Consider the following 72,089-nt stretch of genomic DNA (forward strand, 5'->3'; position numbering starts at 1 on the left):
AGAAGGTTAGCGGAGTATTAGGTATTGTTCAGCGATTTCCCACTCAGGGTACAGCATGTTTTGTTTGTACATGTAATAATTGCTCCTGTAGACTTTGAACTTAACCCTCTGTCACAATAGTTTACTAAGACCTAATATATTTTTTAAAAATCAGCTGAATTAGTGTAGAAACTCCCACTAGCACACTCCGAAACAGAGCTGTGTCAGCATTATGCAGTCTATAGAGATGTAATACTTAAAAGGCAGTAGCAGATCAAATAATGTCTTTTAGGCCAATGCTTGGAGGATGGAACCTCAGTGCATCTCCGGCGCATAATGCGATGAGTACGTTTCTCTATCTGAATATGGAGTGGGTTACTCTGAATAAAACATGCAGTCCTTTGGTTAGGTTTGATCTCCCATTTTACTGGAGACAGATTATCCAACCTTTCTCTGGACAGAGGGTGGAGAACTTCTGGGGAACAGGAAGCCCCCTACACAAGATACCCCCACCTGGAAAATCACATTAGATGTGAGAAGATATAACCCAAAAGAACTAACAATCGCTACCAAAGAAGGTTATCTGGAGATTTCAGTTACAGTTTATTTTCTGTTGTGGACTCCAAAATATGTGTGCACTGTACACAAAAACATGTTTAAGCTACAGGCCCTTCTAGAGCCAAAGTGCCGCAAACCCAGCTGGTTCTCTGACAAGGATGGGCTAGGCTGCAGGATATCTTATTATATATTTGTGAAAGCACTGTATGCCTGTCTGCATCTTCCTGTGTCCCTAGGGGAAATCTCATTGGTCCCTTGGGCCGCCCGCCCCCACACCTCTCATTGGCCTGAGGCGGAGTGACGACACACACACACACACACACACACACACACACACACACACACACACACACACACACACTCTCTCTCTCTCTCTCTCTCTCTCTCTCTCTCTCTCTCTCTCTCTCTCTCTCTCTCTCTCTCTCTCTCTCTCTCTCTCTCTCTCTCTCTCTCTCTCTCTCTCTCTCTCTCTCTCTCTCTCTCTCTCTCTCTCTCTCTCTCTCTCTGTTGCTTGGCCTCACTCCCCCGTCAGTTGGACCGCAGCTCACCTTCCACACCCCCCCCCCTCCTCTCCCGGTGCCCCTCACTCTCTCCCCCCTCCCCACCTCACCCAAATCCCCACGCTCCGCAACATCCCCAGCCGCACCATCACCCTCACCGTGCGCCGCTCCCGGAGAGGGGAAGCGCGGCCCTCCTGCTCAGCAGCAAACTCCAGGCTCCTCCCCCCTCGCTCACAACGAGGAATGGAGGGGAAGCGCGGCGCGGCCCGGGCCTCCTGCACTCCCCCTCACGTGCGCCGGCTCCCGGACGGAGGGTAAGCGCGGCGCGGGCCTCCTGCCACTCTTGCCCCCACCGCCAGCTTCCCGAACTCACCTCCTGCCCCAGCCAGATGCCACGGGGTCAAGGTAAGTCACCCACCGTCTCCCACCCACCCACACACCCACCCACCCAGTCACTTTCACCCAGTCACCCACTTTCACCCAGTCACCCACTCACCCACCCACTCAGTCACCCACCCACTCAGTCACCCACTCAGTCACCCACCCAGTCACCCACCCACTCACTCAGTCACCCACCCACTCACTCAGTCACCCACCCACTCACTCAGTCACCCACCCACCCACTCACTCAGTCACCCACCCACTCACTCAGTCACCCACCCACTCACTTAGTCACCCACCCACTCACTTAGTAACCCACCCACTCACTCAGTCACCCACCCACTCACTCAGTCACCCACACACCCTCCCACCCAGTCACCCACACACCCACCCACCCAGTCACCCACACACCCACCCACACACCCACCCAGTCACCCAGTCACTTTCACCCAGTCACCCACTTTCACCCAGTCACCCACTCACCCACTCACTCAGTCACCCACTCACTCAGTCACCCACCCACTCACTCACTCAGTCACCCACCCACTCACCCAGTCACCCACCCACTCAGTCACCCACCCACTCACTCAGTCACCCACCCACTCACTCAGTCACCCACCCACTCACTCACTCAGTCACCCACCCACTCACCCAGTCACCCACCCACTCAGTCACCCACCCACTCACTCAGTCACCCACCCACTCACTCAGTCACCCACCCACTCACTCAGTCACCCACCCACTCACTCAGTCACCCACCCACTCAGTCACCCACCCACTCAGTCACCCACCCACTCAGTCACCCACCCACTCAGTCACCCACCCACTCAGTCACCCACCCATTCAGTCAGTCACCCAGTCACCCACCCATTCAGTCACCCACCCATTCAGTCAGTCACCCAGTCACCCACACATTCAGTCAGTCACCCAGTCACCCGGGGGAAGCCCAACCCTGTCGTCCGCCCCCCCCCCCAAAAATTACATCCCGGGCAACGCCGGGTCTCTCAGCTAGTACTTAATAAACATACTCCATTCTTTTCAGCATTCTCATAAATAAAACATGAATAACTTTCAAAATGAGCGTAAATGAAAGTATTCTTATTTGAAGTGATACAAAGAAATGTTAGTTCCTTCATACTGTCACTTCCACCTCCTGCAGTCATTACCCCGGCCGCTGGAGCACAGTACAGGGGCTTCTGCTTTATACTGTGGACTTATATTTAATTGTAGCTAATTAAAATGGAAGACTGATAAGATATCATTCTAAGAGCATAGCATAATGGCCCAAATGTACTAAACAGTCGTCTGCCTTAAGACACAGACGTGCTGTATACGGTATATATAGGGCTCTATGAATTGCTATTCACTTTAATAGCTCTACGGTATCTGTTTTCCAGCCCCTTAATCTGTTCTATGGCAAAAGACCAGTAAATATGGCCAATTATCTGTAAATAGTCATCATCAACAGAATATTTTAAGTATCCATTATATTGCATAAAATGTATGTTAGTAGAGTGAAAAGCATAAATTGCCCATTCTATAGTCGAATTCACAAATTCTGCAGTGTTTTAAATGCAGAAGCACAGAAGGCCTCTCCCAGGCCTGCCCACATCAAGCTCAGCTGATGCATTTCACAACAGGGAGTCACTTCTAAACCGGCGCATTTCTGGTGGCTTCGGGTTTAAAGCTTCCGCGTCCAATCTGGAAAACTGAGTCTGCTATATAAATTGGCAAAAAAATGTAAGATGGCCCAATGGCGTCCAAGTAGCAGCTGCGCCATTTCACATTTCCCGAGAAATACGCCTTACGTAGGGTGTGAGTTCTGCGGCGTGTTCTAAGTGTGGACTGAGTTGCATTGCTCTACCTGCAGTATATGGCACATATTCATATCTGCATTGCGGAGGTTGTGATGATGCATACAAAGGAAAATGAGTTAAGATGAGTAAATGAGGGTTTTCTGAAAACATCTAGCTATGATTACTTGTTAATAGCGTTGTGCCAGGAATATTTGCTTAAGGAGTAACAGCACATTTGTAGGAGACTGATGGCCAAGGAGATTATTTGGGTAATAGTACGTGGAATTAGTCATTTAAGATGAATCTGATTAAGCAGCCTTGAATTAATTATTGCATTGAAATACTAATTAAAAAATGTAATTAAAGCTTGTTGTGACTTATTTTTAGGAACACATGAGAAAGCGAATAAATACATTTTCAGGGAGTTGAAGCAACGACACCGATAAGAGACGTCATTTCTAGCTTTGTGTCACTTTGTACGCTGTATACACGGAAGTCCCTTTCTTTCTCCTATACACAGAGTAATACACTTACACAATTCCCTTTCCTTTAGCATTCACTAAAACGTGGCAGCGCAGAAAATGAACATGGCATGATATACTTTATGTTATATGCTTCACGTTATGTACTTTACGTTATATACTGCGTGGTTATTGTATATTGTATACAGCCTGATCACTAAGCCAATAAACCAATAATACCAAAACTAAGCCAATAAACCAATTCCCTTTAGTGCTGACGATGATCCTTCTCCCTGGCACCATGTCCCACAGAATTCTACATGGATTGCTTTTTACATGATGAAGTGTTATGTACGTTAATGGCGCTGTATAAATAAAGACATACAATAAATACAATGAGAACTGGTGCGTTCTCCGGAGCTTCCCGAGATACATACGTGCGGTGTCCCGAGGTACATACGTGCGGTGTCCCGAGGTACATACGTGCGGTGTCCCGAGGTACATACGTGCGGTGTCCCGAGGTACATACTTGTGGTGTCTCCGAGATACATACGTGCGGTGTCCCTGAGATACATACGTGCGCTGTTCCCGAGATACATACGTGCGGTGTCCCCGAGATACATACGTGCGGTGTCCCCGAGATACATATGTGCGCTGTTCCCGAGATACATACGTGCGGTGTCCCCGAGATACATACGTGCGCTGTTCCCGAGATACATACGTGCGGTGTCCCTGAGATACATACGTGCGGTGTCCCCGAGATACATACGTGCGCTGTTCCCGAGATACATACGTGCGGTGTTTCCGAGATACATACGTGCGGTGTCCCCGAGATACATACGTGCGCTGTTCCCGAGATACATACGTGCGGTGTCCCAGAGATACATACGTGCGGTGTCCCCGAGATACATACGTGCGGTTTCCCAGAGATACATACGTGCGGTGTTCCCGAGAAACATACGTGCGGTGTTCCCGAGATACATACGTGCGGTGTCCCCGAGATACATACGTGCGGTGTCCCCGAGATACATACGTGCGGTGTCCCCGAGATACATACGTGCGGTGTCCCCGAGATACATACGTGCGGTGTCCCCGAGATACATACAGTGCGGTGTCCCCGAGATACATACGTGCGGTGTCCCCGAGATACATACGTGCGGTGTTCCCGAGATACATACGTGCGGTGTCCTCGAGATACATACGTGCGGTGTCCCCGAGATACATAAGTGCGGTGTCCCCGAAATACATACGTGCGGTGTCCCCGAGATACATACGTGCGGTGTCCCCGAGATACATACGTGCGGTGTCCCCGAGATACATACGTGCGGTGTCCCCGAGATACATACGTGCGGTGTCCCCGAGATACATACGTGCGGTGTCCCCGAGATACATACGTGCGATGTCCCCGAGACACATACGTGCACTGTTCCCGAGACACATACGTGCGGTGTCCCCGAGATGCATACGTGCGGTGTCCCCGAGATACATACGTGCGGTGTCCCCGAGATACATACGTGCGGTGTCCCCGAGATACATACGTGCGGTGTCCCCGAAGTACATACGTGCGCTGTTCCCGAGATACATACGTGCGATGTTCCGAGATACATACGTGCGGTGTCCCCGAGATACATACGTGCGGTGTCCCCGAGATACATACGTGCGATGTCCCCGAGACACATACGTGCACTGTTCCCGAGACACATACGTGCGGTGTCCCCGAGATGCATACGTGCGGTGTCCCCGAGATACATACGTGCGGTGTTCCCGAGATACATACGTGCGGTGTCCCCGAGATACATAAGTGCGGTGTCCCCGAAATACATACGTGCGGTGTCCCCGAGATACATACGTGCGGTGTCCCCGAGATACATACGTGCGGTGTCCCCGAGATACATACGTGCGGTGTCCCCGAGATACATACGTGCGATGTCCCCGAGACACATACGTGCACTGTTCCCGAGACACATACGTGCGGTGTCCCCGAGATGCATACGTGCGGTGTCCCCGAGATACATACGTGCGATGTCCCCGAGACACATACGTGCACTGTTCCCGAGACACATACGTGCGGTGTCCCCGAGATGCATACGTGCGGTGTCCCCGAGATACATACGTGCGGTGTTCCCGAGATACATACGTGCGGTGTTCCCGAGATACATACGTGCGGTGTCCCCGAGATACATAAGTGCGGTGTCCCCGAAATACATACGTGCGTTGTCCCCGAGATACATACGTGCGGTGTCCCCGAGATACATACGTGCGGTGTCCCCGAGATACATACGTGCGGTGTCCCCGAGATACATACGTGCGATGTCCCCGAGACACATACGTGCACTGTTCCCGAGACACATACGTGCGGTGTCCCCGAGATGCATACGTGCGGTGTCCCCGAGATACATACGTGCGGTGTCCCCGAGATACATACGTGCGGTGTCCCCGAGATACATACGTGCGGTGTTCCCGTGATACATACGTGCTCTGTTCCCGAGATACATACGTGCGGTGTCCCTGAGATACATACGTGCGGTGTCCCCGAGATACATACGTGCGGTGTCCCCTAGATACATACGTGCGGTGTCCCTGAGAAACATACGTGCGGTGTCCCCGAGATACATACGTGCGGTGTCCCCGAGATACATACGTGTGCTGTTCCCGAGACACATACGTGCGGTGTCCCCGAGATACATACGTGTGGTGTCCCCGAGATACATACGTGCGGTGTTCCCGAGATACATACGTGCGGTGTTCCCGAGATACATACGTGCGGTGTCCCCGAGATACATACGTGCGGTGTCCCCGAGATACATATGTGCGGTGTCCCCGAGATACATATGTGCGGTGTCTCCGAGATACATAAGTGCGGTGTCCCCGAGATACATACGTGCGGTGTCCCCGAGATACATACGTGCGATGTCCCCGAGACACATACGTGCGCTGTTCCCGAGACACATACGTGCAGTGTCCCCGAGATACATACGTGCGGTGTCCCCGAAATACATACGTGCGGTGTCCCCGAGATACATACATGCGGTGTCCCCGAGATACATACGTGCGGTGTCCCCGAGATACATACATGCGGTGTCCCCGAAATACATACGTGCGGTGTCCCCGAGATACATACGTGCGGTGTCCCCGAGATACATACGTGCGGTGTCCCCGAGATACATACGTGCGGTGTCCCCGAGATACATACGTGCGGTGTCCCCGAGATACATACGTGCGGTGTTCATACGGGGAATTTAAATGGCCATCCAAAAAGTTGCCACAATGGATGATAGTGGCCCCTCGCACACGCACGTTTTGGTGGGCCCTCGGACTCGTACATTTGGTGACCCCTCGGACCCGCACGGTTGGTGGCCCCTCAGACACGCATGTTTTGGTGGCCCGTCGGACTCGTACATTTTGGTGGCCCCTCAGACCCGCACATTTTGATGGCCCCTCAGACCCGCACATTTTGATGGCCCCTCAGACCCGTACATTTTGGTGGCCCCTCAGACCCGCATGTTTTGGTGGTTATTGGAAAGACTATCAAAGCCAGCGCAGCAGAGAAACTGGAGCCACAGGGAGCAAAATAACAAAAGGTCCCTTAGAGCAAAAAGCAGCCTGAACATGAAGGTCACCAAAAGAAGGCGAGAATGGGAATCCAGACACTGAATTAGCTTGTGATGGGAAGACGTCATTCCAGGAGGTTAAGGTAAATGTCTCCGGTGTGACCAAAGAATTCAGTGAAGAAATTCACATATACCAAAGCAGAGGAGGGGACTACCCTAAACATGAGATCGCTGGATATCACAAGACTCGGGAGCATAGTCAAGCAGCATCAAAACTAGCTGCCAGTAATGCTGATGTTAAAGCAGAAGACATTATAGCTGGTCAGTTATCTGCTGATCAAATGAGGTTTGAATAAACCCAGAAGCAAATCTGAAAGAGTAAAGAAGTATTTTGATGGATTGTAGTTATCCATAAAATACTGAAGAGCGACAGTCCTGTACCAGAGGAGGAACATGCTGGTCCACATATTTTTAGAATGGTGGGTGGAGGAGACTACAGAGAATGTATAAAATAGGGGTTACAGAGCTAAACTCAATGAGATCTTCAGACCCAAATCCACTGTATTGTAAAGCATCAGAAGAAGCTGGACCAAGGAAGCAAGTGCCTGAAGTCTCCTGGAAGGACATTACTGTTGGGAAAGTGAGTTCAGAACAACATGAGGAGCTTCCACCCTCCAGTAATCCCAAAGAAAATCCCAAACTGGATGGGTGAAAAATAAAGAAATATCCTAATAGCTGGATAGTGGAAATAGGTTTCAAGACTTAAGTTGCGATTTAAATGGACTGCAAATTGCCCCACAAATTGCTTAACATTAATTTATTAGCACATAATGCATTCTAAGTGGTGAGTAACACAAAGCTCTTTCTTTCTTGGAACGGTGCTCCTGATGTGTCTGAAAGCACATAAGTATACATTACATTCCTCCTTTCTTTACCATCAATTTCTTTAATATATTCAAAAATACATTTTGTAACAATGTAAAATACCACTTTAGTATCATTTTCATATGTAATTTAGCTAATGGCAGCCGTTTCTGTTTCTGTAGGTTGCATGGAAATGCATTAGGCTGTTGGTGTTCAAAATAGCGTATATAATAACAAAAGGTTCCAGGAGCTAGCACTCAGGAGTCTCTCCTCCGTGGTCATCTAACCATCGGTGCTCAGGGACAATATGTTTTCAATGTAGCTAGTCAAGAATTTGCTCTGCGTTTCAACCATTAAATGTTTGAGATATCTTCCTCAAGGTCAAAAAGCCCTGGGATATCTGCTCATGATTAAGAGGTTCCTGTTGATGCAGCCGTGACTGAAGCATGTAATAGTTTAAAGCTGCAGACCAAGCAATATCCTACACATGTGTTTCTTGTAATAAATCAGTTCTGAACTACGAGTAAATACTCGTAGCATTTCTTTTTTTCATACATCACATCCCCTTCTTCTCCTGAAACAGTATTCTCCTCTGCAGTCACTTAGTGACCCCCCGAGCCGAATCTTCACCGATCGATCAGAGGAGAATGGATCGATTGGGAATTTAGCTCATTATTGATCATTGTGTGGATTATATATACAGGTCAAGCCCATTATAACGCGATCCGTTACAACGCAAATCCGCTTATAACGCGATGCAAGCGTGGCTCCCAATTTTTGTATTTATGAATACTTTACAACACGATTATTGGTATCTTAAATACTTTATTGTACAATGAATACAATTGTACATTATTTCTAACGCGATCCGCTTATAACGCAATGTGATTCTTTGGACCCCAAGCACAGCGTTATAATGGGGTTGAGCTGTGTATGTATATATGTGTATGTACAGTATCTATGTATATATATATATATATAAATAATTTTTTACTTAAATTTTTTATTGAATTTTTGGCGCAACATACAAAAACTTCCATATCACATTACTTAAATATGATCCTTTAACACATTCACTTAAAGAAAAAAAACCCTAACTTGAGGCGAGGGGAGAGGATGTGGAATGCATATAATATCTTCTAGAACCACTCAGATCCTCTTGAACTATATCCAGGATTCTGTCCCCTGTTTGGACTCCTCTCTATCCTCTGTCCATTTGACTTATGTCGTCTTATAGTTATTTAATATCATGTATCAAAAATCTTCTTCCCCTCTGTCAAGGGAGAAAGCTTTTCATCCTATTAAAGCATAATTGTGGCTATACTCACCCTAGGGATATCCGTTTGGGCTAGCCACGGTAGCCACACTTTTAGAAATGTAGTTGTCATGGAACAAGAACTACATTTTTTGTTCACCCCCCTCTCTCCTTTGCAGCTTCTGCCTGTCAGTTCTTATTCTCAGCTGCATGGAGTTTGCACACACATACTGTGCCTGTGTGACATGTTACAATGTTACATTTCTTGCCTCTGGGCATGGAATCAGTGAGCTGCTACTGCAGCCTCTGAGATCCTCACCAGAATGGGCTAGTCTGCCCCCTCCTGTTTCTTCAAAGATAGTCTGTCCCAAGGCTATTGCCTTTACCCACACTGCCCCTCACTTCCTTTTCCACCCTGGAGACAGTGAGTACAGCACCCTTCTGTGTTAATCTCCCACGGTGAGGCCATCTCTTTTTACCTGTTTCCAACTATAAATCACCACTACACACCATTCACAAGAACCTGTTTTCTGCTGCCTTTTCCAATAAAGTGGAGGAAATATTATAGGACTTGGAGTGATTTAAAAAGGGAGCTGAGTTAATGCTATCTGGGGCTATTCACACATCAATCGTGACCCTGGCTTCAGAAAAGTAAAAAGAGGACCGTGTGCCTTGGGGACACACACAAAGGAGCTGCTACCCACAGCCTTTATGCTAAAGAAACAAGCAAGCAGCTTACACAGCAAATAAACAGCAGTCTCTCACCACCACTGTACAAGCATACTGCTCCACGTTGCTACACAGAGCCACCAGCCTCTATACAGCAAACTACTACAGCTTTATGCAAAGACAAGTGAGCAGCCTTACTTTGCTAATAAGAACACAGAGCAGTCTCTGCAGACAAAAAAGCAGCAAGTAGCTCAAACTGCACACAGCCTGCAGCCTTACAGACAAGCAGCAGCTTTACACTGGACAGCCAGCATCAACCCTGCACCCAAGGCAGCAGCTTTGCAGACTGACAGTGCACCTTACACACAAACCTAATTGCCTTTCTCTGTCTGAGTTCACCCCCTGCACAACCCCATAGTGAGGAGCCACCATCTCACCTACCCCTGCGCACGTCCCCACGGCAAGCGCCATCAAGGGCCACGCTACCGGACACCCGCCAGGACACGGGTCAGAGCCACCGGACACCTGTGAGTACAGCTACCCCTACGCTGCACGCTGCAGGACACCGCTCGGCATCATCTGAGGCAGACGCCCACCGCTGACACAGGTAAAATACCGCACGCCACACGCACTGGCTAAAGGCCTACACACACCTACAGCATGGTAGAACTCAGAGCCTCACCAGACATCACGCAGGAAAGCGATCACTCAGACACAGAGACCGCTGCGCAACTGCAACAGGCGCAGGCAGGCGCAAGGCCCAAACGGGCAGTCACACTGACACAAAAGGCCCGCGAAAAATACGAGACTGACATTGAAGCGCACCGCGCTAAATTAGAGTTGGCCTGGAACACTACCACACTTGGGATACGCAATGTCGCCGCCGCTGGCAACTATGCGCAACAGCTCGAGCAGGCAATAACGAAATTAAGGACCGATTACTCGCGTTATCAAGAGCTGTCAGAAGCATACAGCCTGCAAGAAAGAGACTTACAAAATGACATTGACCTTATATGTGACAGCCGCTTGCGGACCGCTATCACAGACGCACAAAGTGCGAGAAAAGAGCTCCTCCTGGAGACCGCGTCGCAGCGCTCCAGCACATCAAGGCACTCATCAAGGTCTGCAAAATCAGCGCAATCTAACGTGTCTAGCGCAAGCGCTACAAAGGCGCGAGCCACTGCAGAGGCCGCACGTGCCAGGGCCGAATATGGTCAGAGAGAGGCAGCCGTAAGGGCAGAAAGAGCGCGCATAGAAGAGGAGGAGCAGAATGTTGCCAATGCCGCCGCTGCTACCGCCGCCGCTGCCAATGCCGCCGCCGCTGCTACCGCCGCCGCTGCCAATGCCGCCGCTGCCGCTGCGCTTAGAAAGGCCGAATTGGACGCGGATCTAGAAGCTCTAGAAGCTCTAAGCAAAGAGTAGGACGCCGCTGCCACCATAGCCCAAGCCGAAGTCTTAGAAGCAGCTGCGAGACAGGACGGCGGGGAGCTACCGTACAAGTGGATAGCCTCAGAGGATCCAATCCAACGCACTGAAGACTACGTAAGGAGCCTCTTCAGTGTAAACACCAGCGCGCCATCTCAACATGGAGGGAGTGACTCCACAGACACCGAAGACTTGCTAGGTCCACGAGGAGAAAACGCTGTTCCTTCAGTGGTACATGCTGCCTGGGATAGCCACAGCCGCAACAGTGATCCACACGCCAGCGCGCACACGGATGCACCACAACAGGCTCGCAATCCAGGTACACCCACACGGGAGAGAACAGCCCCTCACACTGGCCGGCAGCCATCACGCGTCCACGCCAAGGAAGAGGCGACCGCACGGACCCTCCCAGCAACTACCTCAGAACGGGACAAACACGCCGATGCCTCAGGCCTGACAGACATAGCTAAGTACATGATCCGGCGCGACCTGGTGCAAGCAGGACTCATCAGCTTCGACGACTGTCCTGAGAACTACCGGACGTGGAAGTTCACGTTCAAAGACGCAATCAACAGCTTGGACTTCTCAGCAAGGGAGGAGCTCAGCCTGCTATTCAAGTTCCTGGGGAACGAATCCAGGGAGCACGCGAAGAGACTTCGGGCGGCAAACGCGCACCAACCCCAAGTAGGTCTTGACCTGGTGTGGGAAAGGCTAGAAGAGTCCTACGGCAGCCCCGAAGCAGTCGAGGATTCGCTCTTCAAAAGAGTTGACAGCTTCCCCAAGATCATAACTAAAGACTACTCGAAGTTACGAGAGCTCGGGGACCTACTGCAAGAACTGGAGTTCGCAAGGAAAGACCATTCCTTAATAGGTCTCAACGTCCTAGACTCAGCTCGTGGAGTGAGACCCATCCTGGAGAAGCTACCCTACAACCTCCAAGAAAAATGGATTTCACAAGGCTCCGAATACAAAAGGGAGAAGCAAGTCGTCTACCCCCCATTCTCATTCTTCTTTAGCTTCATCCGCGAAGCGGCAAGGACAAGGAATGATCCCAGTTTCATCTTGGGTGCCCAAACCACATACAGTGCAAGCAGCCTGAGGAACGAGAGACCAGTGACGAGATATGGTAACACCCAAACACCCATCTCGATCCGCAGGACGGACGTGCCTCCCACGACCCAAACTACTCCCGATCAGTCGGTCGCCGGAGGCAAGGAACCAAGGGACCCAAACAGGGAATGTCCCATACACAAGAAGCCACACCCACTCAACAAGTGCTTTGGGTTCAGGATGAAGTCCCTAGAGGAACGCAAGAGGTTACTTGGAGAATTCAGAGTTTGCTTCAGGTGCTGCGGTTCCACGACTCACCTAGCCAGGGACTGTAAAGAAGAGATCAAATGCACAGTGTGCGAAAGTGACAAGCACGTGACATCGTTACACCCAGAGGCACTGACATTCCACCAACTCAAGAACCCATCCTCCGTAGCGGAGCATGGCGGGGAGAAAGAAGAAGGAGAGTCAACATCCGTCACATCTCAGCGCACTGAGGTTTGCGGAAAGGAAGGTGATAAAATATCCTGCTCCAAAATATGCCTAGTCGCAGTGCACCCCCAGGGACAACCTGAGAAGGCTATTCGGATGTACGCAATCCTCGACGACCAGAGCAACCGATCGCTGGTCAGGTCAGAGTTCTTTGACATGTTTAACATACAAGATGGTGCTTCTCCCTACACCCTCAGAACCTGTGCAGGGTCAACTGAGTCAACAAGGAGAAGAGCAAGCGGTTACGTCATATGTTCAGTGGATAACAGAGTGAAGATAGCTCTCCCCACACTCATCGAGTGCAACCACATGGCCACAAACAGGGACGAGATTCCCACACCAGACGTGGCACGCCATTACCCGCACCTCAGAGGAATAGCCAACTACATCCTGCCGGTAGAACAAGGCGCCAAGATCTTGCTGCTGCTCGGTAGGGACATCATGAGGGTACATAAAGTCCGTAAACAGCATAACGGACCCCACAACGCGCCATACGCCCAAAGACTTGACCTAGGATGAGTGATAGTGGGCAAAGCGTGCACTGACAAAGAGCACGGACAAGAGTATGTTGACGCCCGCAGAACGGTGGTAACAGAATGTGGACACACATCTCTCTCCGAACCATGTCTTGGCCATCTCCAAGTGACAGAAGGGCCAAGAGAAGAGAAAAGACAAGGTCATACCCCTGAGATCATCAAAAACATCCTCACATCGGGGGATGTGACAATGGCCTAGGATGCTTAGCGGTTCAGATAACCAAGGATGACGAGTCGACTCCACTGAAGGAAGAAAGTAACCTCCCAAAGGTGACCGACAAAGGGATCATCCAAAAGACAATAAACAATCGGATGATCCTCTCGTGAGCAATGGCACGGCTAGGACGTACAGTCGTTCCTCTCCACAGAGTATCCAGCGATAAAGCAGCCAGCTGTCACGGCTGGCATAACCGCAAAAGATTGCGCCCTACAGGTGTAGCCACAGTGTCAAAAGGACTGTTCGTTCACACACGTAAGAGGAGACAGTTGCAGAGACATTTCCCAAAAGGATTTATAAGGACAAAAGAGTCTGTTCTTCGTCATGTCCAGGGAGAGAACAACCTCCTGAGGGCAGTCAACAAAGAGACACAAAAGCGTTTCACCAAATTACGTTGAGTCGTTCTCGTGCAAGAGAAACGCACCGATGACCTACGGTGCACACCGTTCCAGACAACAAGGGACGACGACAAGCAAACACCATCGAGGGAAGATAGAGGATTCCCGAGTTTAACAACCAAGGAGCTCTCCAATGACGGACCAGGCAGTTGGGTGAACCCGCTACCATTCCGTTCACCAAGAAGGCGCTTCCCAAACAATGGAGAACATGCCATCTCTAGGTTCACTTCGTACCTCTGCGGCCTACAAAGGGAACCAGAGACCAAAAACAACTTTATGGCCTTCATCCAGAAGATATTCCTTACCGGCCACGCAAAGCCAGCACCTCTAATGAAGGAAGGTGAAGAATGCTGGTACCTCCAATCATCTGGGGCCTACCACCTTCAGGAACCCGATCAAATCCGGGTAGTGTTCAGCCCCAGCGCTCAGCTCCAGGGAGTCTCCCTGAACGACGCCCTCTTTACTGGACTAGACACGACAACCAGTCTTCCAGGAATGTTGTTCCGCTTCCGCAAGGAGCCAAAAGCCATCTCGTTCTGCCAAACGCCAGGTGATAGAGCGACAGGCTACCACGACTGGCATACCTACAAGGGGATGCACTCTGTGGGTAAAACTACAGAGACAAAAAGACTGTTCTCTCACAAGGCTAAAAGGAAACCGTGCCAGAGACCTTTACACAAAGACATTGTGGTGCAGCCAGCAAACCTGGAGCTGTGCATCCACCCTGCATCCTTTGCCAAAGAACCTTGACCAAGGGACCTTGATACCAGTGATACCGGCCGGTGTCACATTGCTATGTGGACATGGACTCTTGCATTGTTTGAGAATGGGATGTTATCTTTGTTATGCATTGCACATATGTTCCACATAGTCTGTTATATAGTGGTATCTACAGATACCAGATGGGGAGTGTCATGGAACAAGAACTACATTTTTTGGTTCACTCCCCTCTCTCCTTTGCAGCTTCTGCCTGTCAGTTCTTATTTCAGCTGCATGGAGTTTGCATACACATACTGTGCCTGTGTGACATGTAACAATGTTGCATTTCTTGCCTCTGGGCATGACATCAGTGAGCTGCTACTGCAGCCTCTGAGATCCTCACCAGAATGGGCTAGTCTGCCCCCCCTCCTGTTTGTTCAAAGATAGTCTGTCCCAAGGCTATTCCCTTTACCCACACTGCCCCTCACTTCCTTTTCCACCCTGGAGACAGTGAGTACAGCACCCTTCTGTGTTAATCTACCACGGTGAGGCCATCTCTTTTTACCTGTTTCCAACTATAAATCACCACTACACACCATCCACAAGAACCTGTTTTTTGCTGCCTTTTCCAATAAAGTGGAGGAAATATTATAGGACTTGGAGTGATTTAAAAAGGGAGCTAAGTTAATGCTATCTGGGGCTATTCACACATCAATCGTGACCCTGGCTTCAGAAAAGTAGTGCCAGAATCGTTGACCAAATGTCAACTTTTCCATCTGGAAGACAAACCAAATTCTGTTCCGAATCTTGGGAATGTTTGGAATCAAAAAAAGATCTAAGAAGAGTAAGGAGACAGAGACCCCTCGTGCATCGCTCCTAGTACTGAATGCATCTGCATTATTTAAAATGTAACTTTTAAATAATATAATAGTGTAAAATATAAGGGGACAATACACACAAGTAACTAATAACAAACAAAATAAGGTGATATTAAAGCAACACGTACTGCATATGCCCACTATGATAAAGTGGGGAGTGCCTAATAGATGTAAAATAGTAAGGCTAATCGTCCATGTGACAGGGTGAAGTCAGGTACTGATAGTTATGCCTGGGAAACATACATCTGAGTCCTGTATCCAGCACAACCTAGGAAGAATGGTTGGGCAATCATGAAGTAAGCGGAGACAGCTGACAGCCACCTTGATAAGGAATGTAATGCTTGTGGAAAGTGGCTGTCTCAGACTGCAGAGCTGTCCTATGCAAGCTGCTAGCCAGATGGATTTCCAACCCTCTCTCTAAAACACAGTAAGAACTTTAATATTGTTTCCTGACTGTTGTGTTGTATGTTAAAAGGTTGGGAACTGGAGATAGCCAGCCAACCTGATGGATAGGGCTTGGCTTGTTAGTAAGTTCTCCCAATGTGGAGTAGGTGTTATTTTGCTGCAATGTTTTCTATGGGTTTTGTATTGCCTTAAAGGGACAGTGTGCCCAAATGTTTAGTTCTGCTGTGGAGAAATAAAACCACTTTGCTTTAACCTGAAACTACGCGTGTGGACTATTATCTGACCTCGCCTACAGGCCGTCCTGCCACAGTCCAGTAGCTAGATAATTATCAGCAACGCTATTGGGTCACTCTTAGGATAAAGATCCCCCTTTCCCTATGTATCAGGAGTGGAGAAAATGGTCTGTAGACAAAAATGGGAGAGTGGTTCTTAGTGATGGATTATCAAAACGTCTCGGGTCTTTGTAATAACCACTATGGACAGCCTAATGGTGCATGTGCTGTCAGTGTCACCACCGAGATTATACAAATGTCATTAATGAGAATATTAATAAAACCAAAGTCTAACAATTGATCAGACTTGGATAGTCAAATACGCTACACGTAGTTCACCCCTGTAGATACTATGTGGAATAGGAACCAAGTGAGTCCTACAATGCAATAGCAAAGTATGCTCTTCAGATAATAATCACATTTGAGTCAGGGAGTAAGGTGAGTAGAGAAGCCCCTGTTGGCTATCTGAACATTGCTGTCAAATGCACTCCCTCATTAATGGATCTAATCGCAGTGTGTCAATAGTCTGCTGCCACCTGATATATAAGATCTCTTTATCCTTACTCTTCTAAGGTTTTTTTTGTCATATATGTTACGAGCTCCCAGTGCAAGAGTTCATTTCCCTGTTTCCCTTCCCTTCACTAGTAGAATGTTTGGAATCTCCAACTGTTTCCATAATGCTGCGATCTCGCACCTAGTTGCTGTTGCAAAATGTGCGATTCATTTACTCTCAGTCCTGGAAATGCCTGGTAGTGTTCTGTTACTAGAAACAGCCAGGGGTCTAACGGAATGGTGAGGTCCAGTATCCTCTGCAGCCAATCTCTGACCTTCTCCCACAGAGGGGCAATCTGAGGGCAGGACCACAGCATATGTAACAAGTCTGCTGTTTATCCACATTGTTTTGGACACAATGGGAAGTAACCTGCGACAAATTATGATAATTTTAGTGGAGTGAGATACCACCTCATCATGACCTTATCTGCGTTCTCCCTTAACGTCGTGCAAATTGAGCTTTTGGCTACCGCAATAAAAATCTCATCCCACTCTTCTTCCTCCAGTACTTCCCCTAGTTCCGCTTCTCACTGAGACATATACCTCATTTTTCGGGAGTACTCAGGGCTAGAACAGGTCACTTCCTTTTGCCCGGCTGCAGGAACTATTGGCAATCTTGCTATAGGTGGGAGTTTGCTTCCCACGCCAGAGATTGGTTGCCCATTGCCCATTGCCCAGATAGGCTTGTGAGGGTATTATAAGCCCGTGCACGCCGTCGGGTGACTGTTCTTCGTATTACATCTGAAAGGATAGCGTGCGGTACAAAAGACGTTTTTCATCGTAACCAAGGATTTGTACCCCGCTCAGGATTTCATAAGATCTAATGACTTGCTAACGAATTCTGCAAGGGCAGGACGAAATTATTTCATTTGGCGGAGGTACAGGGACCGCAAGCTGCGCCCCTAGCCAAAAGACTGTTTTGTCTCTTTTGCTGTGTATCAATCCCGCTTCTGGGAATTGATACCTAAAGACTATATTTCGTGGACTTTCGTTCTAGAAGCAGTTTATTCTGTTTTGGCCCGTTCCTGTAAGTGTTTATTCGTGATATTTTTGCAAATTCAAGCTGTGTGTGTTCTTTATGTAAATAAATACAATTTATTTTATTTCATGCTTTATTCAATCAAAGAATCCAGATGGTAAAGTGTTAATAAGCTTGGTCTCCCGTGACAGGGAGGCACAGAGGCAGAGCCTGGTGTGGGAGGCACCGAGGGAGAGCCTGGTGTGGGAGGCAGAGGCCGAGCCTGGTGTGGGAGGCACAGAGGCAGAGCCTGGTGTGGGAGGCACCGAGGGAGAGCCTGGTGTGGGAGGCACAGAGGCAGAGCCTGGTGTGGGAGGCACCGAGGCAGAGCCTGGTGTGGGAGGCACCGAGGGAGAGTCTGGTGTGGGAGGCACAGAGGCCGAGCCTGGTGTGGGAGGCACCGAGGGAGAGCCTGGTGTGGGTGTGGGAGGCAGAGAGGCAGAGCCTGGTGTGGGAGGCACCGAGGGAGAGCCTGGTGTGGGAGGCACCGAGGGAGAGCCTGGTGTGGGTGTGGGAGGCAGAGAGGCAGAGCCTGGTGTGGGAGGCACCGAGGGAGAGCCTGGTGTGGGAGGCACAGAGGCAGAGCCTGGTGTGGGAGGCACCGAGGGAGAGCCTGGTGTGGGAGGCACAGAGGCAGAGCCTGGTGTGGGAGGCACCGAGGGAGAGCCTGGTGTGGGAGGCACAGGGAGAGCCTGGTGTGGGTGTGTGAGGCACAGAGGCAGAGCCTGGTGTGGGAGGCACCGAGGGAGAGCCTGGTGTGGGAGGCACAAAGGCAGAGCCTGGTGTGGGAGGCACCGAGGCAGAGCCTGGTGTGGGAGGCACCGAGGGAGAGCCTGGTGTGGGAGGCACAGAGGCAGAGCCTGGTGTGGGAGGCACAGAGGCAGAGCCTGGTGTGGGAGGCACAGAGGCAGAGCCTGGTGTGGGAGGCACCGAGGGAGAGCCTGGTGTGGGAGGCAGAGGCCGAGCCTGGTGTGGGAGGCACCGAGGGAGAGCCTGGTGTGGGAGGCACCGAGGGAGAGCCTGGTGTGGGAGGCACCGAGGGAGAGCCTGGTGTGGGAGGCACAGGGAGAGCCTGGTGTGGGTGTGGGAGGCACAGAGGCAGAGCCTGGTGTGGGAGGCACCGAGGGAGAGCCTGGTGTGGGAGGCACAGGGAGAGCCTGGTGTGGGTGTGGGAGGCACAGAGGCTGAGCCTGGTGTGGGAGGCACTGAGGGAGAGCCTGGTGTGGGAGGCACAGAGGCCGAGCCTGGTGTGGGAGGCACCGAGGCAGAGCCTGGTGTGGGAGGCACCGAGGGAGAGCCTGGTGTGGGAGGCAGAGGCTGAGCCTGGTGTGGGAGGCACCGAGGGAGAGCCTGGTGTGGGAGGCACCGAGGGAGAGCCTGGTGTGGGAGGCACCGAGGGAGAGCCTGGTGTGGGAGGCACAGGGAGAGCCTGGTGTGGGTGTGGGAGGCTCAGAGGCAGAGCCTGGTGTGGGAGGCACCGAGGGAGAGCCTGGTGTGGGAGGCACAGAGGCAGAGCCTGGTGTGGGAGGCACCGAGGGAGAGCCTGGTGTGGGAGGCACAGAGGCCGAGCCTGGTGTGGGAGGCACCGAGGCAGAGCCTGGTGTGGGAGGCACCGAGGGAGAGCCTGGTCTGGGAGGCACAGAGGCAGAGCCTGGTGTGGGAGGCACAGAGGCAGAGCCTGGTGTGGGAGGCACCGAGGGAGAGCCTGGTGTGGGAGGCAGAGGCCGAGCCTGGTGTGGGAGGCACAGAGGCAGAGCCTGGTGTGGGAGGCACCGAGGGAGAGCCTGGTGTGGGAGGCAGAGGCCGAGCCTGGTGTGGGAGGCACCGAGGGAGAGCCTGGTGTGGGAGGCACCGAGGGAGAGCCTGGTGTGGGAGGCACCGAGGGAGAGCCTGGTGTGGGAGGCACAGGGAGAGCCTGGTGTGGGTGTGGGAGGCACAGAGGCAGAGCCTGGTGTGGGAGGCACCGAGGGAGAGCCTGGTGTGGGAGGCACAGGGAGAGCCTGGTGTGGGTGTGGGAGGCACAGAGGCTGAGCCTGGTGTGGGAGGCACTGAGGGAGAGCCTGGTGTGGGAGGCACAGAGGCCGAGCCTGGTGTGGGAGGCACCGAGGCAGAGCCTGGTGTGGGAGGCACCGAGGGAGAGCCTGGTGTGGGAGGCAGAGGCTGAGCCTGGTGTGGGAGGCACCGAGGGAGAGCCTGGTGTGGGAGGCACCGAGGGAGAGCCTGGTGTGGGAGGCACCGAGGGAGAGCCTGGTGTGGGAGGCACCGAGGGAGAGCCTGGTGTGGGAGGCACCGAGGGAGAGCCTGGTGTGGGAGGCACAGGGAGAGCCTGGTGTGGGTGTGGGAGGCTCAGAGGCAGAGCCTGGTGTGGGAGGCACCGAGGGAGAGCCTGGTGTGGGAGGCACAGAGGCAGAGCCTGGTGTGGGAGGCACCGAGGGAGAGCCTGGTGTGGGAGGCACAGAGGCCGAGCCTGGTGTGGGAGGCACCGAGGCAGAGCCTGGTGTGGGAGGCACCGAGGGAGAGCCTGGTCTGGGAGGCACAGAGGCAGAGCCTGGTGTGGGAGGCACAGAGGCAGAGCCTGGTGTGGGAGGCACCGAGGGAGAGCCTGGTGTGGGAGGCAGAGGCCGAGCCTGGTGTGGGAGGCACCGAGGGAGAGCCTGGTGTGGGAGGCACCGAGGGAGAGCCTGGTGTGGGAGGCACCGAGGGAGAGCCTGGTGTGGGAGGCACAGAGGCAGAGCCTGGTGTGGGAGGCACCGAGGGAGAGCCTGGTGTGGGAGGCACCGAGGGAGAGCCTGGTGTGGGAGGCACAGAGGCAGAGCCTGGTGTGGGAGGCACCAAGGGAGAGCCTGGTGTGGGAGGCACCGAGGGAGAGCCTGGTGTGGGAGGCACAGAGGCAGAGCCTGGTGTGGGAGGCACCAAGGGAGAGCCTGGTGTGGGAGGCACAGAGGCAGAGCCTGGTGTGGGAGGCACAGGGAGAGCCTGGTGTGGGTGTGGGAGGCACCGAGGGAGAGCCTGGTGTGGGAGGCACAGGGAGAGCCTGGTGTGGGAGGCAGAGCCTGGTGTGGGAGGCACAGGGAGAGCCTGGTGTGGGTGTGGGAGGCACCGAGGGAGAGCCTGGTGTGGGAGGCAGAGCCTGGTGTGGGAGGCACAGGGAGAGCCTGGTGTGGGTGTGGGAGGCACAGAGGCAGAGCCTGGTGTGGGAGGCACAGAGGCAGAGCCTGGTGTGGGAGGCACAGAGGCAGAGCCTGGTGTGGGTGTGGGAGGCACAGAGGCAGAGCCTGGTGTGGGAGGCACAGAGGCAGAGCCTGGTGTGGGAGGCACAGAGGCAGAGCCTGGTGTGGGAGGCACAGAGGCAGAGCCTGGTGTGGGTGTGGGAGGCACAGAGGCAGAGCCTGGTGTGGGTGTGGGAGGCACAGAGGCAGAGCCTGGTGTGGAAGTAGGAGGCACTGAGGTAGAGTGTGTGCTGCTGATCCATATGTGCCTGGAGATTGGGCCCCTAACCAGTACAGGCACTGGTGCAGCAGAATTGGCTGTACATATGGTAGTTCCGCCATATTAAATATTTTATTTTTGCCAGCTGCACATAATTCATTGATGTCGCTGCTTTCTATTGGTCCCCAGAGTGAGGCTGACCCATGGATAATAATCCTGCTAAGACCCAATGAACCCTTGTAGCTTGGAGCTCTGCAGTCTAGCTCCAGACAACCTCGTTTCCAATAAAGTAATATAAATATATAATTATCTTCATCTGTTGTCTCCCCACTGCTGGATGAAGGCTCCCCAATCATATTCCAAGTACTGGGGTACAAGCCTCTCGTCTCCACGTAGCTCCCACCAATTTTCTGATATCATCCTCCCATCTTACATTTGGTCTTTTAATTCCCCTTAGAAATATATAATTGTAACCCCTCTTTGGGATTACTATATTCACTTAAGGGGTTAAGGGCCCTAGAGGATTACCTGTATGGGTTGCTGCAGTGTACTGCCCCTCTCCAATCACATGGCACAGGGTTACTAGGCAGGAACCTTAGGCACGCCCACCTTCTAGGAGGTGTTTATTCTGCCACCTGGTGTAGCATATTAAGTATAATTATAGCCATTCCCACGGTAGGCAAGGTGACGTGATGTCACGATTGTGTATATATAGAGCTGTAGAAACTTCTAGGTTGAGGTTCTCAGGAGGCAGAGATGAGGGAATCACATTGTAGATAGTCAGACTAGTTTGAGTGTAACTACATGTGTCAGGGAGTACGGTCACCGTTATTGTTTTTCAGTTAGGGAACATGTCCCTTATTGATAATAGGTCCACATTATGTACTGTAGCGTGAGGCGTGTGCTACCCAATATAGGGGAAGTGTATGATACTCAGAGAGAGGTCCCATGAATAGGGTCTCAGAGTATCATAATGGAGCTGCTGAAATACAGGTCCACAATGCACACCTGCATCCCAGGTAGGGACTAGGAGGTTTCTCTGCCCAGGGGACAGGATGTGGGTCCATGAATGAGAGTGCAGCCCTGGTAAGGGTCCTGGTGGGATGTAAGAAAGCCCAAGCTGCTATGCAAGGAATTGCTGATATCCAGGATGCAGAAAGGTGACTGACTGGAGCACCCGTTATCTGTTTATTCTTGTAAATATAATGAATGTGTAAGCAGATTGCTGCTTTAATATGGGAAACATTGTTACAGTATTTGTGATACTGGTGTGATGTAGGAATATTAATGTATAGAGTAATCATTAATACCTGTGCATTATTACACATTCCCTCTTGTCTAGAAGTGCTCAGAGTAAATCTGATGTTGTGAGTGCTGCTCATCCGTCCTCCACATGGAGAGGACACAGAAGCAAGAACAGCAAGTAAGCGAATGATGGCTACAGTGCCTGCTTCAGCACCTGCTTCAGCATCGATTGGTAAATGGCGAGGAAAAACTAGTCTTTCTCTTGAGTGGTAAAACTGTTCTTAGTTTAGCCGCAGGTGGAATCAAGCTTCAAATAAACAAGGAAATACTTTACTAATTAGTCATTCTAGATCAATATTAATTTAGGTGAAGGACTTCAACCAACCATAAAGTCTATACTAGATGTACATATGTGTCGTTTCACCTAATCTACTATATATCTATGTAATTATCCAAGCAATAGTATTTTATATGCTGCCTGTGTGGTGGCCTTTCCTATGTAATCAAAGAAAGAAATCCATTCTATAAATGTTTATAAATATTTAATTCCATAATCTTAGCAAACAAATGAAAAAAAAACCACAAAAACACAACGCCTTTCTGTTATCTCCAATATACAGACAAACCTCGGGTAATTCTGCCCTAGGTCCGTGAGCCAATCACAGTTTTCAGAACCTCCCACAGTGCAGATTGGAAGTTGGAAAATCAGGGAAAGCTCAGCTATCGTTAACTTGAGTAAGAAACAGAGACTCATAGAATTAGATGTTCCGCTGAGACCTCTACAAATGTACTATCAGTGTGGCAGGCTGGTCTTGATCGTTCATACCCACAGTAGGCATGGGTCACTGGATGTTTCTAATGTTCATTCCTCCAGATTTAATAGGCACCAAGGCTGAACTTTTACAAGAAAATGTGCGTTTAAACTATAACTAAGTGATGGGAGTGACCGGGGGGGGGAGGGGGGGGGGGGCTCTTATCTCCTTTTCTGTGATGCCGCGTCTCCATACCGGAGAAGATTTTAGTTACATTTGTGAACGGAGCTGATCTCTTCTTCAGCTCTGGGCGGTGGCTTTTACAAAGGACCTTATTGGTAGCCGAGGGCTGGATTAATGTGCCAATCGGACGGAACAGGTGAAATACTGGAGTTGGCTCAGTCTTGACTCTGTGGTCAACTCCTGTCTTCAAGGGCCGCTAACAGGTCAGGTTTTAAGGATATCTCTACTTCAGCACGGGTGGCTCAGTCGTTGAGGAGTTGTCCACCCCTGAGCTGTAGCAATCTTCCCCAGCACACAGAGAAGGCAGAGTCATCAAACATGTTTAACTCTTTTGCTGCCAGAGCAGCTACCAACACATTGCATTGCTTTGAAAACTCCATCTGACAGTGAAAGGGTTAAGATGCTGTTATTTTTTGGGTGGCATTTAGTAGCAGAATTTGCTGTAATGTCATCATGGATATTAGGTAAAAGATAAGTACTGATGTCTGACGTAGGAAAGCCGGCCTGTTCACACCCAGGAAGTGGTCACATTTATTCCAATTTAACTGGCAATGTCAGGCGCCTCCGATCAGGTTACCGCACAAGCTGAATATGGATTATTTAAGTTGTGAGTAACCTGCGTTTTCTGACATTAAGCAGAGTAGAACTTTATCTTGAACGGGTCAATAAATAATACAAGTTGTAGTGATTGAGTAAACCCTACATGCATATTGTATTAGAAGAGACATGGCGCCACCCTGCAGTCACCGTATAAAAGCAGATCACGTGCATTTTACTATTGTTCCAGGAATTCCGTTTTTGCCTATTCTAAGTGTAATGTATAAACTTCTACAGTAGAATTGTAAGAGGAATTAACGAAACAGCACTTATTTTAAGAAATAAAATATACAAGATCAAATGTACAATTCTGTTTGGCTAATGCGACATCACGTGGAATCCAGCGAGATTCTCCCGCGGAAGGTTGGATTCGAGCGGTTTAGGAGGCAATGGCTTCCTGGGCATCCAGAGGAAGCTCGTAGGTGTAGCTGTCATCTCCATACTGGTTGTACGGGGGCACCAGGGGCGCCTCGATAATAAGCAGGCCCTCTGGAGACAGAGAGGCAAACACCGTCAGAGGGTCCACTTCCGAGGGAAGCCTGAAAAAGAGGACATGGCAAAGTCAAATAAAGTATTTGTGGGTTATGTCCAAAGGGTTTCAAAGGGGGAAGATACACAGCAACGGAAAACGTTATTCTGCCTGTGTCTGCACTAAAAGTACGAAACAACTTGTGTTTATCTTGCACAGCGCCAACAATATGCGCAGCAAGCCAAAACATTATTTCCAGGCACAAGTCCCCGCCCCATGGAGCTTGCAATCTATTTTTGGGTTTCTGAGGCACAGATAGTGACTTGCCCAAGGTCACAAGGAGCCGACAGCTGGATTTGCACCAGGTTCCCCTGCTTCACTCGGGATCATTGTTCATCAGTCCGTGCCGTTACTCACTGAGCCGTTACTCACTGAGCCGTTACTCACTGAGCCGTTACTCACTGAGCAGTTACTCACTGAGCAGTTACTCACTGAGCCGTTACTCACTGAGCCGTTACTCACTGAGCCGTTACTCACTGAGCCGTTACTCACTGAGCCGTTACTCACTGAGCAGTTACTCACTGAGCCGCTCATTCAGCCAAACTGCTTTATAAAGTGGGATGAAAATGATTGAAGTTGGTAGAAGAATTCTGCGCAATGATGTCATTATAATATGCCTGCCGCCTCCTATAACCACTCTTTGAGCCCCGCCCCTGTCCTGATCATGTGATCGTTTCTGAGCAATCACATGATCTCTATCATTCCAGTCACATCGACGGGCACGGTCGTGCGGAAACTCCCAATGGGAAATTCCATGCAATACTGCCCCGATCGGCACTATACTGCCCCGATCGGCACTATACTGCCCCGATCGGCACTATACTGCCCCGGTCGTTTAATGACTAAATCCCAATGTCATTGTTACAGCTCGGTTTGTTATCAGGCAATATATTTTCTATTTTTTTTTCCACTTAAAACAGGAGGTGCAATTTTCTTATCATTATATGAATCAAAACCCCATCCTGTATTGCGGAAACTCCGCCCAAAGCGCCTCATCTCCTCCTGGTTCTGTGCGTGCCGACTGCCAGCTTCACACAGTGTCATTATTGAATAAATCCCTATGGTAAACCTATATGGCACGTACTTGGCATAGTGACAGGAAACGGGCAGAGATAGTTATCACATATTACAGGCGCATACAGAGGGAGAAAATAAGCAGCTTGCTTCTATAAAGTGCCGACTACAATGTACACCAAGTAGCTGAATCACCACGGAATAAAATGGGTCTAATATCTAGTCTCCCGGCGGCAAAACTGGAATAAAGAAACGGCACCAGGTTTAATCAAAGAAAACTAATTTGATAGCCCATTTTTTTTATTTTGCTTGGTTGTTTGCTTTCCTTTGTAGAGACATGAAACATGAATGAAAGCGTTTTCTGCACGTTGTTCTATCCCAGGCAGCAGGGATTTTCCAAGGGGCTTTCTTACTCACAAAAGGCTAATGATGTTTTAGGAGGTACCTGCTGGACTTTGGCTGGGTGCCATGCAGAAGGCAAGGAAAACGGGGCTTTACCCCCCTTAATCACGACAGAAAATAGCATAGTACTTACATGTAAGGGTACCAAAATTCTTACTGTTTTTGTAACCAAAAATAAAATATAATTTAGAACCAAATCACCATACCAGGCGCCCATCTCTAGGTGTTTCTTGCCATATCTTTTTTTATTTATTCAAGTATTCATTTTCAGTCCTATTATTTTAGTTTCCTAATTGTTTTTATGATTTTATACTTATTTCAGCATTTTCATGCTTTTTGTGAGTTTTTCCCCCCCATCATTTGGCAAAAATTCCCCATCAAAACTAAACAAATCGAGTTTTGGCAAAACCGGCCCATGACATTTATTTTTTTAATCAAAAGAAAAAACATTTGTAGAACCAAAACATGCGTGGCAGTGTCCACCCTTACATGCGTGGCAGTGTCCACCCTTACATGCGTGACAGTGTCCACCCTTACATGCGTGGCAGTGTCCACCCTTACATGCGTGACAGTGTCCACCCTTACATGCGTGGCAGTGTCCACCCTTACATGCGTGACAGTGTCCACCCTTACATGCGTGACAGTGTCCACCCTTACATGCGTGGCAGTGTCCACCCTTACATGCGTGGCAGTGTCCACCCTTACATGCGTGACAGTGCCCACCCTTACATGCGTGGCAGTGTCCACCCTTACATGCGTGGCAGTGTCCACCCTTACATGCGTGGCAGTGTCCACCCTTACATGCGTGGCAGTGTCCACCCTTACATGCGTGGCAGTGTCCACCCTTACATACATGGTCATGGTTCTTCCTGATACAGGAAGTCATGTTTACAGCTGTTCATAGCTAATACACACTTTGGGGCTTATTCTATAGTAGCCGGTTGAGTTGCTTTTGGCCGAAATTACCTACAAAAGTCATTGGGGAGTTTTGGTCGTAGAAAGCTCGATTCGGCTGCTCCGGCTGATCTAGAATAAGCCCCTTTATATCAAAACAATTTAGTGAGATCAGTGCTCTGATATTCTGCATCAGTTCAAGTTCTTATAGAGAGAGAAAGAACGATTGCAATAAACGTGTCGGTGGAAGGTATTTGCCGGCAGTCACTGTGTACTGCTTGATATTCAGTCTGGTTCCCCCCCCCCTTCAGTATCCATCAAACACATTTACTGCCCACATGAAAATCCACCTTATTCATAAACCATTTCAATGGCTTGAAACAGTGAATACAACTTCCCTTTATTCTAAGGTCTATTCTGCAAAGCCTTGCATTACGCTGAGGCGCTGCAGCCATTTCTCCGCAGGAGCCAGAGCAGAAAACATTTAGGCGTAAAAGGACCACACGCTTAATGTATTGTCATTTAAGGTACTTATTTAAAGACTTTAAGATTATAGCAGTTTAACATTTTGCCAGCATGTACAACACCTGTACCGTATATAGTTACATAGCTTGCATGCACGTGTTAGTGTGAAACATTGCACTTTGCTCCTGCTAATGTCATGCTAATGTCATGCTTAGGGTTGCCAGGTGTTCGGTATTGAACCGGACTGTCCTGTATTTGGATACTCTGTCCAGTAAAAAATGAGAGGTACTGTAATACTGGACATTTATGTGCCCAGTATGTTCCTCCCTGGACATAGTGACCTGACGCACCTTTCACCATTGAGTCCAGTATTTTCAGAGAAGCCACCTGGCAACCCTAGCCATGCTTAGCGTCTGAGACCTCTGAGTCCAAGGGTCACATGAAGGCCCTTCCCAGGTCTCCAGTTGAAGAGCCTGGTGTAGATGTTTGGATCTATATACGTAAATAAAATATAAATACATTCTGCTGGTGGCCACCTCACGCATACTGCTAGTGAAATCCACTTCTTTCTAACAGCAGCACCTACACCGAGTGCAATTACTAACGAGCCTGATCTCTTCTGGAAGGTGACATTGCATAGCCGTGTTCCCCTCTATGTGACTTCCTTTTTTTAGGATGGAAACTGGAGGGGCCTTTGGACCTGAACTGTATTCATTCCAGCACTGGCGCCCCACGCCGATTTCCGAGGTACTTACCGGGGAAGTTACCTGGATCACTTCCTTCCAGCACTGGCGCCCCACGCCAATTTCCGAGGTACTTACCGGGGAAGTTACCTGGATCACTTCCTTCCAACACTGGCGCCCCACGCCGATTTCCGAGGTACTTACCGGGGAAGTTACCTGGATCACTTCCTTCCAGCACTGGCGCCCCACGCCAATTTCCGAGGTACTTACCGGGGAAGTTACCCGGATCACTTCCTTCCAGCACTGGCGCCCCATGCCGATTTCCGAGGTACTTACCGGGGAAGTTACCTGGATCACTTCCTTCCAGCACTGGCGCCCCATGCCGATTTCCGAGGTACTTACCGGGGAAGTTACCCGGAGCACTTCCTGGTTTCGACAGGGGGTTCAAATTGTCGTCCAATAGGAAGCCACAACGGATGACGCTGCGGCTTCCTATTGGACAGCATGACACAGTCAGTTAGATTCCCCAGGACAGGTGGAGACCACGGGAACTTCACTGATATGTATCTCGGGAACCGGGGGGGCTTGGAGCTGGAACTTAAAGCGGCTTAGCTCCCACCCTATATAAAACAAGGGAGGGGAGATATATACACGAGCTGGGGGATTGCTGCTTTAAAACGCTTCAAAGCGCAGTGCAAGGATCATGCAGCCTGCCGTGTTAGTTTAATGTATTAGCATAAGACAGGAGTGGTCCTCACACACTCTGATTTATACGTGGCAGTGTACACAACAGAGGCATCCTGTGTGGTATAAAGAACGTTGTAAGGTATTTCAATCACTTTTATCTGCCTTTTTATGGCTGATTCTGTGAATGATGTTCTATTTGCAATTATAACTAGAACTTGAAACAGATGGATTTAAATGGATCTAAATTATTCTCCATTAACTTCTTCAGTGCTGTGAAAAGTGGTTTAACTTGAGTTATCAACAACTAACTGCAGTTCAACAGTTTAATGATCCATTTTGGGTTCATAGTCCACTTAGCTAAACTGGTTTCTCAATTTTGTTATAGCAGATTAATATTCTGTAGAACCTGCCTGTGTTATCATACTGTTGATCTGCAGTTACTTGGCAGGTGTAATTATCCCAACGATATTAAAGCAGCAATCCTGCCCATTTTGGTTAACGATAGTCATATAAAATTTGAACCGTAGGGTTCTTCGGAGCTGAATCCGCCATTTCTAGCACTGGGGACGCCCTTGGTTCTCAAGATACATACCATTTTAGTTACGTTACCGTTTACTTCCTGGATTTTCAGAGATGGTGCCCGCAATCATACAAAAGGCAGCCACAATGCCATTCCCCTTTATGACATTGCAGCTTCCTATTGGCTCGAGGGATTTGGCCGCCATTTTGGTTTCCTGAATCAGAGCTGAAACACAGGTGACTAAAACAGTATGTATCTCAGGAACCGAGGGGTCTCGGAATCTCCTAGGAATCGAGGGCTGTTCAACTCCCGAGGACCCCTGCCTCCTCCTAGTCAGGTACGATTCATGCAATAACAAGGTAGTATTGATACGTGATATGTGACACTAAACAGTTATCAGCAGTGGTCAGTGAAGTTTCTAAAACGTAGTGGAACTCTGCTTTATATATTTATAAAACTTTGGGGCAAAGCACTTTGCAAAGTATACCAAAAGTATTTATCCAATATTTATGTTATAAATTCCAAAAGTTAGACTTTCTTAATCATATAAAAATGTTTTAAGTCGAACTTAAAAACTCCTGGGGAGAGATTTAAACCTGGTAACTTCACTGGTAAATATCTCGGTAACAAGGGGGACCCTAGAGCTGAAACTAGCGGGGTTCAGCCCGTAGCGACCCCCAGTTCCCATCCGGTCAGAAAAAAAATATGAGGGACCCCCCCCCACCGCCACACTGTAAACAAGCCTATAACATTGTATACTGAATTGCCTTCCTATGTGCGACGGTCCTTGCATTGCCTTCTCTATGCGTGGTGGGTTGTCACATGCACTAGAAGGTGGAAGTGAGGCCGTGTGTGGAAGGGTCTGCAAGATGTTACCAGTGGGAAAAGGTTACGGAGACTATTGCTCTACTTAGGACCAGATCCACAAACCCCATTACGCTCAAACTCACGTTACTTAAAAGAAGAACAAATGTGATCTTTCCAGATCTTAACGCATATCCATAAAGATAATTACACGCAAAACGTCTGTGGGGAAGGGGTAAACAGCATGAGGACAAGAGACACTTTCGATGTTTCAACCTGCCCTGCCTTATAAATTAAGTTCCTTGTGGCAGGATCTCTAACACATTGCAGGCCTATCCTACCTCTCCTAACACAGCACATTGCAGGCCTGTCCTAACTCTCCTAACACAGCACATTGCAGGCCTGTCCTACCTCTCCTAACACAGCACATTGCAGGCCTGTCCTACCTCTCCTTACACAGCACATTGCAGGCCTATCCTACCTCTTCTAACACAGCACGTTGCAGGCCTATCCTACCTCTTTTAACACAGCACATTGCAGGCCTGTCCTACCTCTCCTAACACAGCACATTGCAGGCCTATCCTACCTCTCCTAACACAACACATTGCAGGCCTGTCCTACCTCTCCTAACACAGCACATTGCAGGCCTATCCTACCTCTCCTAATACAGCACATTGCAGGCCTATCCTACCTCTCCTAACACAGCACATTGCAGGCCTATCCTACCTCTTCTAACATAGCACATTGCAGGCCTATCCTACCTCTCCTAACACAGCACATTGCAGGCCTGCCCTACCTCTCCTAACACAGCACATTGCAGACCTGTCCTACCTCTCCTAACACAGCACATTGCAGGCCTATCCTACCTCTCCTAACACAGCACATTGCAGGCCTATCCTACCTCTCCTAACACAGCACATTGCAGGCCTATCCTACCTCTCCTAACACAGCACATTGCAGGCCTGTCCTACCTCTCCTAACACAGCACATTGCAGGCTTATCCTACGTCTCCTAACACAGCACATTGCAGGCCTGTTCTACCTCTCCTAACACAGCACATTGCAGGCCTATCCTACCTCTTCTAACATAGCACATTGCAGGCCTGTCCTACCTCTCCTAACACAGCACATTGCAGGCCTGTCCTACCTCTCCTAACACAGCACATTGCAGGCCTATCCTACCTCTCCTAACACAACACATTGCAGGCTTATCCTACGTCTCCTAACACAGCACATTGCAGGCCTGTCCTACCTCTTCTAACACAGCACGTTGCAGGCCTGTCCTACCTCTTCTAACACATTTTTAATCCTGTCTGTAAATGTTACCTATGCCCATTTCCATTTTTCTAACTGTCCATGAAATATCTGTAAACTAAATGTATATCCTTTGTGTATTTAATGCAACCATGTATTATTTTAAGTATTCTCCACGAGGCGCGGTGATGCGGAGCACAGCCAAGCATAAGGATGTGACAGGATTCAGCAATGATGTTAAAAACACTTCTTTATTGTGGCATCACGGTTCAATTATGTCACTTCCGGTTTCCGGAAAAGTTTGAGATATCCAATTTCCGGCAGGCACTATGATCTATAAGAAGGGGGGGCCCAGCACACTATCTCTACTCTCTGACGAAGCGCCGAGCAGGCGTGAAACGCGTAAGAGCGAGTCCCCCCATCCCCCCTTTTTTCTCCTTGTCTGTCTGCACCGTGATGGTAAAGAAGTGTTTTTAACATCATTGCTGAATCCTGTCACATCCTTATGCTTGGCTGTGCTCCGCATCACCGCGCCTCGTGGCGAATACTGGACTAATTACCGCAGACGCACGCCCATCAGAAGAACCCAGGAACGTCTATGTGAGTTACCCATTTATTTATTGGGAGGCATTCTATAGGTATTGTTTGCGTTTTTAGACCTTGTCCTCATTGGCAGTGATGTGGTGGAGCTAATCATTCTCCATTCACACCACTAACCAGGACTTTATATATAGGTCTATACAATACGCCCACCTACATACCTGTATACTCACCTTAAGATGACCTCACCTGTTTGATTTTCTTCAATCAACAAATGCACTGATTATGCTACAAACTTTCTACCTACAGTCATTAGAGCACTATTCACTGGACTCTGTTCAATTACCTTGCATGTATTATTTTAATTCTGACTTTCTCTGGCTCTCTTGTGAAACAAAATAATTGTATTTAATTGTAGTTGTTCTCAAACTGTCTGTAAAGTAAAGTATGGTGATACCCCCTTAAGTGGAGACCTGTATTTACGTAAAAAATAAATGATGGGTGGATTATCATGAGTCCCTGCATTAACCTTAAGGCACTTTTTTAGTTATGATCTGTTAGGGTAACATTTGCAAGTAGTTATCCGTAACGGCAGTTATAGTTAATGCAATGCTCTGTTTACGGGAGAAAACATGACTTCACATTACGTTATCGGTATTTGAAGACACATCGTTACACTTAACATGAGACTAAGTAACTTGACGGAGTTTTGTAGATGTTGGCATTACCTGTTCCTGCATGTAACTCCTGCATTACCTGTTCCTGCAGGTAAATTCTGACATGCATCCTCTGATTAAAGCTTTGAGCGTTTATGCTGAAGGAGACTCATTGATGTCACCTATTTTCTTTTCCATGTTATAATAAGCACGCTCCTTTTATAATGATCCCAGCGCACCTCAATGATGTCATTGTATGAGCATGCATAAGGCTGAATGCAGAACAATATTATCTTTACTGTTCTTAGCTGACACGAATACAAACAGAGTACATTGGAGGGGAGGGAGTTATAACACGTACTGTAACACAGGGGTTTTTAATGTGTTAAATCAGCAGTCCCCCACATCGGAAGTGAGGGGGCTGAGCCGAGCTATTCAAAGTCCTGGGATCTCCCGGTCGTATCTGAGAAATTTACCGGTACAATTAAAGATTAAGGATGATTGCTGTGAAGAGTCATGGTATAGAAAGCAGCAAAGTCATAACATACCGTACATACAAGATGATACAATACTGTACATACATGATGATACAATAATGTACATACATGATGATACAATACTGTACATACATGATAAGAAAAAAGGTGATGTAAAAATAGCGCTAAGAAGACAATGATGAATGATAAACTCTAGCTAGGGATGGACCCCCTATTGGGGTACTAGGCTGCCTGGTGGAATCTGATAGCACAATCAGGATTAGATACAAGAGACAAAAGGGACCAATCAGTGGTGAGCTTTGGTAACCGCATCCCTTCCCCTCCCACACATGGCTGCAGTAAGCCATATCTGACTACTTAAAGATTGAGGAAACTGCAACGTCCCCTCCTTGGACACTCATCCTCCTTTCTGGAATTCCCAGGACTATCATCCATTTGGACTTTCACAGCACCGGTATCCATTTTGTCTCTTGTACATACATGATGATACAATACAATACTGTACATACATGATGATACAATACTGTACATACATGATGATGATACAATACTATACATACATGATGATGATACAAAACTGTACATACATGATACAATACTGTACATACATGATACAATACTGTACATACATGATGATACAATACTGTACATACATGATGATACAATACTGTACATACATGATGATGATACAATACTGTACATACATGATAAAATATTGTACATACATGATGATACAATACTGTACATACATGATACAATACTGTACATACATGATACAATACTGTACATACATGATACAATACTGTACAAACATGATGATACAATACTGTACAAACATGATGATACAATACTGTACATACATGATGATACAATACAATACTGTACATACACAATACAATACTGTACATACATGATACAATACTGTACATACATGATACAATACTGTACATACATGATACAATACTGTACATACATGATGATACAATACTGTACATACATGAAGATACAATACAATACAATACAATACTGTACATACATGATGATAAAATACTGTACATACATGATGATACAATACTGTACATACATGATGACTGTGCAGCTTGGACTTATCATGTAAGGGTCTGAGCTGGCGGCCAGTCTGATTTCTCGAAACAGAACAAAAAAATGAGGGCGCATAAAATGGTAAATCGGACACCAGGAAAGTTGAGACCAGGACTGGTTCTCTCCGGAAGCCTGTGGTTCCAATTAGAAATTAAAGATCAACTGTAAACACAGTGTGGGGACTGGGCACCCCAGCTAAATTATGCTGGATACAATACTGGGTCCTACAAGACACGGAGCCGAAAGAAACCCCCTATATATCCCCATATGTTTTCGGAAGGGTGGGGTGCAAACATCTTAATATCAACGGAAGAGATGGACAAAACCTTTACCCAAGCTCACAAATGTGGCAAAATCTGGTTATTCATGGCTGGCAATGATATAAAACGTGGTCAGGAATCACCAATGGTGATAAGCGCCATGACAGCAACTCTCGCCGATATCCGGGGATACATACCCGGCGAATATTTTTGAGCGATACTGGCAAATTTTGCGTATTTGGAAGCCGCGTTAATAAATTGAGACATGCGCGTTTTTAAATATGCCATTCAACTAAGAGAGTTTGGGCTAACAGATCAATATCTTCCATAATGTCTCAAAGCAAACAGGGACAGGTTCACAGATCAATATCTTCCATAATGTCTCAAAGCAAACAGGGACAGGTTCACAGAACAATACCTTTCATAATGTCTCAAAGCAAACAGGGACAGGTTCATAGAACAATACCTTCCATAATGTCTCAAAGCAAACAGGGACAGGTTCAAATGTCTCAAAGCAAACAGGGACAGGTTCACAGATCATTCATTTAGATTTGCTCCAGGGTTCAGATTCATTAAAAAAATAAAACAGAAGGATTGCTGCTGTAAATAGTTTTCTAAAAACAGCTCCATAACTTAACCCTGATCACTGCAGCTTTGGAATTGCTGCTACAGTCTGTCTTAAGTACGAGCCAATAACTAGCCCCGAATGAGCAGTAGATTCTGCACACTCTGAGATACTTGTCAGTGTTCTTTTCGCCGCGAGGTTTTAGGGTTCACGGCCCATATTTACTAAGTAGTGCTATTGCGTTAGACACCATGATAAGGCCCATTCACTTGAATAGAGCGCCAGATGTCTTACTGCACCACGAATTGCGCCGCTTGGTAAATGAGGCTGCTGCGGGGGAAGGAGCAGTTCTCACACCTTTTGTGTTTTAGGGCTGTAGCTGCAAATACCTACAGTAATCGTGTGGGAGCTAAAAGGGAGCACAAAGCAGCGATTATACTGGCTTCATAGCTCATAAAACAGGGAGACAAGCCTCTTAAATTCCAGGGGAGCCTGCAACACATTACAGAGGGTACAATATCCAGCCAGTGTTACGCTAACATAACACCTTTGTGTTTAAAGGAGTCTGACAAACTGTTTGCTTTATTGGTTTATATATACTTGCAGCTTTGTGTTTAATGTGCAATGTTTGGCCTAGTCTTCCAGTCCCGGAGCTGGCGGCTGTAGCCAGATCATCGTTACATCAGACAGGTTACGTGGCAGAAAGCCAGATCTTCGCGAGGACACTTTGTGGCCTTATAAGGACTGCAATATTTTGCCACTTTAAACCCTGTTCTGCCGGAGACCTGCACAGTGTCATACTCAGCAGTACTACACATTCCAGCAGCCCTGTGTGCACACTGAAAGCTATTGAACATTACATTTATAAAAAAATGTTTTTTTTAAAAGTACAATAGTTTGGTTGTTATGGCTGCTGTCCCACACCCACAGTGGCTCCTACTAACCAGTGTGGCCAAGCACTGCTACCCAGGACCGCCGACAGGGGGGAGAGCCGGGATAAGTCTATCAGGCCCGGTGGCTGCAGGGGGGCCCGTCGGTCGGACAAAGCAATTGGACCCGACCTCTGGCCAGGCCCAACTTCTTTGCCCGGCTGCCGGTCCTCTCGTTGCCACCAGGCCGAGGCTTTCCAGAGCTGCGGGCCTCCCTCACTGACCCTACACTGTTCCATGCCGAGCCTCTGACAGTCAGCACGCGCCGGGGCCAGCTTCTGGCTGGAGAGAGGGGCCCGGCTCCCCCCAGCCGTGAGCCACCCTCACTGTCCCGCGCAGGGCCTCTCTCTCTGAGGCCCACACAGCTGGGGAGAGCCGGGGCACCACAGGTCTGAGACCATCCCAAGATAGGCCAGGCTAGGTTGTTTTGTGTATGTATTTGGGTGGTAGTGGTGGGGGGGAGGGGTGTGTGTATGTATTTGGGTGGTAGTGGTGGGGGGACGGGTGTGTGTATGTATTTGGGTGGTAGTGGTGGGGGGAGGGGTGTGTGTATGTATTTGGGTGGTAGTGGTGGGGGGAGGGGTGTGTGTATGTATTTGGGTGGTAGTGGTGGGGGGAGGGGTGTTTATGTATTTGGGTGGTAGTGGTGGGGGGAGGGGTGTGTGTATGTATTTGGGTGGTAGTGGTGGGGGGAGGGGTGTGTGTATGTATTTGGGTGGTAGTGGTGGGGGGAGGGGTGTTTGTATGTATTTGGGTGGTAGTGGTGGGGGGAGGGGTGTGTATGTATTTGGGTGGTAGTGGTGGGGGGGAGGGGTGTGTATGTATTTGGGTGGTAGTGGTGGGGGGAGGGGTGTGTGTATGTATTTGGGTGGTAGTGGTGGGGGGAGGGGTGTGTGTATGTATTTGGGTGGTAGTGGTGGGGGGGAGGGGTGTGTATGTATTTGGGTGGTAGTGGTGGGGGGGAGGGGTGTGTATGTATTTGGGTGGTAGTGGTGGGGGGAGGGGTGTGTGTATGTATTTGGGTGGTAGTGGTGGGGGGGAGGGGTGTGTATGTATTTGGGTGGTAGTGGTGGGGGGAGGGGTGTGTATGTATTTGGGTGGTAGTGGTGGGGGGAGGGGTGTGTATGTATTTGGGTGGTAGTGATGGGGGGAGGGGTGTGTATGTATTTGGGTGGTAGTGGTGGGGGGAGGGGTGTGTATGTATTTGGGTGGTAGTGGTGGGGGGGAGGGGTGTGTATGTATTTGGGTGGTAGTGGTGGGGGGGAGGGGTGTGTATGTATTTGGGTGGTAGTGGTGGGGGGGAGGGGTGTGTATGTATTTGGGTGGTAGTGGTGGGGGGAGGGGTGTGTATGTATTTGGGTGGTAGTGGTGGGGGGCGGGGTGTGTATATGTATTTGGGTGGTAGTGGTGGGGGGGAAGGGAGGGGGTAAGAGTGAGACGGGGGAGAGAAATGCATGGGAAGAGGGGGGAAGAAATAGAGAAGGGGGCTCACAAGACCACCAACATGGGGTGGGGGGAGGGGGCGGTCATAGCTCTAGTCCTGGGCCCCGGGAAATCTGTTGTGTGTCCCTGCTGCCACCTACAGCACTTATTCCCTCACCCGCTGCCACCTACAGCACCTATTCCCTCACCCGCTGCCACCTACAGCACCTATTCCCTCACCCGCTGCCACCTACAGCACCTATTCCCTCACCCGCTGCCACCTACAGCACCTATTCCCTCACCCGCTGCCACCTACAGCACCTATTCCCTCACCCGCTGCCACCTACAGCACCTATTCCCTCACCCACTGCCACCTACAGCACCTATTCCCTCACCCGCTGCCACCTACAGCACCTATTCCCTCACCCGCTGCCACCTACAGCACCTATTCCCTCACCCGCTGCCACCTACAGCACCTATTCCCTCACCCGCTGCCACCTACAGCACCTATTCCCTCACCCGCTGCCACCTACAGCACCTATTCCCTCACCCGCTGCCACCTACAGCACCTATTCCCTCACCCGCTGCCACCTACAGCACCTATTCCCTCACCCGCTGCCACCTACAGCACCTATTCCCTCACCCGCTACCACCTACAGCACCTATTCCCTCACCCGCTGCCACCTACAGCACCTATTCCCTCACCCGCTGCCACCTACAGCACCTATTCCCTCACCCGCTGCCATCTACAGCACCTATTCCCTCACCCGCTGCCACCTACAGCACCTATTCCCTCACCCGCTGCCACCTACAGCACCTATTCCCTCACCCGCTGCCACCTACAGCACCCATTCCCTCACCTGCTGTCTCTGTAACTCTCCCAACATAACACTTAGAGTGTAAGCTCTGCGGGGCAGGGATTTCCTTGCCTAGTGTCTGATTTTGGTTGTTGCACTTATTGTATTATAATTACCTGTATTGTATTCTCTGGTTTGTAAAGTGCTGAGTATACTATATAGTTAAAGATACACATACATAATATAGGAGCATACATTGCACACACTGCAGTGTACGCAGCACTATACATGTCTTTTGTGCAAGTACAGTACAAATATAGAGTTTACAATCCAATTTTCACACCCAAAGCACAAGTAAAGTAACTCACAATACCACACGGAGCTTCCACAGCAAACTTGGTACCGATGGACCAGTTCTCCATCCAATACCATGTCCTATAACTTAGAGACGACAGAGTCCTCTATAAAAATGTAATTGTAAACCATCTATACCAAAAATGACAAGGGATCTGCTTTCAGAATAACCCGTCTCTCTCGGTTGCTATAAGATAAATATTATAAACCTTTTTAGAAAATGTCTAGAGATCTTTCCTCTTAAATAGCGTTGGAATATCACGAATTCACGCAGTTCTTTTCAAGGCTCCTCGAGCACCCATCACCAGGCAGTCCTCACCCTCTTCTGCACTTCTAACGATATCTACCCCTCTGCTGCTGATTTCAGCCAACAGGGAACAGTGCGGGGTGAATTAAATGTGTGAGAGAGGAATCGGGCATCGGTAACTGCAACGTTTATCTGTGTATTTCCACCATAAAATAGAGAAATGATGCAAGTGTTTCCTATCGCTCGAGTGCGAGATACCACAATATTCTGCCTTTATCTTAATCTTGACATATATGTGGCTACATCTTTAAATAAGATCGTTAATTAAGGGCTCAGGAGGTAGGGTTGCCAGGTGGCATCTCCATAAATAGTGGACACAACCGTGAAAGGTATGTATGTATGTATGTATGTGTGTGTGTGTGTGTGTGTGTGTGTGTGTGTGTGTGTGTGTATGTATGTATGTGTGTATGTATGTGTGTATGTATGTATGTATGTATGTATGTATGTATGCATGTATGTATGTATGTATGTATGTGTGTATGTATGTGTGTATGTATGTATGCATGCATGTATGTATGTGTGTATGTATGTGTGTATGTATGTATGTATGTATGTATGTATGTATGTATGTATGTATGTATGTATGTATGCATGTCTTTATTTATATAGCGCCATTAATGTACACAGCGCTTCACAGCAGTAATACATGTGACAAATCATACAAATAACACATAAAGGGGAGAAGTGCTTCAGGCATAAAAGTAACATTTAGGAAAAGGAGTCCCTGCCCCAAAGAGCTTACAATCTAATTTGTTGGTAGGAAGAACGTACAGAGACGGTAGGAGGGTATTCTGGTAAGTGCGTCTGCAGGGGGCCAAGGTTAATGTAAGAAGTGTTAATTATCAGCCAAGGTGCTACTCATATGCTTCTTTAAGCAAGTGTGTTTTAAGGTGGGTCTTAAAGGTGGATAGAGAGGGTGCTAGTCGGGTACTGAGGGGAAGGGCATTCCAGAGGTGTGGGGCAGTCAGTGAAAAAGGTTTAAGGTGGGAGAGGGCTTTAGATACAAAGGGGATAGAGTGAAAACATCCTTGAGCAGAAGGCAAGAGTCGGGATGGTGTATAGTGAGAAATTAGGGCTGAGATGTAAGGAGGGGCAGAAGTGTGTAAAGCTTTAAAAGTGAGGATGAGAATTAAGTGTGTGATACAGGATTTGATAGGAAGTCAAGAGTGATTTCAGCAGGGGAGACGCTGAGACAGATTTAGAAAAGAGTAGAGTGACTCTGGCAGCAGCGTTTAGGATAGATTGTAGGGGAGACAGGTGAGAGGCAGGAAGGCCGGACAGCAGGAGGTTACAGTAATCAAGACGGGAGAGAATGAGGGCCTGAGTCAGAGCTTTAGTATAAACATAAGACAACAAGCTCTGCCAGCGGTAAACACCTAGAATGTACTCACTGAATTTTCTTGGTGAAGTTCTTGGAGACGATTCCGCCCTCTTTCTGCTGCTCCTCATGGTTACCTAGAAGAAGGAAGAATATTAAATATAAATGTCTCAGCGATTAATTACTCTTATATAAGGGTGGGTTTGGTATTTACCGCACTGACAGACTGTAAACCCCTACACTGCTGGAGGGCAGAAACACATTACAAATGAATGCATTGCTGTTTCTGGCAGTGACGGGGTTAGGAAAAGATGTGTAACATGAAAGCTGCAAATTGCCCATTCTGAATTTTGTTAAATTAATTCTGAGCTGAGGGATCTCTAGATGAATGATTATGCTGCTCATGGTCAAGACCCCTGATCCCCCCTGTCCTACCTAAATGAGACTGACGGCAAACTGTACTATTCTGGCGTGATAAGTCACAATATATTTTGCTATCAAACAGTTGACATATAAGGAGGGGTGTCGTGACCGTTGGCCTGAGTGCCCCAGGATGGATAGGCGTTAAGGTGGGGAACAGAGGAGGGATTTAGGGGTTAGCTTAATGGAGGGGTGTCAGTTTTCTGCTTGTCCTCTTCCTCATTCTGGACACCTCGCAAAAAGATTCTGCAAGAATGGCACCCAAAAAGTGGGGGGGGGGGTGGCAGCTTTGAGGGCCAGGAACCTATTGCAGAGGCAGCTTCAGTCAATACTGGGGCATTTGCTCGTTCGGGTAATGCCGATGGGTCAGGTATTTTGCCGGAGGCTGGCAGGGCTGAAGAGTCCACCACTTCAGGTGGGTTTTTTTTAAGGTGACAATAGATGATTTGCTGGTGTGGGGGAAGTTTGAGTAAAATACAATGGGAGAACTACTCTTCACAGACACGACAGGGGCAGAAGGCTTTGGAGAGGAGAGGTGCCTGGAGCGAGGGCACGAGGCATGGATTGAGACAGGGTTGACAAGGAACCTTGCGCTTCTATAGCTGTTCTCTGTGGTTGTAGTAGTCAATCTGGTTAGTGGGAGGGTGGATGAGCTGCGGGACAGGAGTGGCATGTGTTATTCGGACAATTTGGGAGTTGTGGAGGCGGTGAATGGGTTATCGACCAATTTACCACTGGTGGTAAGATTGAGGCTCTTGGTACATACAGTAGGTGTCTGGAGAGGAATATCTCCTTTTGGGCCTGTCATGTACCAGGGGTAGAAAACACAGTAACGGTTGTGTTGTCTAGGCAGAAATGTTCTTTGTTTTGACAGCTGGTGCCGGGAGCTGCTTTGGCAGAGGCGGGTCGCCCACGCTTGCTCTGGCACCTGGAGGGCTGATGGAAGTGCTTAGTTTTTTTATTATGAAGTCGAATATGGACCAGAGAAGAAATGGGCTTGGGGGTGAAATTCACAGCGTGGAAATGCAATGTGCCACAAGGGCAAACCCCTTGCCGAGACATGAAAGGGTGAGCCGCTGACAAGATTTCAGTTCATCAGAGTTTTCAAAAGCTGCCGTGCGGGTTCGGAACCGGGCTTGTTTGTCTCTCACTCATTTTGGATTGGGGCAGCAATGGCGACGGCCCATTTGGGCCTAGGGCATGGTATGATAAAAAAAGATTGGGATGTGGGAGTAAGGCCAGATTCATAGTTATACATTTGATTGACTAATTTTGGGGGGCTTGAGGGGGGTTTCTTGTTATGTCTTATGGTTTTAGCCAGACATTCTGTGAGTGCATGGCTCTGAAGGGACTCATATGCTCATTGGGCCGAAAATGGTAGAGCGGATGTTGTGGGTATAGGTGGAGTGTTTCCTGGTTGGGGCAGCGGAAAATATGGTGTATACTGTAAATATCCTTGTACAAAAGAAACAGAGGAGGGCCGTCCCAGTCTGGTGTTGCATATTGGGAGGAATGACCCAGGACAACTGCATTCTGTTGATTTTATTTTTGGCACAGTCACCACTAGTGTTTTTGACCACAGAAATAGTGTGGCCGGATTTATTCCCAGACAGGTCTGGAGGGGGACTCGGGATAGAAAGGTGGTTGATAAGAGCAGGAGGAAGCTCAGGGTTACGGTGGAAGACCTGTGAGATGGGTGGGGGTTGTGGCATAAAGAATTGGAAGGCGAGGGGATGAGCATCTCTCTGAGATAATTTTGCATATATTTAATATGGGCTTATAGGACAAGTTGGAGAAGGCTGCATGGTTGGTGGGGGTGGCTATATAAGTTTAACGGGTCAAAGGGCCTCGGCAGTAGTTGGGTGTGGATTGGTATGTTTTGCCCAGGTGGTGACTTTATTGAATGTTCATGGCGGTTTGTAATCGAAGGGTACAAAGGTAATTTAGAATAAGAAAGCAAGAACATGGGCATCTAGAAAAAGGACGATATATATGGAATGGTAACCAGTAACCACCCAATTGCACAAAAAATTGTTGTCATTTATATTTTGCATATACACCATTTGGATACTGTATCTAAACCAACTTACAACAAATATACAGAGTGAGTGTTGACCTTTCAGGCACACAGTGTCCTTCATGAGGGTGCCAAGGTCGCTAGGTGAGAACAATGTTGGCACTCCCAGTAAATGTTTAATTACGTTGTGCCTGTACAGGGACGGCCAACTCCAGTCCTTAAAGGCCACCAACAGGTTTGGTATTAGGGATATCCCTGCTTCTGCACAGGTGGCTGTCACCACATGTGCTGAAGCAGGGATATCATGAAAATCTGACCTGTTGGTGGCCCTTGAGGACTGGAGGTTGTACTGTATGCAGTATGTTGAATTATTGCAGTATTAAATGGTACCCCTATCATCTACATATACTAATTATTTGTCTTTAGGATGTGACTCCATGACCCTTACAGTTTGTATATTACTATATTACTAGTATTATTAGTGGCACCTGTTGTGTGATAAAAGGGTGTCGCATGAGGACGGCATAAACTTATCACATATGATGTAACATTATAAGCTTAGAGATACAGTGTAATATAAGGGTCCCGCGTGGCTCAGTGGTTCAGCCACCTGCCTGTGAATCAGCAGATCCGGTTCCACAAGCCAAATTTAGACTGTAAACTATTAGATTACATTCCTTGGGCTGTCCCACTTACAGGCAGTGAATTCCAAGCGGTTTCACCAGTACCGTGTGTGTGTGCGTGTGTGCATGTGTGTGTGCGTGTGCGTGTGCGTGTGTGCATGTGTGTGTGCATGTGTGCATGTGTGTGTGCATGTGTGTGCGATACAGTATGGACACATAATGCAAGGGAACTATACTATTAACAGTTATCTCCCTTTAAAACTCTTCTTGTACCCTCTCTGCCTTAGCAACTTTCCCTTCATTTCTGGTCCCTTTGTAGGCTACATTAACCCGGGGAGTAGATGGCATAGACCACGGCTGTCCAGCTATGTATACAATGCTACAGTACGTACATCTAATACAGGGAGAGGGGATTTCTGGCATCATATAGCTGTAACAATCCTAACCAATTGTGTTCTCATAGAATAGAAATCAGTGGTTGAAGGGACATGGTGGCAAGGCGAGTGGAGAACCACTGCTTCTTATTTCTGAACCTACAGTACCACCAATTGTATTCTTTACACACTTGTGGTTCCACCTTTTTTTTCTTCTTAAGGACAACTTGTTTATTTGACAAATAAAACCCTCTCTCCCCTTTCCGTGGGTAAGATATAAACTACAGAATGACAATACAAGGTTACCCTTTTACTTCCGCACTTTACGTCAAATAAACCATGGTCACACTGACACAGCAGTAACATTGGGGCTTAGACAATACTGTACTTAGACAATGCTTCTTATCTCATGAATCATCTGTACCATGAAGGTGCAGTATAAATAGACTGACCCCTAATTCACCACATACTGTATGGAAAGTCATTGAAAGTATCAGGATTACCAGCCTCATTGTTCTCAAGGTTACAGGCAAGTGGGGGTGTGATGTGGGGTCTTCTGCTTCCATACAACCAGCATCTTCACTATTAGACAAACAATGTATTCTTTTACAATGGTCCTCCACTTTGTATTTCAATAGGACTCTGAATCATTGGAAGCTATTTTATCTCGAAGGCCTTGAATAATCTCGTCACTGACATGTTTCAAGGCGTTGCAACCACTCTGGCTGCAAAGGGGTTAAAATATGAATCAACTGGTCACATGACATTTGGTGGACATATCTGTAGAAAGGTCTACGTCCCCGAAACGTTATATGTATCTGCTCTGCGTGTGCCCTAAACCAGGAGTGACCAACTCTAGTCCTCAAGGGCCACCAACAGGACAGGTATTAAGGATATCCCAGCTTCAGCACAGGTGGCACAGTCAATGACTGCACCACCTGTGCTGAATCAGGGATATTCTTAATTCCAGACCTGTTGGTGGCCCTTGAGGACTGAAGTTGCCCACCCCTGTCCTTAACACTTGAGTTCCCCATGATGGGGCCACCATATCATGTGGTCTGGTACCACAAGGGCCTGATGCCAGCATGTCATGGGGTCTGGTACCACAAGGGCCAGATGCCAGCATGTCATGGAATCTGGTACTCCCGGGGCCCGATACCACCATGTCATGGGGTCTGGTACCACAAGGGCCCGATGACAGCATGTCATGGAGTCTGGTACCACAAGGGCCCGATGCCAGCATGTCATGGAGTCTGGTACCACAAGGGCCCGATGCCAGCATGTCATGGAATCTGGTACCACAAGGGCCCGATGCCAGCATGTCATGGAGTCTGGTACCACAAGGGCCCGATGCCAGCATGTCATGGAGTCTGGTACCACAAGGGCCCGATGCCACCATGTCATGGAATCTGGTACTCCCGGGGCCCGATGCCAGCATATCATGTGGTCTGGTACCACAAGGGCCCGATGCCAGCAGTGTTATGGAGTCTGGTACTCCCAGGGCCCGATGCCAGCATGTCATGGAGTCTGGTACTCCCAGGACCCGATGATGCCAGCATGTCATCTAGTATTCCCGGGGCCCGATGATGCCAACATGGCATGGGGTCTGGTACTCCCGAGGCCCGATGATGCCAACATGGCATGGGGTCTGGTATTCCATTGGCCCCGTAGCCCAGTTACTAGTTATGGCTTTTTAGCTAATTTTTCAGGGTGAGGTCGCATTCTGTGGAGCCCTGAGTGCAATCTGGCAGGCGACCTCTTGCGTCCGCGTCATTAGTGATTCTCTGGGCGTTCCGACGAGCGGTCACATGATCACCAAGTGTCGAAGGGGCTGTTGCACTCTGGTGCTTGCAGCCCCCTCCGGCACGCAAAGGGTTAATAAACAGAGAGATTTGCAGCTGGATCCCTTGTGCCGTCTTTCTAGGGTCCCCATGGATAGTTTCCTCCCCCCCCTCCCCCCCACACCTTTATCCAAACCCAGATCTCTCCGTAGATACAATTACTGGAGTTATAAACAGTAACATTTGCCACCTCGTTGAGTCATTATAAATCAGGCTGCAATATTACATCTCAGAATGTTCTGTGCTCTTCCCCATCTTATTTTCTCACCACAACAGGTGCCCCGGTCCCGTTCCCATGCACGGAGCACTCGGAACCAGCTGCCAGTCCCAGTGTGAATCTGTCTCTGCTCAGCTGCCCAAAGTGTCAGTCACAGTGTCCCGCCCATTCACAGCACAGCGGTGGCATCTGTGTGCAGATCCGGAGACCCCCTCGGGTTCCGAGATCCCAGTAAAAGTAGGTACTGTGCGGGAACCAAACTGATTCTAAACCTGTTCACTATTTTGGAAAATCTCTTTTGATCCACATTCAGTAACGGTATTACGATATTTATGAAGAAATTCCCTTTTCTTTGAAAATAGTTTAACTGCTGGTTTGCAAATAAAAAAGCAGCAGTAACGCAGGTGGGGGTGAGGTGTCCTACAGCTGCAGATAGTGTATTATGGCTGTTTTTGTGAAGCCCTACCGACATGGTTGGTGCTAAATAAATAATATGTATACATAAAAAAGGAGTTGGCCGTCATTTAAAAGATGGGTAGGAAGCTAAAACATGACATTGCTCATTTGCATATCACTACCCAGAATCCTTAGCTGCAGCTAAACCACTGTAAGACATGACCATGGGGTGAATGACGAAGATGTGGAGACCTGCTGAAGACCTGCAGACTGCCTCATGGGTATTCAATCTTTACTCTTTACTCATTCTGTCTGATATGTATTGTAAAACATACAAGACCCCTATAAGCTCATATTGAACCCCCAAAATAATCACAACATATACTGTATATATGCGTATAAGTGTCAAAGAGGAGTGCTACTGAGCATGGCAATATATATTTAAAACCAGAGACAGAACATGCAACACAGAGCCCAGTGCTAAATCCAATGACACAGATACACAGTACAGTGCCTAAATATATATAGATATCTTTTGAATAAAATGGTCTTTTAGTTTAACTCTTTGGCCAAAGTGTTGTAAGCCCTTGAGCCCCTCCAAGGCAGACCACGTCTCAAGGGTCCCTAACACTAATATAAATTCTTAATAACCTGTACATTACCAGGAAAAATGATTTCTGATAAATCTGTCAAAATTAGTTGCATAGTTCTAAGTCTGATTGAAGCTCTTATTAACCTGTACATTACCAGGAAAAGCACTCTGTATTAGATTTGTCACAATCATACTGCATGCAAGTTCCCATGAGTGTGGAAGGTGGAATGGAGTGAGCTTTTAACCATTTAAAAGTGGGAGGGGGTAAGCTTCAACCTGGGAAGGAGGAGCCACCCTCCAAATCAGCCAGGACCAGCTGAACAAGAATTGCAAAACACACAGGACCCCTATAAGCTCATATTGAACCCCCAAAATAACCACAACATATATATATATATATATATATATATATATATATATATATATATATATATATATATATATATATATATGCGTATAAGTGTCACAGAGGAGTGCTACTGAGCATGGCAATATATATTTAAAACCAGAGACAGAACATGAAACACAGACAGAGCCTATACCCCGGGAGAAACCCTTACTTCACAGACAGAGCCTATATGCCGGGAGAAACCCTTACTTCACAGACAGAGCCTATACGCCGGGAGAAACCCTTACTTCACAGACAGAGCCTATACGCCGGGAGAAACCCTTACTTCACAGACAGAGCCTATACGCCGGGAGAAACCCTTACTTCACAGACAGAGCCTATACGCCGGGAGAAACCCTTACTTCACAGACAGAGCCTATACGCCGGGAGAAACCCTTACTTCACAGACAGAGCCTATACGCCGGGAGAAACCCTTACTTCACAGACAGAGCCTATACCCCGGGAGAAACCCTTACTTCACAGACAGAGCCTATACGCCGGGAGAAACCCTTACTTCACAGACAGAGCCTATATCCCGGGAGAAACCCTTACTTCACAGACAGAGCCTATACGCCGGGAGAAACCCTTACTTCGCAGACAGAGCCTATACGCCGGGAGAAACCCTTACTTCACAGACAGAGCCTATACGCCGGGAGAAACCCTTACTTCACAGTGGTGGCTAAGATTGTTATTCAATAAACTGCCATAGCGACCCTATCGGCACAGTCACAGGCGTATGAATAAGCCCGTATGACCTGTATTAAATATGGAGAGACACGGTTGATGCACAGTTAGCAATGGGGCAAGTTTACTTTCAAGAACCTTGTTTACTGTGCTGTGAGGAGGCCTTGCCCGTGCTGAAGGTGAACTCTTCTCCAGAACGTGGAAACTGATTTCAGAGCAGTGCTGCTCAAACTCTGTCCTCAAGAACCCCCAACAGGCCAGGTTTAAGGATATCCCGATATCACAGTGACTGAGCCACCTGTGCTGAAGCAGCATATCCTTAAACCTGGCCTTTTGGTGGCCCTTGAGGACGGAGTTTGAGCCAACCTGTTGTGGAGTATGTTACATTAGTTCAGGGGCGGGCAACTCCAGTCCTCAAGGGCCACCAACAGGTCTGGTTTTCAGGATATCCCTGCTTCAGCACAGGTTGTACAGTCAACAACTGAGCCACTGATTGAGCCACCTGTGCTGAAGCAGGGATATCCTGAAAACCTGACCTGTTGGTGGCCCTTGAGGACTGGAGTTGAGAAACATTTTAGTCCCATCCGTTTAAATGGAGCTAATCTCCTCTCCAGAGCTGGGAAGAGATCTTCACAGAATATTAAAGAGAGACATAAGGGAGCGAGTCACAGAGTCACACTAGGGAGCGAGTCACAGAGTCACACTGCGCGTTTATCTTGGGTGGCAGCACTCTTTATAAAGGCCTATTTGTGCCGGAAAGTGGCGTGCCATAACCCCGGGGTGTCCACCCTTTTGCTATTATTATTATTATTTGGGGTGTGTTTTATACTTTTTTCTCTTCATATTTGCACCTGTTTCATTTGTTAAATTAACCCTTTTTGTGCTCGGGGAGACGTGGTGAGTACCACGGACCCTCCAGTACTGCGCAGCCACGTGCCACCCGGCATCCATTTTGGAGGAAACGGAAGAGGAGGAACCCTCCGTTTCCTCCCTGGGCAGATCGTGTCCTGTGCTCCATGGAAACGCAGGACGCCATGTGACCCAGAAACACACACCCTGAGCATGGCGCAGTCACCATGACATAGTGACTACATTCTGGGCGCGCAAAGGGTTAAACGCGTGCTGACGCTTGTAGTGCCGTAATGTTCAAACTTCACTCTTGTTTGATTTTTCTTTTTTGACACCTGGATTTGGTATATATTGACATTGCCCCTATAGATATTGTCATGTACGTTTACATAAAAACCTTTATTTTAGTTTTTATTTAGTGAGCAGGGCCCTTAATGTCATAAGCCTGTTTAATTGTTTAATTAAAGGCACGAGCAAAGCACCAATCTATGCATAAAGGAGCAGGCTTAGGCTGCGCTCACAGTGCCGGCGCCGCTGACACCACGCTGCGGTGACTTCCAGCGATCGCGACCAATCCTTTGCGCTGTCCCGTCGCGCCTACTATAAGCGCATGCAACGGCGTCCATACATTTGTTTTGATGCGCCGTCGCCGGCACTATAAGCGCAGCCTTACAATCTAAGCAGGTTAGTATACAGGCATGTGTGAAGTGTGTACTCGTGAGTGTGCTTGTGCAAACAGTGTATATTACTCTATGTATCACAGTGTCTGTGTTTAGATTATATGTATCAGTGTCTTGTGTGCAGCAGTGTGTGTGTGTGTGTGTGTGTGTGTGTGTGTGTGTGTGTGTGTGTGCAGCAGTGTGTGTGTGTGTGTGTGTGTGTGTGTGTGTGTGTGCAGCAGTATGTGTGTGTGTGTGTGTGTGTGTGTGGTGTGTGTGTGTGCAGCAGTATGTGTGTGTGTGTGCAGCAGTATGTGTGTGTGTGCAGCAGTATGTGTGTGTGTGCAGCAGTATGTGTGTGTGTGTGTGTGTGTGTGTGTGTGTGTGCAGCACTATGTTTGTGTGTGTGTGTGTGTGCAGCACTATGTTTGTGTGTGTGTGCACCAGTATGTGTGTGTGTGTGTGTGCAGCAGTATGTGTGTGTGTGTGTGTGTCCAGCAGTATGTGTGTGTGTATGTGTGTGTGCAGCAGTATGTGTGTGTGCACAGCAGTATGTGTGTGTGCGCAGCAGTATGTGTGCAAAGCAGTGTGTGCGAAGCAGTATGTGTGTGTGCGCAGCAGTATGTGTGCGAAGCAGTATGTGTGCAAAGCAGTATGTGTGCAAAGCAGTATGTGTGCGAAGCAGTATGTGTGCGAAGCAGTATGTGTGCGAAGCAGTATGTGTGCGAAGCAGTATGTGTGCGAAGCAGTATGTGTGCGAAGCAGTATGTGTGCGAAGCAGTATGTGTGCGAAGCAGTATGTATGCGCCTATGTCCATGCAATATTCTACATGCTTTTTTTCCCATTTTTAAATAAATCGGTTCTGTCGTATTGCATAATACTGTTTTTTTTTTTTTTAATTCAAGTCTTAATGCCAATTTTAATGAGTTAATATACTGAGCATTCTTGGACATCTATAGCAGGTTTAGCACACCTCCCCAGCAGTGCAAGATCTTTGCAACACTTTCCTGTTTGTGATAATTTGTTGCCAATGTTCCCAGCTGTTGGAGCTGCAAACTGTAACAATAGATAATGTTACTTTAGGAATATAAGAATACATTGTAGCTGCTGAGTTACACTGACTGAAGGATTGATTGAAACTGACAGGCGACCATTTAGTGCACCCTGGGAAGCAGGATCGTTGCTGAGCGATCACCGGAGAACTAATCGATCGGCAGCTTAGGTAATTAGTTTCCAATAAAGGTAATCAAAGGCTGCATATATTTTAAAAGAGAGATTTTTTTTGTTTTTAATTCCTGTGGGACCTGTCTCTTTCCTCCCTCGCATCGTCCTATTGAATTTATTAGAGGCCAGTGAATAGAGAAGTGTTTGTCAACCACATTTTTTCTTTCCTCTTATCCCACCCTGTAATTGTATCACACAAAGGGAACAGCGAGAGGAAATAAAACCCTGTCTAAGGCCGCGCTTATAGCGACGGCGACATCAGGCTGCGCTTATAGTGCCGGCGACGGCGACATCAGGCTGCGCTTATAGTGCCGGCGCCGGCGACATCACGCTGCGGTCGCTGGAAAAATCAAATTGAGATGACTTCCAGCGATCGCGACCAAGCCGTCGCTCCGTCGCGTCGCGCTTACTATAAGCGCATGCGACGGCGGCCATGCATTTGTTTTGACGCAATGTCGCGTCGCCGACACTATAAGCGCAGCCTTAGGCTGCGTCCATAGGACTGCAGCGGTGCGGAGGCGCACGGAGGCTGAGGGAAAGCGGGCGCTTTCCCTGGCCTTGGTCCACGCGCCGTCCGGGGGCGTCAGGGGGGGGGGGTGGGGTTTTGTGTCGTCACGGAGCTGGTTCGCCCTCATTGGTCGAACCGCTCACATGACCGGCCCTGCGCTCCCGTAAGAGCGAAAATCTATCTTTTGAAAATGACCTACGCGTCCGCACGCTTGCGTAAGCGTTCGCGAGCCCCTGCTAAAGCCGCTCTCATTGCCGCTGCAGGGGCTCACTGACAAGCGTCAGCGCGCCTCAGCACGGGTCAGCGCGGCTCAGCACGGGTCAGCGCGCCTCAGCATGGGTCAGCGCGGCTCAGCGCGCCTCAGCACGGGTCAGCGCGCCTCAGCACGGGTCAGCGCGGCTCAGCACGGGTCAGCCCGGCTCAGCACGGGTCAGCGCGCCTCAGCACGGGTCAGCGCGGCTCAGCGCGCCTCAGCACGGGTCAGCGCGGCTCAGCACGGGTCAGCGCGGCTCAGCACGGGTCAGCGCGGCTCAGCACGGGTCAGCGCGCCTCAGCACGGGTCAGCGCGGCTCAGCACGGGTCAGCGCGGCTCAGCACGGGTCAGCGCCGACCCTGGACGCAGCCTTAGTCTCACTTTAACAAATAAATGAAATATACTTCGAGGTGTCAGATTTGGGTAAAAAAGCAGCAATTCCCCAGAGGAGACCCCTTAAATCCAATCACTGGAATTAGTTTGCTTTGGTCCTGGGACGGATTAGCCCTCCCACCATTTTGAACCCCCTTTTTTTACAGGATGGGAACCTGGGACACCTCAGAACATTATTTTAAGCTCCACGGACAGTTTCGGGGTTACTTACCTTTAAACGGCCGTCTAATAGCAAACTCAACGAATAACGTTGCGACTTCCTATTGACTCGTGGGACTGACAAGATTCAAACCAACATTTTGTTTCCCCGAGAAGGAACGGAGACACTGTACTTTCGCTGGTACAAATCGTGGGAATCAGGGGGATCCCGGAGCTGAAAGCAGCGTGGCTCAGAACGGGGGTCCCATCCGGTAGAACGGGGGTCCCATCCCGTAAAAACAAACAGCCAGGATTCGGCTTTAAAAAGCATCTGATGCTGGCATTATAGGGTTAAGCAGCAATAAACGATAACCTCCAACTTATATCCCCATAGTGCTCAGCATGAAGACATAAAGGAGAGAATCACTGCAGACAGCGCGACTGCTCACAGGAAGGATTTAACCCCTTCCCTGCCAGAGGGCATTGTACTGAAGTTATATCTGAAGCCAGTGCAGAGGGTAAACCGGGGGGGGGGGGGGCAACTCCAGTTCTCATAGGCCACCACCTGCTTCAGCACAGGTGGTGCAGTCATTGTGACTGAGCCACCTGTGCTGAAGCAGGGATATCTTGAAAACCTGACCTGTTGGTGGCCCTTGAGGATGGAGTTGCCCTCCGCTGGGTTACAATGTGGCAATAGTATGATGATGGAGTTGCCCACTCTTTTCCCCTCAGGAATCGCAATGACAGCTTTTGTAATTCGCAAAACCTTTAAATAAGGGTCTTTCCTTCCTTTTAAATCACCTTGTTTTTACTTCACTTTTTAAAGCATAAATATTAAATACATATTTTAAAATGCAGGTTTGTGCCAATGATTAACAGAATTACAATATTGTGATGGCAGGAGCAGAATCGTTACTTTTTAACCCCTCTGTTTCCGGAGGGGCCTGCAACGCATTGCGCATGGGGGAGTATAATGACCGCGGCACGAAGGATCAATACATCAGAACAATGTCGCCCGCAGCGTCATTTAATCATATGAGACCCACTCACCTGAGACTTCTACGAAGCCGTCCCTGGTTTTGACGGTCAGCTCGTCGGGCTGGAAGGCTTGCACGTTAACACAGACTTTCCACGGCTGGCTCACATTAGCCACAGTGTTACGCGCCTCGGGGTAACCAGTGTATCTGGCGCTGTATCCCGGAGGCGATACCGGAGGCCCAGCGTTCCGGGCCAGGCCTGATCTCAAAGGGCCCGACCACGAGGCGGTCAGCCTGGGCCGTGCCCAATCTGGCCAGTCCACGGTTAAATCATCGGGAAACGGCGAAATGCCGAAATCTTCATCCAGGAGGCGAGAGGACAAACCAGAATCACGGAAAGGGTCCCGCGTCCCCCTGCTCCGGTTAGCGGGATAATGACAGGAGAAGGGTAACTGACTGTCAGCCATTTGAGGTCTCCAACTCTGACGGATCTGGACAGAGGCCACAAGTCGCTGTCTTTGGTGATTCCGGCCCCAAAAAACAAAACAATTTGGGCTGGGAAAACCCGAGTAAAGGTCTGCAAATAAAAGCTGGCAATTCCGAGCCGGACCGCGCGGAGACCGGGCCCAGAGGCGTTACCAAGGACGGTGATTCCACGTGGAGACCGGGCCCAGAGGCGTTACCAAGGACGGTGATTCCACGTGGAGACCGGGCCCAGAGGCGTTACCAAGGACGGTGATTCCGCGTGGGGACCGGGCCCAGAGGCGTTACAAAGGACGCTGATTCCGCGTGGGGACCGGGCCCAGAGGCGTTACAAAGGACGCTGATTCCGCGTGGAGTCGAGCAGGCTCATTGGGAAGGAGAGTCTCTTGATCCTCTAACGATCCTCTGCGAATGCCCGGAGCTGGTTAAAATAAACATTGGTGCCACCAGCCGAGAAAGTTCTTTAAACTTCTACGCTGCATTAAACGGCTTCTATTTATATCTGCGTTACTGCTCGCACACTGCGGCCGGTCAGCTGGGTATTTTGGAGCCTATGAAACACCCTCCAAGAATCTGCTTTTGCAACAGCTGATGATTCCCAGAAGGGACAGGGGTGGTTACTCAGGGTATCCAATTTTAGACAGCCTTCTCCTTCTAGATTTCTCTACTGGCCCCTCCCTCGGTTCCCTCCTCTCCTTTCCCTCCCCCCTCCTCCATATCATCCCTCCTTCTGCTGCTAAGATGCAGGGATGTGTCTGAACGGATGGCTATGTGAGTTTATCTGCCATTAGATACAGCCACAGACGACATCAAAGCATTATATTTCTTCATAAATATGTTACTTTTCTTGCTCTAGGAGCTTTTGATAAATGTCCCTGTAAGAGACATGCAGAGGTACAACCAGGGAGTTAGATTTGGGGAAAATAAACCATGGCTTTATTCAGCCTGTAGTTTTAAGCAATACAGTTTAAAGAAGCACACAAACAAACATCCTATCCTATCCTATCCTATAAGGGATAACTCACTCTCCCAGTCCCTATCTGCAGGGCTGGGAGGATACGCCCCTTACCCACCTATCCCTGTGTAAGGGGTAACTCACTCTCCCAGTCCCTATCTGCAGGGCTGGGAGGATACGCCCCTTACCCACCTATCCCTGTGTAAGGGATAACTCACTCTTCCAGTCCCTATCTGCAGGGCTGGGAGGATACGCCCCTTACCCACCTATCCCTGTGTAAGGGGTAACTCACTCTCCCAGTCCCTATCTGCAGGGCTGGGAGGATACGCCCCTTACCCACCTATCCCTGTGTAAGGGATAACTCACTCTTCCAGTCCCTATCTGCAGGGCTGGGAGGATACGCCTCTTACCCACCTATCCCTGTGTAAGGGATAACTCACTCCCCCAGTCCCTATCTGCAGGGCTGGGAGGATATGCCTCTTACCCACCTATCCCAGTGTATGGGATAACTCACTCTCCCAGTGACTATCTGCAGGGCTGGGAGGATACGCCCCTTACCCACCTATCCCTGTGTAAGGGGTAACTCACTCCCCCGTCCCTATCTGCAGGGCTGGGGGGATACGCCCCTTACCCACCTATCCCTGTGTAAGGGATAACTCACTCCCCCAGTCCCTATCTGCAGGGCTGGGAGGATACGCCCCTTACCCACCTATCCCTGTGTAAGGGATAACTCACTCTCCCAGTGACTATCTGCAGGGCTGGGAGGATACGCCCCTTACCCACCTATCCCTGTGTAAGGGGTAACTCACTCTCCCAGTCCCTATCTGCAGGGCTGGGAGGATACGCCCCTTACCCACCTATCCCTGTGTAAGGGCTCACTCACTCTCCCAGTCCCTATCTGCAAGGCTGGGAGGATAAACCCCTTACCCACCTATCCCTGTGTAAGGGATAACTCACTCCACCCGTCCCACTCTGCAGGGCTGGGAGGATACGCCCCTTACCCACCTATCCCTGTGTAAGGGCTCACTCACTCTCCTAGTCCCTATGTGCAGGGCTGGGAGGATACGCCCCTTACCCACCTATCCCTGTGTAAGGATAACTCACTCTCCCAGTCCCTATCTGCATGGCTGGGAGGATACGCCCCTTACCCACCTATCCCTGTGTAAGGGATAACTCACTCTCCCAGTCCCTATCTGCAGAGTTGGGGGGATACGCCCCTTACCCACCTATCCCTGTGTAAGGGCTCACTCACTCTCCTAGTCCCTATGTGCAGGGCTGGGAGGATACGCCCCTTACCCACCTATCCCTGTGTAAGGATAACTCACTCTCCCAGTCCCTATCTGCATGGCTGGGAGGATACGCCCCTTACCCACCTATCCCAGTGTAAGGGATAACTCACTCTCCCAGTCCCTATCTGCAGGGTTGGGGGGATACGCCCCTTACCCACCTATCCCTGTGCAAGGGGTAACGCACTCCCCCAGTCCCTATCTGCAGGGCTGGGAGGATACGCCCCTTACCCACCTATCCCTGTGTAAGGGATAACTCACTCTCCCAGTCCCTATCTGCAGGGCTGGGAGGATACTCCTCTTACCCACCTATCCCTGTGTAAGGGATTACTCACTCTCCCAGTCCCTATCTGCAGGGCTGGGAGGATACGCCCCTTACCCACCTATCCCTGTGTAAGGGATAACTCACTCTTCCAGTCCCTATCTGCAGGGCTGGGAGGATACGCCTCTTACCCACCTATCCCTGTGTAAGGGATAACTCACTCCCCCAGTCCCTATCTGCAGGGCTGGGAGGATATGCCTCTTACCCACCTATCCCAGTGTATGGGATAACTCACTCTCCCAGTGACTATCTGCAGGGCTGGGAGGATACGCCCCTTACCCACCTATCCCTGTGTAAGGGGTAACTCACTCTCCCAGTCCCTATCTGCAGGGCTGGGAGGATACGCCCCTTACCCACCTATCCCTGTGTAAGGGCTCACTCACTCTCCCAGTCCCTATCTGCAAGGCTGGGAGGATAAACCCCTTACCCACCTATCCCTGTGTAAGGGATAACTCACTCCACCCGTCCCACTCTGCAGGGCTGGGAGGATACGCCCCTTACCCACCTATCCCTGTGTAAGGGCTCACTCACTCTCCTAGTCCCTATGTGCAGGGCTGGGAGGATACGCCCCTTACCCACCTATCCCTGTGTAAGGATAACTCACTCTCCCAGTCCCTATCTGCATGGCTGGGAGGATACGCCCCTTACCCACCTATCCCTGTGTAAGGGATAACTCACTCTCCCAGTCCCTATCTGCAGGGTTGGGGGGATACGCCCCTTACCCACCTATCCCTGTGTAAGGGCTCACTCACTCTCCTAGTCCCTATGTGCAGGGCTGGGAGGATACGCCCCTTACCCACCTATCCCTGTGTAAGGATAACTCACTCTCCCAGTCCCTATCTGCATGGCTGGGAGGATACGCCCCTTACCCACCTATCCCAGTGTAAGGGATAACTCACTCTCCCAGTCCCTATCTGCAGGGTTGGGGGGATACGCCCCTTACCCACCTATCCCTGTGCAAGGGGTAACGCACTCCCCCAGTCCCTATCTGCAGGGCTGGGAGGATACGCCCCTTACCCACCTATCCCTGTGTAAGGGATAACTCACTCTCCCAGTCCCTATCTGCAGGGCTGGGAGGATACTCCTCTTACCCACCTATCCCTGTGTAAGGGATTACTCACTCTCCCAGTCCCTATCTGCAGGGCTGGGAGGATACGCCCCTTACCCACCTATCCCTGTGTAAGGGATAACTCACTCTCCCAGTCCCTATCTGCAGGGCTGGGAGGATACGCCCCTTACCCACCTATCCCTGTGTAAGGGGTAACTCACTCCCCCGTCCCTATCTGCAGGGCTGGGGGGATACGCCCCTTACCCACCTATCCCTGTGTAAGGGATAACTCACTCCCCCAGTCCCTATCTGCAGGGCTGGGAGGATACACCCCTTACCCACCTATCCCTGTGTAAGAGATAACTCACTCTCCCAGTCCCTATCTGCAGGGCTGGGAGGATACGCCCCTTACCCACCTATCCCTGTGTAAGGGATAACTCACTTCCCCAGTCCCTATCTGCAGGGCTGGGAAGATACGCCCCTTACCCACCTATCCCTGTGTAAGGGATAACTCAATCTCCCAGTCCCTATCTGCAGGGCTGGGAGGATACGCCCCTTACCCACCTATCCCTGTGTAAGGGATAACTCACTCTCCCAGTCCCTATCTGCAGGGCTGGGAGGATACGCCCCTTACCCACCTATCCCTGTGTAAGGGATAACTCAATCTCCCAGTCCCTATCTGCAGGGCTGGGAGGATACGCCTCTTACCCACCTATCCCTGTGTAAGGGGTAACTCTCCCTGTCCCTATCTGCAGGGCTGGGAGGATACGCCCCTTACCCACCTATCCCTGTGTAAGGGATAACTCACTCTCCCAGTCCCTATCTGCAGGGTTGGGGGGATACGCCCCTTACCCACCTATCCCTGTGTAAGGGCTCACTCACTCTCCCAGTCCCTATCTGCAGGGTTGGGGGGATACGCCCCTTACCCACCTATCCCTGTGCAAGGGGTAACGCACTCCCCCAGTCCCTATCTGCAGGGCTGGGAGGATACGCCCCTTACCCACCTATCCCTGTGTAAGGGATAACTCACTCTCCCAGTCCCTATCTGCAGGGCTGGGAGGATACTCCTCTTACCCACCTATCCCTGTGTAAGGGATTACTCACTCTCCCAGTCCCTATCTGCAGGGCTGGGAGGATACGCCCCTTACCCACCTATCCCTGTGTAAGGGGTAACTCACTCTCCCAGTCCCTATCTGCAGGGCTGGGAGGATACGCCCCTTACCCACCTATCCCTGTGTAAGGGATAACTCACTCTTCCAGTCCCTATCTGCAGGGCTGGGAGGATACGCCTCTTACCCACCTATCCCTGTGTAAGGGATAACTCACTCCCCCAGTCCCTATCTGCAGGGCTGGGAGGATATGCCTCTTACCCACCTATCCCAGTGTATGGGATAACTCACTCTCCCAGTGACTATCTGCAGGGCTGGGAGGATACGCCCCTTACCCACCTATCCCTGTGTAAGGGGTAACTCACTCTCCCAGTCCCTATCTGCAGGGCTGGGAGGATACGCCCCATACCCACCTATCCCTGTGTAAGGGCTCACTCACTCTCCCAGTCCCTATCTGCAAGGCTGGGAGGATAAACCCCTTACCCACCTATCCCTGTGTAAGGGATAACTCACTCCACCCGTCCCACTCTGCAGGGCTGGGAGGATACGCCCCTTACCCACCTATCCCTGTGTAAGGGCTCACTCACTCTCCTAGTCCCTATGTGCAGGGCTGGGAGGATACGCCCCTTACCCACCTATCCCTGTGTAAGGATAACTCACTCTCCCAGTCCCTATCTGCATGGCTGGGAGGATACGCCCCTTACCCACCTATCCCTGTGTAAGGGATAACTCACTCTCCCAGTCCCTATCTGCAGGGTTGGGGGGATACGCCCCTTACCCACCTATCCCTGTGTAAGGGCTCACTCACTCTCCTAGTCCCTATGTGCAGGGCTGGGAGGATACGCCCCTTACCCACCTATCCCTGTGTAAGGATAACTCACTCTCCCAGTCCCTATCTGCATGGCTGGGAGGATACGCCCCTTACCCACCTATCCCAGTGTAAGGGATAACTCACTCTCCCAGTCCCTATCTGCAGGGTTGGGGGGATACGCCCCTTACCCACCTATCCCTGTGCAAGGGGTAACGCACTCCCCCAGTCCCTATCTGCAGGGCTGGGAGGATACGCCCCTTACCCACCTATCCCTGTGTAAGGGATAACTCACTCTCCCAGTCCCTATCTGCAGGGCTGGGAGGATACTCCTCTTACCCACCTATCCCTGTGTAAGGGATTACTCACTCTCCCAGTCCCTATCTGCAGGGCTGGGAGGATACGCCCCTTACCCACCTATCCCTGTGTAAGGGATAACTCACTCTCCCAGTCCCTATCTGCAGGGCTGGGAGGATACGCCCCTTACCCACCTATCCCTGTGTAAGGGGTAACTCACTCCCCCGTCCCTATCTGCAGGGCTGGGGTGATACGCCCCTTACCCACCTATTCCTGTGTAAGGGATAACTCACTCCCCCAGTCCCTATCTGCAGGGCTGGGAGGATACACCCCTTACCCACCTATCCCTGTGTAAGAGATAACTCACTCTCCCAGTCCCTATCTGCAGGGCTGGGAGGATACGCCCCTTACCCACCTATCCCTGTGTAAGGGATAACTCACTTCCCCAGTCCCTATCTGCAGGGCTGGGAAGATACGCCCCTTACCCACCTATCCCTGTGTAAGGGATAACTCAATCTCCCAGTCCCTATCTGCAGGGCTGGGAGGATACGCCCCTTACCCACCTATCCCTGTGTAAGGGATAACTCACTCTCCCAGTCCCTATCTGCAGGGCTGGGAGGATACGCCCCTTACCCACCTATCCCTGTGTAAGGGATAACTCAATCTCCCAGTCCCTATCTGCAGGGCTGGGAGGATACGCCTCTTACCCACCTATCCCTGTGTAAGGTGTAACTCTCCCTGTCCCTATCTGCAGGGCTGGGAGGATACGCCCCTTACCCACCTATCCCTGTGTAAGGGATAACTCACTCTCCCAGTCCCTATCTGCAGGGCTGGGAGGATACGCCCCTTACCCACCTATCCCTGTGTAAGGGATAACTCACTCTCCCAGTCCCACTCTGCAGGGCTGGGAGGATAGGCATCTTGCCAAACTATGACCCCAAAGTTCAAAGTGGTACATGTAAACAGGGGGTCCATTATGTCAGTCTTTGGGTCTGGGTTGGTGTCTGTTGGGGGGCCACCCTCTGGTGTGTTCCAGGATCCGCTGTGCCCTCTTGCTGGCGGCACAATCCTTCTGTGCTCAAGACCACTTGTTCCTGGGACTCCCTTCTGGCAGCACAGTCCCTCTGTGCTCTAGAGATCTCCTGCAGTTCAACCAGGAGGCTTTTCTACCTGTCTGATGGTCTCTAGCTGCAATTAACCAGCTCCCTGCTGGATTCCTCAGACCAATACAGGCTTTCTATTGAAGCCCTTTTAGACAGGAGTTCTGCCCTGTCACAGGCCCCCTCATTGTTTTGATTTTTAAGTGATACTATTCCACAAGATACCAGCGCTAGAAGACACCTTACCGTCAATTCACTTGAGAGTGCCGTAAGGTGTCTTATAGCATACTGTAGCCCTACTTAGTAAATATGGGCCTGTGTTTTTCTATGTACCTCCACCTACTTCTCAGAATCTAATTTACACTAGAACCAACTCACAGGCACGTTCCGGATTTGCTGTATGGACATTGCTAAGTAAGTAAGTACAGTCTGCACGGACCTCCACTCACCCCTCAACGCAGTCATCTTTCCCAGAAACATAATTTTTTTAACTGTCTCTAAACATCAACTGACTATCCAGCTGAAATGTGGCATCGTTACATTTTATTTTATTTTAGGATATAAAGTTTCCCTTTCTCCCATAACGACAGTAATGTAATTATGTGCTAACCATGAATTTGTGAGCAACTACGGACCAAATGATGGGCTGGTTCCGTGCAAATCCCGAATGAGATAAATATAGAATACAAATGTCAGTGTCTTGGAAGATATAGGATCCCCGGGATCTTATTCAGTGCCCCAAGCAGTTGCTTATGTTGCTTATAACTTGATGCCGTCTTTAATTCCTTATCACAAGTTATTAATGAATGACTCACAGAGACGTACTCGTTTCTCTGTTGGAGTTTGATGGAGTTCTTTGGGTAGCAGTAACTATTGCTGAGGGCTAACGTGGCAAAAAGGCTTTATGTAGCTGCCAGGATCACCGCTTCCTGACACACCACATTCCTTCCCTTACACACGCCTTTATGTCAGAGCTATTTCAATTTATCTTTTTTTTTTCTCCATTTTTTGTTTCTTTTTAAATTTCACATCTTATTAACCTGTTTCATTTCTTTACCTTTTTAAAAGCATTTTTCATTTTTTGTTTGAACTTTTATGACGTTGTTTTGTAGTTTTCCTAGATACTTTTCCCTTCGTTATTTTATAACAAACTGGGCTGAGGAATGTAGAATTGTGGATGAGAATCACAGGTCTCGTCATACTCAACACTATTTTATGTTGCAGCACATTGATTTTAAACATGTGGGGGAAGGGCAAACAGAATCTGCAGCTGTCCCCATTATCTCGGGCCATTTGTTATTTAGGATGTAGGTGACTAACGCTTTTTCTTTTCAATATAACTTGTTTGTGCGTCAGTTAATCACCACATAATGTAGCTCGCCTCTCGGCTGTCACTGTGAGATTAGGTGGCAGGTACTATCTTCTCTATCTGCCCTCCCAAGACATACTATGTATTTCTAAACTGACCTTTAGACTGACCTTGACAACTCTGATCTCAATTTAAGGCCCTGTTACTTCTTCAGAGACACCTGTTAGACTGACCACAAGCAAAGAAAGGGTCATCGTTTTTACCCTCCGACTACAGCAAGCTGGGGAAACGACAGAGGCCAGGCATGCTCTCTTTCAGTGGCATGTTCTCTTTCAGTGGCATGTTCTCTTTCAGTGGCATGTTCTCTTTCAGTGGCATGTTCTCTTTCAGTGGCATGTTCTCTTTCAGTGGCATGTTCTCTTTCAGTGGCACGATACATATTGTCAAGATAACAACTTCTAAGCAGGAGTGCAGACACCAGAAACTCCCCTAATGGGGGTCTCAGCCCTGATGTTAAAATAATGAAGCATTTTATTAGAACCTTTTCAAGAAACAACTAGTAGAATAAGATGTGAAGTTAATCATTTAAGTCTATGTATTATATCAAGGACCCGAAAACGACAGTATTTTAATGCATTGCTTTGTTGTCTTCTCGGCTGGGAAGGAAAATGTTTTATTTAACATTATTTCTTGGTGGTCTCACTGCCCCCGATCTGGGGTGCGACTTTTAACTGCTTAGTGGCTGTCAATCACCAATGAGCAGGAACACAATTGAGCTCCAAATCAGTAGCACAGTCACGGTGCACTTACAGAGGAGGGGCAGGAAAGGAGGGCCCTGCCCCAGAAATATGCCTGTACCTGGCTCACCCTTCTCTGTTTGCCGCTGTTGCTCAGAGCTGCTTCTAATAAGAAAAACTTCACATGTCTTATATCTGCTGCAGACTGAAAGCCAGAGAGTTTGCTATATCCCAATATATTATGGCATTTTGTAACACCTCCCAAACTGTAAGGTGATGCCAATTGGAACAAAGTATCTTAATACACTGATGCCACGGACGGAAGATGTAAATTGTTCACTTTGCCCCAATTTAGTTCAGTTTGCACTAATAGTGAAGGAGTATGGCATCATCAGATTGCACTAATAGTGAAGGAGTGAGGCATCATCAGATTGCACTAATAGTGAAGGAGTGAGGCATCATCAGATTGCACTAATAGTGACGGAGTGAGGCATCATCAGATTGCAGTAATAGTGAAGGAGTGAGGCAGCTTCAGATTGCACTAATAGTGAAGGAGTGTGGCATCATCAGTTTGCACTAATAGTGAAGGAGTGAGGCAGCTTCAGATTGCACTAATAGTGAAGGAGTGAGGCAGCTTCAGATTGCACTAATAGTGAAGGAGTGAGGCAGCTTCAGATTGCACTAATAGTGAAGGAGTGGGGCATCATCAGATTGCACTAATAGTGAAGGAGTGAGGCAGCATCAGATTGCACCAATAGTGAAGGAGTGAGGCAGCTTCAGATTGCACTAATAGTGAAGGAGTGAGGCAGCTTCAGATTGCACTAATAGTGAAGGAGTGGGGCATCATCAGATTGCACTAATTGTGAAGAAGTGGGGCATCATCAGATTGCACTAATAGTGAAGGAGTGGGGCATCATCAAATTGCAGTAATAGTGAAGGAGTGAGGCAGCTTCAGATTGCACTAATAGTGAAGGAGTGGGGCAACATCAGATTGCACTAATAGTGAAGGAGTGAGGCATCATCAGATTGCACTAATAGTGAAGGAGTGAGGCATCATCAGATTGCACTAATAGTGACGGAGTGAGGCATCATCAGATTGCAGTAATAGTGAAGGAGTGAGGCAGCTTCAGATTGCACTAATAGTGAAGGAGTGTGGCATCATCAGTTTGCACTAATAGTGAAGGAGTGAGGCAGCTTCAGATTGCACTAATAGTGAAGGAGTGAGGCAGCTTCAGATTGCACTAATAGTGAAGGAGTGAGGCAGCTTCAGATTGCACTAATAGTGAAGGAGTGGGGCATCATCAGATTGCACTAATAGTGAAGGAGTGAGGCAGCATCAGATTGCACCAATAGTGAAGGAGTGTGGCAGCTTCAGATTGCACTAATAGTGAAGGAGTGAGGCAGCTTCAGATTGCACTAATAGTGAAGGAGTGGGGCATCATCAGATTGCACTAATAGTGAAGAAGTGGGGCATCATCAGATTGCACTAATAGTGAAGGAGTGGGGCATCATCAAATTGCAGTAATAGTGAAGGAGTGAGGCAGCTTCAGATTGCACTAATAGTGAAGGAGTGGGGCAACATCAGATTGCACTAATAGTGAAGGAGTGGGGCATCATCAGATTGCACTAATAGTGAAGGAGTGAGGCATCATCAGATTGCACTAATAGTGACGGAGTGAGGCATCATCAGATTGCACTAATAGTGAAGGAGTGAGGCATCATCAGATTGCACTAATAGTGAAGGAGTGAGGCATCATCAGATTGCAGTAATAGTGAAGGAGTGAGGCATCGTCAGATTGCAGTAATAGTGAAGGAGTGAGGCAGCATCAGATTGCACTAATAGTGAAGGAGTGAGGCAGCTTCAGATTGCACTAATAGTGAAGGAGTGAGGCATCATCAGATTGCACTAATAGTGAAGGAGTGAGGCATCATCAGATTGCACTAATAGTGAAGGAGTGAGGCATCATCAGATTGCAGTAATAGTGAAGGAGTTAGGCAGCATCAGATTGCACTAATAGTGAAGGAGTGAGGCATCATCAGTTTGCACTAATAGTGAAGGAGTGAGGCAGTTTCAGATTGCACTAATAGTGAAGGCGTGAGGCAGCTTCAGATTGCAGTAATAGTGAAGGAGTGAGGCAGCTTCAGATTGCACTATAGTGAAGGAGTGTGGCATCATCAGATTGCACTAATAGTGAAAGAGTGAGGCATCATCAGATTGCAGTAATAGTGAAGGAGTGAGGCAGCTTCAGATTGCACTAATAGTGAAGGAGTGTGGCATCATCAGATTGCAGTAATAGTGAAGGAGTGAGGCATCATCAGTTTGCACTAATAGTGAAGGAGTGAGGCAGTTTCAGATTGCACTAATAGTGAAGGCGTGAGGCAGCTTCAGATTGCAGTAATAGTGAAGGAGTGTGGCATCATCAGATTGCAGTAATAGTGAAGGAGTGAGGCATCATCAGTTTGCACTAATAGTGACGGAGTGAGGCATCATCAGTTTGCACTAATAGTGAAGGAGTGGGGCGTCATCAGATTGCACTAATAGTGAAGGAGTGGGGCATCATCAGATTGCAGTAATAGTGAAGGAGTGAGGCAGCTTCAGATTGCACTAATAGTGAAGGAGTGTGGCATCATCAGATTGCAGTAATAGTGAAGGAGTGAGACATCATCAGTTTGCACTAATAGTGAAGGAGTGGGGCATCATCAGATTGCACTAATAGTGAAGGAGTGAGGCATCATCAGATTGCACTAATAGTGATGGAGTGAGGCAACATCAGATTGTACTAATAGTGAAGGAGTGGGGCATCATCAGATTGCACTAATAGTGAAGGAGTGGGGCATCATCAGTTTGCACTAATAGTGAAGGAGTGGGGTATCATCAGATTGCAGTAATAGTGAAGGAGTGAGGCATCATCAGATTGCACTAATAGTGAAGGAGTGAGGCAGCTTCAGATTGCAATAATAGTGAAGGAGTGAGGCAGCTTCAGATTACAGTAATAGTGAAGGAGTGAGGCAGCTTCAGATTGCAGTAATAGTGAAGGAGTGAGGCATCATCAGTTTGCACTTATAGTAAAGGAGTGTGGCATCATCAGTTTGCACTAATAGTGAAGGAGTGAGGCATCATCAGATTGCAATAATAGTGACGGAGTGGGGCAACATCAGTTTGCACTAATAGTGAAGGAGTGGGGCAACATCAGATTGCACTAATAGTGAAGGAGTGTGGCAACATCAGATTGCACTAATAGTGAAGGAGTGAGGCATCATCAGTTTGCACTAATAGTGAAGGAGTGAGGCAGCTTCAGATTGCACTAATAGTGAAGGAGTGAGGCAGCTTCAGATTGCACTAATAGTGAAGGTGTGAGGCAGCTTCAGATTGCACTAATAGTGAAGGAGTGTGGCATCATCAGATTGCAGTAATAGTGAAGGAGTGAGGCATCATCAGTTTGCACTAATAGTGAAGGAGTGGGGCATCATCAGATTGCACTAATAGTGAAGGAGTGAGGCATCATCAGATTGCACTAATAGTGATGGAGTGAGGCAGCATCAGATTGCACTAATAGTGAAGGAGTGGGGCAACATCAGATTGTACTAATAGTGAAGAAGTGAGGCATCATCAGTTTGCACTAATAGTGAAGGAGTGGGGCATCATCAGATTGCACTAATAGTGAAGGAGTGGGGCATCATCAGATTGCACTAATAGTGAAGGAGTGTGGCATCATCAGATTAGACTAATAGTGAAGGAGTGGGGCATCATCAGTTTGCACTAATAGTGAAGGAGTGGGGCATCATCAGTTTGCACTAATAGTGAAGGAGTGGGGCATCATCAGATTACAGTAATAGTGAAGGAGTGGGGCAACATCAGATTGCACTAATAGTGAAGGAGTGGGGCATCATCAGATTGCACTAATAGTGAAGGAGTGGGGCATCATCAGTTTGCACTGATAGTGAAGGAGTGGGGCATCATCAGATTGTACTAATAGTGAAGAAGTGAGGCATCATCAGTTTGCACTAATAGTGAAGGAGTGGGGCATCATCAGATTGCACTAATAGTGAAGGAGTGGGGCATCATCAGATGGCACTAATAGTGAAGGAGTGTGGCATCATCAGATTAGACTAATAGTGAAGGTGTGAGGCAGCTTCAGATTGCACTAATAGTGAAGGAGTGTGGCATCATCAGATTGCAGTAATAGTGAAGGAGTGAGGCATCATCAGTTTGCACTAATAGTGAAGGAGTGGGGCATCATCAGATTGCACTAATAGTGAAGGAGTGAGGCATCATCAGATTGCACTAATAGTGATGGAGTGAGGCAGCATCAGATTGCACTAATAGTGAAGGAGTGGGGCAACATCAGATTGTACTAATAGTGAAGAAGTGAGGCATCATCAGTTTGCACTAATAGTGAAGGAGTGGGCATCATCAGATTGCACTAATAGTGAAGGAGTGGGGCATCATCAGATTGCACTAATAGTGAAGGAGTGTGGCATCATCAGATTAGACTAATAGTGAAGGAGTGGGGCATCATCAGTTTGCACTAATAGTGAAGGAGTGGGGCATCATCAGTTTGCACTAATAGTGAAGGAGTGGGGCATCATCAGATTGCAGTAATAGTGAAGGAGTGGGGCATCATCAGATTGCACTAATAGTGAAGGAGTGGGGCATCATCAGATTGCACTAATAGTGAAGGAGTGGGGCATCATCAGTTTGCACTAATAGTGAAGGAGTGGGGCATCATCAGATTGCACTAATAGTGAAGGAGTGAGGCATCATCAGTTTGCACTAATAGTGAAGGAGTGAGGCATCATCAGTTTGCACTAATAGTGAAGGAGTGGGGCATCATCAGATTGCAGTAATAGTGAAGGAGTGGGGCATCATCAGATTGCACTAATAGTGAAGGAGTGAGGCATCATCAGTTTGCACTAATAGTGAAGGAGTGAGGCAGCATCAGATTGCACTAATAGTGAAGGAGTGAGGCAGCTTCAGATTGCACTAATAGTGAAGGAGTATGGCATCATCAGATTGCACTAATAGTGAAGGAGTGAGGCATCATCAGATTGCACTAATAGTGAAGGAGTGAGGCAGCTTCAGATTGCACTAATAGTGAAGGAGTGAGGCAGCTTCAGATTGCACTAATAGTGAAGGAGTATGGCATCATCAGATTGCAGTAATAGTGAAGGAGTGAGGCATCATCAGATTGCACTAATAGTGACGGAGTGAGGCATCATTAGATTGCACTAATAGTGACGGAGTGAGGCATCATCAGATTGCACTAATAGTGAAGGAGTGAGGCATCATCAGATTGCACTAATAGTGAAGGAGTGAGGCATCATCAGATTGCACTAATAGTGAAGGAGTGAGGCATCATCAGATTGCACTAATAGTGAAGGAGTGAGGCATCATCAGATTGCACTAATAGTGAAGGAGTGTGGCATCATCAGATTGCACTAATAGTGCCGGAGTGAGGCATCATCAGATTGCACTAATAGTGAAGGAGTGAGGCATCATCAGATTGCACTAATAGTGAAGGAGTGAGGCAGCTTCAGATTGCACTAATAGTGAAGGAGTGAGGCAGCTTCAGATTGCACTAATAGTGAAGGAGTATGGCATCATCAGATTGCAGTAATAGTGAAGGAGTGAGGCATCATCAGATTGCACTAATAGTGACGGAGTGAGGCATCATTAGATTGCACTAATAGTGACGGAGTGAGGCATCATCAGATTGCACTAATAGTGAAGGAGTGGGGCATCATCAGATTGCACTAATAGTGAAGGAGTGAGGCATCATCAGATTGCACTAATAGTGAAGGAGTGAGGCATCATCAGATTGCACTAATAGTGAAGGAGTGAGGCATCATCAGATTGCACTAATAGTGAAGGAGTGGGGCATCATCAGATTGCACTAATAGTGCCGGAGTGAGGCATCATTAGATTGCACTAATAGTGACGGAGTGAGGCATCATTAGATTGCACTAATAGTGACGGAGTGAGGCATCATCAGATTGCACTAATAGTGAAGGAGTGGGGCATCATCAGATTGCACTAATAGTGAAGGAGTGAGGCATCATCAGATTGCACTAATAGTGAAGGAGTGAGGCATCATCAGATTGCACTAATAGTGAAGGAGTGGGGCATCATCAGATTGCACTAATAGTGCCGGAGTGAGGCATCATCAGATTGCACTAATAGTGAAGGAGTGAGGCATCAAGACAGTTTTGGGGAATACTTTTCATTGGCATCATTAGCGGATCATAACGACCATAACTGCCGGCATACGGGGGCTTGGAGTTTGCTCTGCGATCTGTAAAAGCTTCTTACTTTGGATAGTGTGTAAGATGTTAATTTGTTTTTGAATCAGGTTTCAGCACTTTATAGAGCACAAAACAATATTTGATGCCTTAACACAGCAGAGCACAGTTTTTTTTCCATCTTTATATACAGGGTTCGAAAAATTTGAAAAAAAGGCAATTTTTTTTGTCTTATTGTAACCCCCTCCATCTCTCACCCCCCTCACTTTACCCGCTGGCGAGCCTCACCAGTGCCGGGCGGTGCCGCGTCTCCCGACATTCTCCTGCATCTCTCACTTAAACTCCAGTGTCTCCCCCTGCAAGTCGTGCGAAAATGGCTCGCATCGATATGACGATGGGACACTACGTGACGTTGTGACACAAGCCAATCGTGAAATAAATTCCCCATTTTACAGCGCAGAGAACGGATAACCGGCGTCATGTGACAAGAACGGGTCTGGTTAGTGAACAACCTGGCCGCAGCGTTCTGCACCAGCTGCAGGGGGCGCAACTCTTTTTCTGGAAGACCCAGGTAGAGTGCATTGCAGTAGTCCAGGCGTGAGGACACAAAGGCATGGACAAGCGTTGTAATATCCTCTGGGGAGAACAAGTGCTTAATATTGGCTGTGTTCTTTAGGTGGAAAAATGAAGATTTAATCACAGCTGACACCTGATGTTTAAGGGTCAAGTCACAGTCAAGGACGACACCAACATTCTGCATACGGACAGAGTTTAGCAGCTGGGAGCCCCTAAGTTTAAGGCCGGTGTGTGTCCGAGCTGCAGTCCTGTTGTTTTCTGACGGTGAGCTATAAAAGGCTGTCTGCAAAATCCAAAAGGACTCCTCAAGGAGAGGAGCAAGGAGAGGAGGAGACAGAGAGACAGCAAGGAGAGGAGGAGACAGAGAGCGAGACAGCAAGGAGGGGAGAGGAGACAGAGGGAGAGACAGCAAGGAGGGGAGAGGAGACAGAGGGAGAGACAGCAAGGAGGGGAGAGGAGACAGAGGGAGAGACAGCAAAGAAAGTTGGAGACAGAGAGACGGGAAGGAGGGGAGGAGTCAGAGAGACAGCAAGGAGAGGAGACAGAGAGCGAGACAGCAAGGAGAAGAGGAGACAGAAGAATAACGAGGAAGGAATGGAGAGCGGTATGCACATGGGGCAGGAGGGAGTGCAGAGAGAGGGGAGCAGAGACAGCAATGTGAACAGGAGGAGGAAGCAGAGCAGCCGCAAGGAGAGGAGGAAACAGATGAGATGAGTAGGAGAGGAGGGAGTGCAGAGAGAGGGGAGCAGAGACAGCAATGTGAACAGGAGGAGGAAGCAGAGCGGCCGCAAGGAGAGGAGGAGACAGATGAGATGAGTAGGAGAGGAGGGAGTTTAGTGAGCACAGAGAGGAGCACACAGTAAGGCAGGGAGTGCAAAGAGAAGGGGGAGAGAGTGCAAAGAGAAGGAGGAGAGAGTGCAAAGAGGAGCAGGGCATGATGGAGGAGAGAGTGTGGTGGGGAAGAGGGGACGAGACAGCAAAGCATAACAGGGAGGGGTGAAAACAAAGAGTAACCTTTAAGATATGCTAGATTGGCGTCTGTTAAGCCGGGTGCAGCTACTGTGGTTTTATTTTCTAACTTTACGAGCGATCTTCTTCCAACACTGTTTTTTTATTTTTAAATCCGGATGCTTCTTTCCTGAATTATTTGAAATATTGAGTGTCTACCATGGTAACGGTTGGACTGCCCGTTTCAACATCCCAATGTCAGAAACTAGACATTAAGAACATCATGATCTTTATTTTTTTTGGAAGAGCAGAAATGCCTGGGGACAAAATACTAACATTACATGAGTTAGACTTGTATACCCTTTTGGGGAGATTACTGCTTTACAAAGGGTTATTTATCAAATCCTCTGCTGCTACTAAAAAAAAGTTTTCCATTTATTAATGAGAAATTCACATTACTTTTAATTGGTGTTTTTTGGGGGTTCTTTTAGAATTAGCAGAGGGGAGAAAAAGACATTGCAAATGTACTCTGTATTAAGAACCCTGTTTTGACCCAGGAATGCAAAAATGGTACAAAAGCAAGAGAAACACAGAGGATTGTAAAAAAACCAAACAAACAAAATTGCAATTTTTGAGCCGAGCGGAGCTGATTGCACAATGAGGATTAATGGCAGAACGATAATTAAAACTTCAAGATAATGGAACAAAACGCAATTAAATTAACTTTGATAAATAACCCCTCAGGGCGGCAATCTATCAAAGTCTTCCGGCTGGCAAACTGGGGCAAGAAAACGTCACCAGAATTATTAAGGCGGGGGGGAGAGCCCGGGGGGGGGGGGGGGAAGAGGGGCCGGGGGGGGGGGAGAGCCCGGGAGGGGGGGGGAGAGGGGCCGGGGGGGGGATTGATATCAATTGTTTCTTTTTGTTTAATAAATCTGGAGCCCGGATTTTGCATCTGGGAGACATTAATATATGAGCCACTAGGGGGCAGAGTTCTGAGGGTATTTAACGTTTTGCAAAGTCACTTAGGGGGCTCTGCACAGGAGCCCAAAACAGCCAAAATCCTTGAAATCAGTGTGAAAAAACTCAATTACCCTCTGCCTGCGCTGATCGCCATGTGTGAAGGTTCTGCTCATGCAGTACTCCCACGTTAGCGCGCCCTGCGGCAGCGAACGCTCCTAGCGGCAGAATCCTATGCACGGGACTGGGAAGGGGCGCAGCATTAAGGCTAAGGTCCCGTTGCACGCGTCCGCACGGCTGGCTTGCTTGCCGGCGGCGCGTGCAACTCGCTGTACCGCGATCTGCGGTCTACAGGATGCTTTTCTCGGAGCGGGGGGGGGGGGGGGGCGTGGCCAAACGGGTCGGGGGGAGGGCGCGGCCATGACGTGAGGGGGCGCGGCCATGACGTGAGGGGCCGGAGCGGGAGGTGGGAGGATTGATTGGGAGGATTGACTGGGAGGATTGACTGGGAGGATTGACAGGGAGGGGGGGCATGGCTTGAGCGGAGGGACCCGCTACTCTTCCCCCCCCTCCCTCCACGGGCTGCCACGGGCTGCAGGTAAGTAAAAAAAACACACACACGCAGGCACTCATACATACATACATACACACACACACACACAGGCAGGCACTCACGCACTCATACACACACACACACAGACAGAGACAGGCACGCACACAGACAGGCACACACATACACACACTCATACACACACACACACAGACAGGCACTCAGGCACACACATACACACACACACAGGCACTCAGGCACACACATATACAGACAGGCACTCACCTGCTTTCACTCCACACTCCTCCCCGCTCCCCGAAGCCTCTCCTCCTCCCGCAGCCTCCCCTCCCCATTGGCTCACAGCCACACCACGTGACGCGTCGAAGCTAGGAAACACCATTCTGTGGTGTCTCCTAGCGGCTGACGCGCCACAGCGTGTGATCAGCTGTGCAGCCAGTGGGGACCAGGACCGACTCACGAGGATTCCCCTGCTGGTGGGGAACTCGCTACATTGCTGCCCGCGCCAACGAGCGCAGCGGGTCCCAGGCCTAAGAAAAGAAAAAGTCAATACTTCACTAATTAGTTAAC

At 48.9% G+C, this 72,089-nt stretch overlaps 1 protein-coding gene across 1 annotated transcript; it reads right to left on the bottom strand.

Annotated features, from left to right (window-relative positions):
• Positions 1-23,157: 23,157 nt before the first annotated feature.
• HSPB8 (heat shock protein family B (small) member 8) lies at positions 23,158-53,906 on the bottom strand. The gene is made up of 3 exons (XM_075568068.1): positions 52,847-53,906; positions 40,293-40,356; positions 23,158-24,761 (listed from the first exon to the last, which is right to left on the bottom strand). Exons 1-3 carry the CDS (start codon positions 53,238-53,240, stop codon positions 24,602-24,604), a joined length of 618 nt encoding a protein of 205 aa, XP_075424183.1. The 5' UTR covers positions 53,241-53,906; the 3' UTR covers positions 23,158-24,601.
• Between the last annotated feature and the right edge of the window lie 18,183 nt (positions 53,907-72,089).

This window comes from Ascaphus truei, chromosome 13 (assembly GCF_040206685.1).
Source record: "Ascaphus truei isolate aAscTru1 chromosome 13, aAscTru1.hap1, whole genome shotgun sequence".
In the NCBI taxonomy this organism is placed as follows: Eukaryota; Metazoa; Chordata; class Amphibia; order Anura; family Ascaphidae; genus Ascaphus; species Ascaphus truei.

Coding starts and splice junctions, on each gene's coding strand:
- HSPB8 (XM_075568068.1), bottom strand. CDS start 53,240: ATGGCTGACAGTCAGTTACCCTTCTCCTGTCATTATCCCGCTAACCGG. Junction 40,357..52,846: donor CGGCTTCGTAGAAGTCTCAG/GTGAGTGGGTCT, acceptor TCCTTCTTCTAG/GTAACCATGAGGAGCAGCAG. Junction 24,762..40,292: donor AACTTCACCAAGAAAATTCA/GTGAGTACATTC, acceptor CCTCTTTTTCAG/GCTTCCCTCGGAAGTGGACC.